We start from the raw sequence: 52,427 nt of genomic DNA on the forward strand, positions 1-52,427 counted from the left end.
AAGATAAAGAACAGATACTTCACACCAAAATCTTCTAGGATTGTTTATTGATTAGATTAATTGATTAGATTAATTATTTTTTTCTTTTTTTCTTCTTCTTTTTACAAAAAGCAGCTGCACTGATAACCTTTCTTGCAATAATAATAATAATAATAATAATAATGTGAAGAGTATTTTTTAAGTGTAAGGGGATGCCAATTTACTGCTGCATAGAAACAACACAAATTAGTGCAGAATGTTTAAATTAAAATAAACAAATACAATTTTTTTTATATTTTTAAATAAATAATTTTAAAAAGTGTGTTGATCATGAGTGTAAGTCAGTAATTTGTAGAGCCATATTCTGCTGTACTTACAGCAGCATATAGAGACTTACATTTCTGCCCATTCTCCTTTGCAAATGGCAGAAGATCGTTCAGATTGGACAGAGAGCGCCTCTGTGTGAGAACATCTTCAACTCACATCATGACTTTGGCCCGGACTTTGACTGGGCCAACGCATAAATGTGCTTTTATGTCTAACCCTCTCCTTTGTGGCTCTGACTGTATGTTCAGGGTTGAACCTCTGCCCCTCTCTCGGTGTCTTCTGGAGCCTCCAACAGGTTTCTCCTTCATTTAGCTTCTTCCATCCTCACATCCACTCTGAGCAGCTTGTCCCTGCTGGAGAAGCATCAACACTGCATGTTACCATGGGAATGGTGTGTTCAAGGTGAATTGCGGTGTTGATTTTCCTCATCTGAGCATATTGCTGTAGCTCTACCTGTCTTGTGGCTACCTGCAAAAAAGACTATATATGGATTCTTCTTGCCCTTCTTCAATAAAAGCCAGATCTCTAAAGTGCACAAGTACATCTTAAGGACATGGGGCCCTCATTTCAAGAATCTGAGTTCAACTCCCAGTTGCATCATGAAGGGCACCCGGTGGAAAAACCGAGCCAAGTCTGTGTGCAAGTTGTGGTGATTAGCTGTGGCGACCTCTGAAAGGACTCACAGAACAGGTGGCCTCAGATTTCATCTTTCTAACACCTACTCTGGAGCCCGGACTCGTATTCCCATGAGGTTTTTCAGCAATTCACACCTTGGGACATGTGACCAAAACAACTTACATGACATGGTCAAGCAACAACTACCCAAACACTGAGCTGAATTGAGGGCAGTGACTGGTGTCCTTATTGCCCCATTACTGATTTCTGTGGACCTATTAGTGTGATTGTTCTGACTACAACCCAAAAGCCCGTTACCCCAACCGTGATCCAAACTGAAGAAGTCTCCTGGATGAGAGGCAAAACATCTTCAACAAATAAGAGAAGTCCAAATGCCTTTACATAAATAGGCCTGTTTCCATTGCATGCGAAAAACCTAGCGTGCATTTTGATGCAAATTTACATGGGGAATTTCTGGTTCCCGGGGCTTAAGTTTCACGGGTAGCAGATGTGAGGGTAGGACTTTTCAACAAGCCTGGGGCTTTGTTTGAAGGGGGGAGCAGGATTGTGTGCAGCAAGGCAAAACAGTTCACCAGCAGGAGGTGTAAGCAGCAATAAGGAGGTGAGTGTGTACAAATGTACCAATTTTAGACCCTAATCTGTCATAAAAAGAAGTGTTGCGCTGATGCCATTTTTTGGCCCCAATACGATACCTGGCTGTGCAGTATTGGCCGATACCGATACCATCTGTTTGAAATTGATGTGTGTATATATGAAGAACTGTAGACTACTTAGAGTAGTAGAACTTTTTATTGCCTACCTGGAATGGGTGACAATAGTTGAATAAACTTTTGGCTCTCAAAGGCCAAAATAGTGCAACATTCGTGAAATTATAACATGTACAATAGTAGTGCAACAGTAAGACCGTAAAATTACATTAATAATTGAATAATCTCTTTTAAACCCTGAGTTTTGGCTCTCAAATGCCAAAATAGTGCAACTTTCATGAACTTATATAACATGTATAATGCTAGTCGGGAGAGAGAAGGCTGCGTTCAAGTGACATACAAACATCAAAATGGTATTAGTGCCTTATTTGTTGGTACTCACCGATACCGATACCACCATTGTAGTGCTGGATCGGCGCCCCGTCCAATACTGGTAGCGGTATTGGTGCAACACTAATAAAAAGTACTTTTAAGATGTTTTTAGGCATAAAATTACAACTCCAGATTTTGAATCTACTTCTGAAGTTGTCGGAGCAGCAGAGCTCCATCGACAGGCTGGTCCCGCCACCAGACTAACCGGTGAGCTGAAGTGAGGAAATCCCGTCACCGCACATTCAGTCGGCCGAACAGTCTGGGATTACTGGCGGCTGAAAGTGAATATAAAGCGTTTAGTAGGTTTGTGGGGAAAAAACGCAAGTACCAGGGTATCACACGTAATACCCTGGTTTTCGCCTGCGATTTTTGGCATTTTAAGTTAGTTAATTATAAACTTTTTTGCCACAGCTCAGTAAGACTGATATTTTAATGGAGTACTAATGATCAAACGGCGCACTTTCATTTTTAAATCTAAGTTGGTGGCCCGTCATGTACCTGTGATTATGTCAATTATTTATTTAATTACATTCTCTACTGTACGCTTGATACCTGAGTTTGCCTAATTATTATAATAATGAAATGTGTTTGGTGCTTTGTATTTTTTATGTATTTATTTTATTACTCTTAAATATTTTTCAACTAGCATTCTCTGTTGCACTCTTGATGTCTGAGTTTGCCTAATTATTTTAACAATAAGTGTTTAATAATAAATGTTTTGTTCAGTGTTCTGTACTTTGTAATAAATCACAGTTGTGCAACAAGTCTAACCAGATTGTTTAAATGTAAAATTACATGTCAAATATTTAGCTAACCTTTTCCTGCTTATGTATCCAGTGCAACTTAAGGAATAGTGGAAGGAACTCACCAACCATAACACTCAGAAGCTGATCACTCCATCCCATTCTCAGCTGAAACATCAAATTATTTATTAGCCAACAGTCCTTATTGGGCACCTAATAAAAGTTACAAGAATGCTGGAAGATGTAGCACTTTTGCACATTTCCCTGTGGTTCTTAAAGCTGCAGGAGGGAGTTTAGAGAAAACATGGACTTAGCCTGAGACTTTGAACAAGTACTCCTTACAGGTTCCTCCCCCTGGTTCTCTGCTGAGCTGCAGCTATCCATCCACAGCTCCTCCTCCACAGCGGAGCATGTCGTGCCGCTCTGATGTTTACCTGTCTTCGTTTTATTAGCAGCTGTCACTCAACAAATTTCCAGTTTTCCGGTAAAGCAGGTTGTTTGCAGCCGCCGCCCCCTGGCAATATTGAACTAAAATGACCGTAGCGCCGGGCGGGGGGAGGGGGTAGGGGAGCGATGCATACATAAGAGTGATTGAAACTGCTAACAACCAATCACAGCAAGACATTTCTCCTGGCTCTGATTGGTTGTTTCTGACTGGGAGCGGTGTATTTCTGCAAATGGCAGTAGGAGCCAGAGGAACGTGTTTTTTTTTTTTTTTTTCCACAGATACCAAGATTAAAGTACACACAGATGGGCTCTACTCACTTATTTGCTGACTTCTGAAGGCAACTGGTTGTACTGGATTTTCTTTAAAAAAGGAGCATCAGGTGAAATTTCATTATTTTAGATAGAACTAAAAATTGTTTTATGAAGGTCTAAAAGGGTATCTTTTTAGATGAAGTATGGTATGACGTCACACACCATCTCTCACCATGTTGTTCTCCAGTCTCTTGTTTACAAGACGGGTTGAGCTTAGCCCCTCCCTGCCCATAAAATGCCACCATCAGAGCGGTGTAGCATAGGAGCAAAATGCCGGAGAGCACTTCCAGCACATCGAAACATTCTCTTGCTAACTCCATTTTAAAGTTAAGGGTCACCTACTTCTCTACTAGACGTGTTCCTCCGATAGGTGATGCTGTTTTGCTGCATCCGGGTTACAGCTGGAATGGAGGTAGAGAGAGGCGTGGCTTGTCACACATCTAGTTTTGGTCTACTGACGGTGCTCAACAGCTCACCTAGTGTTGAAAATTGGCTCATTGCTCCTTTAAGGGCGCTGAATACCAACGCCTAACACACTTTTCAGATTTTACAACAATCCATCGTCTTCCTTTCCCATTTAGGCACTGCTATGTGTTAGTTTCTCACCTAAAATATTGCAACGTGACAAAATGTGGAAAAAGTTGAAGGCGTATGAAACCTTTTGCAAGTAAAAACTGTAAACACAGTATGTAGTTGAACAACAAACCACAGCTTCTGCACATGCTAAGCTTTCTTGACATTATGTGCACAGGGCGATTACCATCAGCAGTGTGTCTGCTGCAAATCCCACAACAGACAGAGCCCTGTGCTAAACGCTGGCCTCTGCTCTCCCCCCTGGAGGCTCCAAAAGCAGACTTAAGTCCAGGTTGACTTCAGAAGACCTTGTTATCTTTATTTGCCAGTATCACATTGCAACTACCAGTCTTGCCTTCCTCCATCCCCACAGGGCCCAGCGAGTGTGGCTACAGTTTGGACACGGGAGGAGGAGATATATGGGCTGCCGCAGCTACTTGGAAAAAGCCCAGAAAGCCTCTCATGTGCTTGTGGGTTTTTTTCTTGCTTATGTAAATAGCTCTGTTGCTTTCAAGAGGTATTTATGTTGGAAAGAATTATTTATCCATCTAAAAGAGAACAAAACATTGGCTTTTTTTTTGTATTTTAAAAAGGTGCTGCCTCATTGCACCGTTTGTCATTCACTCCCGTCTGCTTCTGCAGTCAGCTTCCCCTCGCTCGCTCCTCCTATCCACCTGGCTTCCTCTGCCGTGCATGCCTGTGTTTGTGCGGGCCGGACTGCTGGCGGTGCAGAATTAGTAGTTGAAGCCCAAACTGGATTAAGGAGCTAGAGACCAGGGAGCTCACTAATGGGAGGGCTGACTTGGCTGGTCACAGCTTCTGGCCGTCAGCTGAGGCCAATTATCTGAAGGGGCCACATCTGGCCTGGCCCGGCTCAGCTTGGCCTTGTAAGAAAGCCTGTCTGCTCATTTGGAAAGCCCCCCCCCCCCCCCCCCCCCCCTTTCCCTCTGTTCTCCTCAGAGACTGGAGCGAGAGCCTCGTAGTTCTAGCAAGTCACCGACATGAAATTAACTACTCGTCATGTTTTAGGGGAAAATATAGGAAAACCAACAGTGCACTGGTTCCAGCTTCTCACATAAGAATAGTCTGCAAAAACATGTAGGACCATAAAGCTGTAGTTTATTCTTCTGACAAAAGTTACTTAAGTTGCACGGTAAAAATTTACAGAAAATTTGTAATCAGCGCAATGGTTATGAATTAAAAAAATGTGCATTCTAAAGTGTCTGGATACAGATCCTCCTAATTTTGGAGCAAAAACTAAATCAAGCATTTGAAAATTAAACAGCTTCACTTCCAGAGTAGTTGTCTACAATCTACAAAAAAAAAGTCCAAATATAATTATTTTCAAACTGTGTGAACCACAAAACATTCATTGCGGAAAAATACAGAAGCGTATTGCTGTCACCAGAGAAAATAAAATTTTGAAAACTATGTTAGAACATAATTGTGTTGTTCAAACATGATAAATATATTGTACAAACGTGATAATTTAACAAACGTGCTAACTTTATCCAGATGGTGGTGGTAGTGTGCTTTTAGTCTGTATTGACCACAAGACTCATTTAATAAGAAGAAGTTGGCGTTCCAGGTAAATTTTTGAATCAAGTGGAGGGGATGGCTAGAAAGACGGACAGCCCATTGCTCTGACCAAACGCCTTCAGTTTATCATAGGAGTCAACATGCCACATGAAATTAGGTCCAGGATTAATTTAGGAAGGTCACCACATCTAGAGGTTCTGATTGATTTTTCCTTCTGTATGCTAATAATGATGCCAATAATGATTTCATCCACAGTGAGCAGCAGCATCAGTATCTCTACGTGTCTTATATCGAGCATGAAGTAAAACTTGATCAACTCCTGTAAATTTGCCATTGTACTTCCTGAGAAGTAAAGCATACCGCCACTTTCTGAATAACGGCATCAGGTTTATACAATGTAATTATCACGTTTATACAATATACCATCATGTTTGTACAACATAATTATGTTATAACATAGTTTTCAAAAATTAATTTTTTTCTCATGACAGCAATATGCTTCCATAGAAAAGGTTTTACAACACATTTTGTTAAAAATACTGAAAAACAGAAGAAAAAAAACTGGCTGAAAAAGACACAGAGCAAGAAATGTAACCATTAATCAGTTTCAGATTTCAAAGATGAATTTGAAAAGGTGATTGGAACAATTTTACAATGTATTTGCTTCCTTTCAGTTTTCACAATTTTTGCTTTTATTCAGAACATCAAACAAATTTTAATAATAGATAACGATTACCTGAGAAAATAAGGAATTTGGTTTTTAAATAGATGATACAATTTATTAAAGATAATCAAACCAACCTGATCCTATGTGTACAAAACTAATTCCCTCTCATTAAATTATCAAATAAATGTGATTAACCACATTTTTGTGGGTGGCCGAGTACAGTTTCTTAAACATCACTGATAACCGCTAGACCTGTAAAAAGAACCTGTGTGACAACGAGGTAAATTTAAAAAAAATCTCAAAAGTCACCAGAAGATGCCGCGATCTGAAGGAAATTAAAAAAACAGATGAGAAACAAAAAGTCATTGGCATACATCTGTCTGGTAAGGGTTGCAACAAAGTCGTTTCTAAGGCTTTGGGACTCCTAGTGTGTACGCGGTCGTTGGCTGAATGATGTTGCTTTGGGACAAGTCTGCTTTTTACTATTATTTCTGCTTCAGAGAGAAATATTCAAAGTTATGTCTTTAGAAGACTGGAGAATATCAGAGAAGAGACGTCCCTCCTCTGCCCTTTCATAGCATGCAAGCACACATGGAGGTTGATAAAATTAATTTAAGGGGGACATCAGTTCCTTTTCACATTAAAATAATTCAGTTATATAAAGTGGAACTTAAATGCCTTTGTCTGGATTCCTCGTTCATTTACCCCCGTGTTCACCCCTTTTTGCCTCTGTTCTGTGGCTCATCTGAGAGCAACTCGTTTTGGTGCCGTCTCTTTTAGCATCCTTCAGCTTGGAGTACAACATCGCTCTGAGAAATAAAAATGCCGGATTGGCAAGATGGATAAGCTTTAGCAGTTCTGCAGCAAATACTGTGACATAACTGACTGAATATGACCCAAAAAGAATAGAAAGGTATCTATGCAGATGACAATCAACTTTTCTGCACTCCTAGAGACTCCATGTGCACAAGAAAATGGATTTAAAGCCTAAAAAAATGAATTTTGAATGATATGTTCCCTTTAAGGTTTGCTACACACACACACATCTGTACATAAACAAGAGCAAAGTCACTGTGGGGAAAAATGGTTGTTTATGGTTTTACTTTTTAAAAATGGTTTTATTTTTTAAAAAGTTTTTTGTCACGCACAGAACTAATCTTGCGATATCAGCGAATGCAGAGAGCGGCACAATCAAAAGACCAGGGCTCAAAGGGTTCAGGGTAATACAGTTTAGAGGGAAAAAGGTTAAGGGTATGGATACCTCATCAACATATATATATAAACTATGGTAAAAAAAATGTATTCTTTATTATTACAATATGTTTAATGAACGCAAAATTAATACAAATATACTATATATGTAAGCGAAAGAAGTTGCATGTATCCCATCATGACAGAAGTATGATTTCTTCTTTCCTACCCAGGGTGCTTCATCTTGGAAAGCAGCAATTAGACTGGCAACCGTTGGACATTTTACTCTTCTTTGTGAATGCGGTACAAGGAGAACATGTGTTCACTTGAAACAATACAGATGAAATACATCAGCGGTGTGCAAACAGAGGCAACATGCTTTGTGTAGGAAACCATTAAAAACACCTGAATCCAATGGTATCGTTTCCAGACCTACAGCGAATGGAGGGCCGTCTGCTGGTGGGAAGGACAAAAGCAACATTTGAGAGATTGTCAAAAAAAAAAAAGAATGGAAAAGTTCACAGAAGATCTTTGGTATGCAGTGGGTGTCATGTTTACCAAGTGATGCAACATCGAGGAAAAACGCAGACTTGTGAGTGGATTTGGTAACATCTGGAGCTGCATGAACTGCATGTTTTCCACTTGCTTCCAATATCAGGTTAAATCTAATCTGTCCATCCATGTCTAGTATGAACAAATCAAAGGGGTCTCCATTCTCTTGAGGACCAATCCCTGAATTTATATGAAGATTCAGAACGTATTATATTTAACAAATGTTTAAATGTTTCCTCAACAATACGTGAGAACCATCACACTTTATGGAGAACTTTTAATTAAGCAGGGTAGGAATTTTATAGATTTATTTTTTTAAATATCAGCTGTAACACTGTAAATGCGTAGAAAGTCATTTTCCATCTACACAGACAATGGTCTATGGTGTAATAAAAAGGAAAATGTACTCTAGATATCAAAGGAGATTTCAAAATGTCTTGGGAAGTAGCATCGTGGTTTAGGACTTTCTAAGCAACATAGTTTCATTGGACTAAAATTTAGACCATTGGGAAGCTTGGATGACCCAAATCACTCACTACTACGGATAGATAAGGTTATTTATGTATAAATAAGGCCTTGCTTGAGTTGTTTTTAATTTAATATGTTATCTTAGGAAGCCGTATCAACAAACTGAGAATGTATGGATTCAGCATTTAATGTTTCCCAGGTCTGGAGAAATTTGGATAAACGGAAGCAGAGCATGTTAAAGTATTTATGGCTGCGTAATGCAAACTCTTAATCCAAATTTCTAAAGGATTAAAAGACTAAAGATTTCTCAGCCAACCAGAGTTGCATTTTACACTAATTATCTAAAAAAAAAAAAAAAAAAATAAAAAAAAAAAAGATAGCTGCAATTAGCACCATTTTTGTGGCACTGGTTCTAAAACTAGACCGGTGCTGCCTTTGTGCAAACTTTTTAACCTTTTAACCAGATAAATGGTGACATAATTAAGGAGAAGAAAAAACAAAGAAAAGAAGAAAAAGTTTGCCATATGCAAATCTCCAGAGTTGATTTATCTTTTTTTCCCCCTCCTAGAAGAAAAATAAAAACATACAGCTTAAAAATGAATAAAAAGTCAGACACATGGATATCTTTCCAGGGTTAAACTATGATTTCTAAACCAAATCTTTAAAAGAACAGATGACAATTTTTAAAAAACAAGGCTAAATGCTATCTAGTTTTGTATTTTTCTTTTCACGTCGAGGTTTTGCACCGTGTTCTGAGCAAAGTCACCAAAATGTTTGATCAATATAAAATATCTGCTGCTACTTTCTAGGAAACATTTACATGCAGACGTGAAAGAATCACCAAGAAATCTGGTAACGTTGAGTCTGGAAAAACAAATTTGAGATGAAAACTTAGATTTAAACTCTGTGATTTAAGCACTGAAGGTTTTCTGAAAACAGTCCAACATTCCTCTCCGTGTTGTGCCAGTCTCATCTGCAGTTGTTGCTCCTGAACCAGATTCGCTAGTTCAATTCGAGTTAAAGAGTTTTTTTATGCAGTTATATAAATTTAAACGGCTGACAAATATTGTTTTGTTTTGTCAGTCGAGTCAGATTTGTCCTAAGCAACAAGTAGTAGACTAGAAAAAGAGGTCCAGATGATATTTCAGGCGAAAATACAGATTTAAAGGAAGAAAAGCACACTCAGCTTGCCTCTAGGTAAACCAACAGGAACAGAAATTATGTTTGTGGTATGGATCTGTTCACAAATAAAACAAGAATGATCTCTGCCAATGATTTTAGGTCTGGACTTTGACTAGGCCGTTCTAACACATGAATATGCATCAATCTAAATAAATCCATCGTCGCTGTAGTTGTGTTTAGGGTTGCTGCTCTGCTGGAAGGTGGTTGATGTAAGTCTCCAGTCTTCTGCAGCTTCTAACAGGTTTCCTGCTAGGAATTTAAATTAAGATTCATCTGTCCAACCATCAACCCTGACCAGCTTTTCTGGAATGATGCTGCTTGGGTTATTGTTTCCCAACCTAGCCCAGCTTTAAACTTCCCCAAAACGTCCACCCTGATCCGTCTGCTGCGTTTGTTGGTCTTCATGATGCAGTCGGCTTACTAGAAATATAAATATCCGTTGCTGTCCTGGAACAAAGTCACGAGCAAAACGGAAGCATGCAGATTCACACAAAAGATAAAATGTAACAACTATTAAATATAATATGTGGGGCATATTAGCAACAAAATAATACTGTAGTTATTTAAAAACAACATGCTCAGGTTCTCAGAAAGTTCTCTAAGTGACTTCTGCAGGCAATTGGTTGCACTGGAAATTATTCACTTTTTAGTTTCTATTCTCCCATGTTCTATTTTGTTTCTACATTTTATTCCTACTTGCTTTTACTCTTTTATTTTCCTATATTTTAATCATGTAAAGCACTTTGCATCGTCTCTGTACTGCAATGTGCTGTACAAATAAATTTGCCTTAAGGCATTATGCTGCGTTCAGATCAAACTATTTTTGAGCATAAAGAGCGTCGGCTTTAAATGCAAAGTCTATAGTGGACGCGCCTCAGGGGGCTTCGACAGGTCCTGTGGCGCGTCATACGTTTTTAAGCGTTCGGCACTTTTTTTGCTGCAAATTTGGTTTAAGGTGCGTTAAGCGCCTCTAGAGCGGCCGACGCTAGAGTTGGAAAATCTGAACTTTTGCAGCTGGACGCAGGGCATCAACCAATCAGAGAGACTCCACTATGAGACGTAGAGGTGGACTTTCTGACAGGAAACATAATTCTACTATAAATCACTGATAGATGTTAACATCAAGAAGCCGACTAACAGATAGACAGATGCTCTTCAGCTGAAATGGGGAGCCTGTAGTTGGTGTCCTGGGGGGAGAAGCAGGCATCGATGCCGGTCAGCAGGTTGTCAAACTGGGCTGGGTGAGCATAAATGGCGCTGAAAGCGACTCTCGTCAATGCGCAGCTCCTGCTGTAGGGGGTGAAACTCAAACGCCTCTGAATTATTAGTGAATTCAGACACGTTGCAGATCAGATTATATTATTCAGTAAATAAAGCCACTCTCTCAATTTCATTCTCAATTTCCCAAAGAGTCTGTCAGAGGAAAAGAACAGGGCAGTTCTTCCCAACAGGAGTCACTTTGCCAGACACTCCATCAGAGCATTGAGGCTCTAGACAGCAAGTCGGACTTTTATGTGCCCAAATGTCCAAGTTGAGGCGTCGGACGCCTTTTTGATGCAGAAAAGGTGTTTGGTCTGGACGCAGCATAAGAGGGAAAAAATAGTTACAGATGCAAATGCTGGCCGCACTTTCCAGATTTCTATTTGTACATCATTTATAAAGCTACGCATCATTTTCCTTCAATTTCCCAGTGGTGCACTACTTCATGTCAGGCTCTCACATAAAATCCCAATAAAAGTACTTAAGTTTGTGGTCGCAGAATGAAACAAAAATGTGGAAGAACTTCAAAGGGTCCTTTGTTTTGCTCCAATCGGAGGAGCCAAAAAATAAAAAATTACAGATATGACCCTGGAAGATGACAGAGTCAGGAACAAGTAGTTTCCTGCCACGTCCCACAGAGTACTGAAAAGCACCATCAGCAATGGAAAAATATGTCAAAATCATAAATCGAGTCACATTTTTGAATTAGACAGTGAATTGTGAAGAATATGCCCCATCTTAGTCCTTCTTCACAGATTTTATTGATGGAAAAACAAGAAAGTTGTGGTAATCGTGAATAACTTTAACAGAACTGGGAAAAAAATTAGTTAAATTACACTTCAGGATAAAGTCTGAAAAAATTACATTGAAAGCGCTATTTTGTCGATAAATTTTGCCATTTTGATGTCCCGTTTAGAAAGCCCTCCACAGTCATGTGTGCTCAGTGTAATCTGGACCTGTGGAAACACAAGCAGAAATATTTATCTTTAATACATTTCGCAGTTTTCGGTTCTTTAGAATAAATGTATTCCCGTTTTGCACAAACATAAGACAAAGAAAATGTGTTTATTGTGCTAAAGAACATCTGTCATTTTTATTTAGCAGATAAACAATGTTAATTCATAGAAAATACCTTTTATTAAACTGTCATTTATAGGAAGTAATTTTTAAGTAAACTCTACCAGGAAGTTACCTAATCAGATATTTTCTTCCATTACATGTCATTATTTTTAATAAACTTTAGTAATTAAAATGGAGATGCAACTTTTCGGCAATTCACCCATTCACCGGCCAAAATTGTACACCTCTCTCCTAATAAGCTTGATCTTTGGACTTTGGCTGCTTTATTTGTTTTATCCTTTGGGCCTTATGATTCATTGTTCACAGTTAAGCACCGTTTAAGTCAAACATTAATTTGAAAAGGCTGAGATACCAAATTCTACATTTTCCAATCAACAGATATTAATCAAAGAGGAATCCAACGTAAAATAAATCAATTGTTTAGAAAAAGTATAATTTTATTGCATAGGATTTAATTCAATGTACTTTATATAGCGCATATTCACAACAAATGCCATGTGAAGGCACTTTACAAAAAAAAACCTGTTTATATGCAGAAATATCAATGATATCAATGACAAATTATCATCGGCAGGTTTGGTAGGAGCTCTTGAGTTGTAGATATCAAGGATATAGATATAGTTACAATATCAAGGTGGAAAGACATCAACAATGACCTCATAGATGCAAATGTTGCTACACTTCAATCTGGAAAGGTTTAGAAAGCGATTTCCAAGACATCAGAAGTTCAGATTATTTACAAGAGGAAGGCATTTAGGACTGTGGTCAAACGTCCAGGAGTGAACATCCCAGCTAATCCGCTCCCAACACTAGACCTTTGAAAGTGCTTTGCGCCTTTTGATATAATTTTACCAGAGTAATTTCAGTTTACTGTGTCCACAGTTTCAGACTCAGACTCAGCTATACTTTAATGATCCAGAATACACACATTGTTATATATAAATTTACAACATGGAGTTTCTGGGATAAAAGGTCCTGGTCTGGGAGGAAGACTTTCAGATTACCCCAGGATTGTAGAGGGGCAGGATTATGAGAAACTATGATTAGTGGACAGTTTCTCGCTGTGGTCTGACCTTCGCTCACTCACCAGATATTTAAGAATTAGTTGTTTTCGACTTTATCCAAAATTTGCATCCAGGCGTACTTTTTATATTCGATAATGGACTAAAGGAGGAAGACCATATATGCTTTCTCCATCTGGTTTTACTAGCTTCTCGTTCGGGCTTTGCTTTTTTGCCTTTTAAGTTCTTTTTACCGCCACCTGCTGGACTGGAAGTGTAGTGCAGTTTCTGCTGCATTTCTGAGGCGAAGAAACTAAAAATTACACAAATGACAAAGAATTTTTTTACCCGGGTAATAAAAAAAATATCCTAGGCATTTAATTTCTGAGACTGTCAGTTGAAAATCGGGTAATGTTGTAAAGAAAAGGGGATAAAAATTCCCCTAAAGTGAGAAACTGATCACATCCAACAAAAAAAAAAAAAACACCAGACAAGGGTTCCTGCTGCTAAAAGGTGCACCTCAACTCTGTTTTTGTTTAAAAAAAAAAAAACAAGACCATGTGGAATCTGGTGCGGGATTATGTGCATTCTGTTATAAATTAAATAACCTGTTAATGACCAGATAAATTTAAATCTGTCCTCAAACATAAAAGTTAAAAAAAAGTGCTTTGTGCAAGTTTTAAAGGTAAATATTTATTTTCTTTCATATATATATATATATATGCCATTACAATTGCTCGACGTGTAAAAAGAGTTATCCTCCATTTGCCGTAGTAGGCAGGATTAATCAGTTCATATAAAAGTGATTAGGGCCGAATCCTCTGGGTGTGGATTTGACCAGAAACGTTCACCTAGCTACGTTGTTGAGTCTCCGCTGCAGTCGATGCGTTAGCAACAGAACACGGGCTACCTTCAGTATTTATAACTTTCTTACCTCTAAACAAAAGACCTGTGCCATAGCAGCTGCAAATGCTTTTCTTCTTCTACATTGCGCGTGCACAACACTCGTGTCATTTCAGCTTCTAACCAGAGGGGGCAAACGTCTGCAGAAACTCAGCAACTTGCACAATGCACCTTTAAGGTTTAGAGGATGTACTTTCTTTTATGTAGGGGAATCAATTTTATATGAGTGACAGTAATTCTTAAGATTTGCTTATTCCAAAGCACTCAGTCTACGCGTACTTTCTGAAGCCAATTAATGGTAGTTTTAACATTGATCCATACTTTTACTCCTGACAGATTTGGTGTCTTCCATTAAGAACAGAGTTAAATGCAGCTAATTATTTGGTTAACACAATGTAAGCAGCATGTGTGATGCTCAGAGTTTGAGGAAGCTGGCCACAGAGAACCTCACTTGGCTGTTGATGCAACCTAGACCCCGAAAAAGAGCACAGCTTCTTCGTCCCACAAAAACAAATCATGAAAACTGAGCGGAAGATTATTTATGTTCAAGACTATTAGTGCAAATTCAAAATGGATCAACTATTTTGTTCAGGCTGAACTTAAATAAGTGTGAGGTTTGTCTACACGCGTCTGGTGCAGAGCGTAGTTGTTGCTCTGAGACCTGCAGCCACTTTAATAAAGAGTGGATTAGGAGCAGCATTCCTCTTAAAGAGCCCGGTTCACCACACAGTAATTCAGGGGCTTCAGTCTAATGCTGAGAGATTTTCACGGACTGGCTCGGTCATATCGTGCACTTCTTTACCTCCGAGTGATGAGGGGATGTGTGAGCGCTGCTGTTATGAAAGCAAGGTGGAGATATCTGTAGAGGTTTTCATGAGAAAAACTGAAGGATTACCTCTTGAAACTGTTTGTTTTATTCATATCATTATTTCTGATTGACTTACAGAATATTTTTAGAGGTTTAGGGTGGAGACACATCCTGAACTGGAGTTTGTTGTTTAGCATTAAGACAATTCTGACTTTACCAAGAGTTAAACGATCTCAGGTTATCTGGAATTAGTAGTAAACAAAACATCAAGTTATAAACATGAACGAGAGCCTTCAAAACAGTAACTGATGCTAAATAAAAAGGACCTTTAAGACCCGACAGCAGTTTTACTTGCACTAAGAGAAATTGGTTACCTTATTATAAACATTGAACCACTCTGGGTGATGGTTCATCTTCTCTGCCTGCAGGGCCACTCGTGACATGAAGCCAAACGCCTGGAGGAGAAACAAAAATATTGAATTTAAGAATATGGGGTTATATTTGTCCTACAAACTTCGAATCTATAACAACAAATGTGTATTTTGGAGTTTTATAATTGAAATCATCATAGAAAAGTAATTTACTTGAAAGATTTGTTACCCACAGCTGTATATTTTAGTTTATCTATGTTAATTTTCATGATTACACCTTACAGCTAATAAAAATCCAAAATTCGTCTTCTTATGACATCAGACCATTAAAAATAATTTTCCATAAAGAAATGTTATGACTGTATTATGAACTACACAATCATGGGTGCAACTGTTGTCCACCAGTATCCAAGAACGCCTTGGGATCCCCCAGAATAACCATGACCCAGCGACCTGACCTCAGATAAGCGTTAGACAATTGATCGATGCCAACAAAAATCATAATTGTAAAAGGTGATAAAATATCCCTTTTTTTTGTTTTTTTTAGGAATAAAAATCCTAAAAGTTCTGTCTGCATTTGTACCCTAAATAAAATCCAACAAACTCAATTAATTGCCTTCAAAGTCATATTTGTAGGAAAAAATATAAAAAATCATGAAATTATATAAAATGATTTTTCAGATATTTTTTCAGGTATCGATGCTCCGTGGAGAGTGGCCCTTCTCAAAAACGTGCCGATTTAACTTCAGAGTCGGGTCTGTCGCTGAACAGGTCATGTGACCCATTCTAGGTTACAGTAGTTTAAGTAAATTTTTTTGTTCTCTAAAGTAGGATTTAATCTAGAGGGGTGAACATGGACTTGTCTTTACAAGTAACTCCATGATTTCTCAGTCTGCTGGTCCAAACTGGTCTGCTATCAGACTCCAAAACATGGAGGGAGACTGTTTAATGTTGCGACAGTGCAGTGTTGCTAGTGGCCTGCAGGGGCGCTAAACCTGGAAGTTACAGCTCTAGCGCCCCTAGTGGCTAAAAGTAGCTGCTATAAACATATTATCCCCATCATGAGACATGGTGGTAGCATCATGATGTGGGGAACATTTTCTTCCAGCCACGAGGAAATCTGCTTGATGGAACGTAGATGGAGCCAGATGCAATCCTCGGAAAATCCCGTTGAAGGCCACAAAAGACTTGAGACTGGGCCACACGGTGACCTTCCAGCAGGACAACAACCCCGAACAGACACCGAGAGCCACAGCAAAACGGTTTAGATCAAATCATATTAACGTGTTAGAACGGTCCAGTCAAAGCCCAGACCTAAATCCAACAGACGCTCTCCTTTAAATCTGGCTGAGCTTCAGATTTGCTGCGAAGACGAATGGGTAAAGCTGGTAGAGACATTCCCCAAAAGACTTGCAGTGGGAACTGGAGACAAATCTGGTTTTAAAAATCTTTTGACTCACTGGGGTTTCCACACTTTCTCGGATGCAAACCATGCATCATTTTCCTTGATCTTCTCACAAAAAAGGATAAAAAGCACGACGACGGCTTCTTAAAATATCCACTTTTAAATTTTGATAAACTGAAAATACAAATCTAAAATTTGGAAACTTTAACGTATTTTAGTATAGTTATTCACAACAAATGTCAAGGTAAGACAGTTTAAAAAGGGCAAATGGGTCCAAGTCATATTGAATATTATAATTTTTTTAAATTTAATCAATCTAATTCATGCCTACATAAGTCAGTCATAAATATAAATTGAGATTCAATTATATGCAGTCCAGTATAATTGTAATTTGTAGCTGTAATGCAACTTAGTCAAATTTAACCAATGTTTTTGATCTAAAGAAGCCTGGCTTAGAGTCATTAACTTTGATGCAATCCCTTCATCCTGAGCAAGCACGTGGCGACAGTGGACTTTACGGTGTACGGAAAGAGCCCTTTTCTGAAAAACAACCTAAAATATTTGGCAGCAATATCAAGTATTTAAGCATAAAATACTGTGATTCCCACGACTATGGTAAGGGAAAAAAGTTAAATGCTACCGGGAACCAAAGATTATTAGATGTTAGTCTATATATGTTTGTTTGGTAATACATGCTCTGAATGATAATAAAACAACATTAGCAAGCCTAGAAATGCTGTTTAAAAAAAAAAAATGCACTCCTCCCTTACAAGCGAGCAAAGAAGAAGCTCAGATTTAAAAAAATAAATAGTCTGAGCTTAAATAAAATTGAAGTTAAAGTGAAAGTAAAACAAATGATAAGAATGCTTGAAAAATTAACTGGACTGGTTCCTCAGAGCAACGTTTTTCAACCCAGCTCCTCAAGGCACATCGTCATGCATGTAACTGCAACTGTGACCATAACTGTAATAATTAATGTGCAATAATCAAGGTGCAATAATCTATTTAATACACTGTCCTACAACCCGTGCAATAATCCTGATGTAGTGACTTCTGCTGCTATCAACACCTGAACATAAGTCAGCACACATGTATATATGTAGGCGCATATATATATATATATATATATATATATATATATATATATATACCACTAAGAATGTAAATGAAACATTTACATTCCTATTTCCTTTTTTGTATTTTTTTGGTATTCTTTTTGACCCATTGTATATATGAAGATTCACTGTATATAACTGAATGCACCTTCCCTACTCTGCACCTTCTTGTATGAGCCGATGTGACGAGTGAATTTCTCCATTGTGAGATCAATAAAGACTATCTTATCTTATCTTATGTTTGAGATGTTTCTCTGCTTCAACACGCCTGATTCAGTGGATTGCAGTTCAGCAAAAGCTTCTTAATCAGCCATCAGTCGAAATAAGGTGCGCTGAACCAAGGGGGGGGGGGGGGGCATCTAAACCACACAGGGAACAGAAGAATCCTAAAGCTGAAACACAAAGTTCTGCATGTTTCTGGTAACGTCTTACTGATGAAGGGCCGACCAATTATCTGTTGTGACCCAGCAGCAGACATAAACATCATTTAGAGGATTACTTTAGAGATGCAATAGCAGAAACATATGCAGCTGAACTCATGCTCGGGAGGGGGGGAAAAGAGCAATGCTGCCATCTGAGGCGCGGAGAAGCACAAGAGGAACTCCTCTGCGTGCGTGAAGGGAAGCCCTCCCTGCAGAGACGGAGACATCCAGAGCAGAGGACACGCACGCCGAGGAGCGTCCGCACTCTTCATATTTCAGGGTTTCGGTATGTGCTGCTCTCCAATCACAGGTCATCCAGGGAGTGATTACGGTAATTCTAATTATCTACAAAGAGGAGAGCGAAATCCCTCGTCATGCTCGCTGTGACGAGCGAGGGGGGGGGGAACAACTCAGGTAGACCCCATTTCAGAGCAATTTCCCACTGCAATCTCAATTAAGCCCCTAAATGCTTCCTCTGTGCCTAATTAAATCAACTGAAATGCCATTGTTTACAGGCCGGGGCCGCGGCCCCATCCGCCACCTGACATGACGAAACAGAATTACTTTCACAAAAGGAAATTGGGTTTAGTCGTTTTTTTTTTTGGCGTGCCGGGCCAATTTTTGAGCCGGCCCTGTTTGGTTCCCTTGTGCCGCTATGCGTGTAACACGATCGGCAGCTTGATCAAATTGGTTATCAAGGAAACCGTCTCCCGATCAATTTAAGTAATTGACATATTCCTGCAACTTGACCCCCAGAGGCACCAATTTGGAGAGCGAGGCGGTCTGCTTTTCCTCAGCTTTCATTGGCTCTAATGGAGATGGTTGAGCAGGCTGTCGTGTCAGGTGTTGTCCGAACTCGTCTCCTCTCTCTGGTGCCGGGCTCAGAGCTAAACCGCTGCTGGGGAACACTGAGTGACAGCTAAAAGGATTCAGTGTTAACACTTCAGGGCTCCTGCACATTGTCCAGCTTCAAAACATCATGATTTTTTCCCCCCAGTTTTGGACTTATCCCTTAGTGCTTCAAGACGCTCCTGAGGTGCCAGACTTCTGGGTCTGAATAATCGGCTGATAGCGAATTAAATAAAACATATTATTGCCATTATCACAGATGCTAATCAATTTTGCCCACATACACATAGTAATTTTTAAAGCAAAAACGATAAAACCAGTGGATAAAAGTTGCCGTCAGGACTTGAATGATGGGGAAATAAGACAATCTCCAGGAACTTATTTAAAATTCACAAAGTTTTGGTGGTTTTACCAAAGGTTTGCATTTCTACGGCTGCACTTTGTTTTGAAACTATATCGTCTGTCAATGACCGCGGCTGCGGTGTAGACTTCGCCGTGGATTCTCAATCTTGTCTTGGTTTAAGCAGATGATCTGGTTCTGTTGAGGCCTTAGTCTGGTTCTCAACCAGAAAATGGTGGATGGCTCCCTCCATGTTGGACTCTCAAGCTGCGTCTCGAGGGGGGAAGTTAAAGTATCAAGCCTCTTTCTCAAAAGTGAGGTCTGTCTTTCTACAAATCCAATCTGACTGACCTTTAGCTAGATTGCTAAGAAGAATGGGCAATAATTTCAGTCTCTATAAGGTGTTATGCTGCGACACATTTACCTGAAAAGTCAGAACTGGGAAGTCAGAGATTACTTCATCGCCAGTTTCCAACTTCTCTATTAGTAGGAAAAAAACAGACACTCGCACCAAAGCCATTGTTAAATGTACAAATTAGGGCTTGGAAATAAATAAATTTATTCAATTAAATTCAATTTACAATTTTTAAAGACAACATTTTTGGAAAATCTGGATTATATTTTGCCAATAAACTCATTGGGCTTCCATGAAGAGAACTTGTTATATAAACATTACCATAATATGAGGCATTTTAATTTATTCTTTAACTTTTTTTAAGTTAGTTTGAAGTAACACAAGTCAAGTGAAGCCTGTTCTTAGCTCATTGTGTAAAACCACTAGCAGCAAACGTTTTGTTATATTTTAGTTTACGATGGCAGGGCAGCCATCTTGTTTTACAAGCATGTTTCACAGCTTGGTTTTAGTAGCGCTTTGGATTCAGGTAAACTAACAGAAGAAACTCTTAAAATAAAAGCCATTCTTAAAAACAGTTTCTGTTTGTTAAACAAAAAGGAGGGAAAAAAACTGGATTACTAGGCTTTGGTACAACAAAATCGGGAGATTTTATTTCTAAGCCATATCGCCCAGCTCTAGTACAAATACAGCCAACCTTAGTCTCAGAACAAGTCACATTTTATTGCAAAATCTTTTTTTTAAAACCATGCTATCTATCTATCTATCTATCTATAATTTTGGGCTTATAAAAAGTTCTAAAACATCCTGTCTAATGAACACTGAAAAGTAGCACGTGTACGACAGACTTATTGTTACATAAATAACAGAAACTGTTAAAAACAGTTTAAGTGTGAAGTTTTAGCAATCTTGAATGCGGAAGTCGGGTTTGGTCCCGTTGCTCCAACGTTCCCACTCGTAATTCCGACATCCCGTTCCAGTTGAAATTTCCTACTTGGACGACTTCAGAGTATAAATGGAACGCAGAATTGATTCAAGAGGCTGAAACAATTGCAAATTTGAAAACAACGTATAATTTTAGATACACTTTACAAGTAATCACTTATTTGTGTTGATCTGTCAGATACATAGAAGTTTGTAGATGCAAAATTTCAAAATGTGACAAGGTTCACAGGGTATGAATACATTTCCAAGGCACTGTATACCCATGTAGACCCACTGAGGCACAAACAAACAACAGGGCTGGGACTCGTAGAGGAAGGGAATATGAAACATAAGATGGAGTTTTCTGCACAGCAAAAGAAGTATAAACAGCTGCAATCTTTCACCACACGTAAAAAGATTGAAATCAGTTTTAAAAAGGCTATAAAACTGTGTTTTTCTTAGGTGGTGGTCCCTCGGGGGCAGTAAGCAGAGCAGAGCAGCAGGACACAAAGCGTCCAAAGAGGCATGGCTGCATCTGTCTGTCACCCATGGGTCATCTCAACATCCTCCACTTGGGCCCAAAAGAAAACGAAACCGCCTCTCCACTCCCAGGCAACATGTCAACAGAGGTCAAGGGCTCTCCCTCTCAAAGTGCTTTGTTTAGCCCATCTGTATTGTTTGGGCCACACTTCTGGAAGACGGCGGGTCAGCCAGCGAGGCGGCCGTCCGCACTGGAGTCTCCAACAGCTCCAACAAGCTGTAGCTGTCAGAGTCAGATAATTTGACATGACATTACGCAGGGCCCCCATCCCAAATAATCAGAAACACCCGCCAGCCGAGCCCTCCTACATGCCCCCCCCCACCACCCTGACATATACACATGCTGCCGAGCAGTCATTTTGGAGCTATTACAGCATGATTGTCATACAACACTGGATGAAATAATTTGACGTCGGAGCGAGGGGGTGTTCACGCTCTCGTTGCGGCTGTGGGCTGAAGTGCAGGACTCACTTTCAAACACATGTGTCTGTTATTTGCAGATCGGTTTTCCACCGCCGCGCGGTCCAAGGGGCTTAAAAGAGCGCCTGTTATGCCTCTGCCAGGACTAAGTGCATGCAGATTGCACCTCCTCTAACCAGCCTCTGACAGACACGTTCGCACTCCACATACACGGCGGGGAGAAGCGGCTCTTCAGCATTACGCCAGCCGACGATTACCCCGCAGGCCCCATCATCACCCAGGAAAACCGGCGCTCCTCTGCAGCGAAAGGCGAGAACTCTGTGATTTTGAGCAGCGGCTATATTTGATGATGATGATGACCACACCTCTTATGTTTCATTCCCCCTCTGTCCCAAACAACTTTTCATAGGCGTCCAGCTGGCTTAGCGCAGCTCCTCTGCCAGACTGGGATGTCATTTAAAGCAAACTAAATGACAAACTATGAAGCAAAGCTTCCAAAGTTCAAAGCGTAAAACTTAAATATAAATCCAAGTAACACATAGGGCAAAAAAAAAAAAAAAAAAAAAAAAAAAAAAAATCCCTTTGAGACATTGACACTCGTTTTAGGGCCTTGTACGTCTAACGACCGAGTTACAGCAAGCTTGAGCAAACAGTTCACTAAAGGCAGAATCACAATCAAAAGTAATTTCTCTGGATATATATATATATATATATATATATATATATATATATATATATATATATATATATATATATATATATTGTAATTATAGACTGAGATGAACACAGAGAGCTTCTAGTGTCCAAGAGAACAATTAGAAACGGATTACTGACGCTAAGAATGTAATGTGGTCAGGACACCTGACGGACACAGGTAGGGACGCAGAGCGGCATAAAGGGGAATAAAGTTTAGTTTTTAAAATGTCTCTCGATAATTCTGAAGAGTTCAGACAATGTACTGCTTAATTCCAAATATAAGAATTCTTATTTTCTTTTTTTATATATATATATATATATATATATATATATATATATATATATATATATATATATATATAAATAACTTTTGTGTTTATAGCTTTTAATGTTTGTCATATTTTAGTTTGTTTCTTTTTTATATTACATTTACCTTTTTTTTGACAGTGTATTTATAAAGGTAAGTTTATATATTTTATAATAATTTGTAGCATTTTACATTTAATTTTGTTCTTATACACAATTTATTTTTATAATTGTTTCTCTAGTGTATTTTCTCTTAATTTAATGGCGTTATATTGATATTGCAATTTATTTAGATTTATTCGCTCGTTCAGGACTGGTTAAAATCATTGTAAAAAAATCTGGGGAAAAAAAACTATAAGACCCCTAGTTTATATTACATAGTAAATTAGGAAACATGCAAAAGTTAAATTACATAGTGGCTAAATAAAATGATTGAGTTAAGTTTTATTTTAAATATGTAGAAGGATTAAACGTCTCGTCAACTGGCAGCTGATGCAAAGAATGATGAAAAACAAGCTGAGCCATTTTGAAATTTAACTGTGCTGGATTATATTTAAACAGACTGCGATCATAATTACCTTTGCTTTAACTTGTCTAATTTTGCAGAAATGATCTAACCTGACTTGTATGCAGCCTGGGGCTTCATCAACAATCTGGATTTTGATTTATAGGGCAGGCGGCTCAACAGGAACATCGCCAATAAAGTGGTCATTGTCAGCAAAATAAGTCCTCAGCCTAACATGAGGATTCATACCATCCGTGTGTGTTTAAAGTGGGAGGGTTGGCCGGCTATGAGAGCTCGGTTTACCCAGAGGCTCAGTTTTTGTTGTAGGACAACTTATTCAACACAAGCAGACCGAGGTTCTTAACGAGAGGCAGAGGCTTGAAGGAGATTTGAAGGCAGAGGATGAAGAGGAGGAGGGATCTCCTGACAGAATATAAAAAGGGGGACAACGAGTGGGGGGGTCCGTTGTTTGGGCTGCTTTTAATGCAGTGGTGAACCGAAGTGTTAACATGTCGTATCACTGTTTGACTTTTTAGACGAACGCGACATAAACGATAGCTAAACTGAGTTTATTTTCACTTTCTGAAAAACCGCTAACAAGGATCTTGAAGTAACACCGAATAATAACAAAAAGAAAAATGCTTTAGGTACTTTGGTTCTGATTTACATCAAGAGTATAGAACATTTATGAGCAAATTCTGATGTTAGGAATGGTGCTATTTTTATATTTGAAAAATCTAGACTACGACCGACATAGAAACAATTATTCAATTTGGGCGGATTTCTAGGCTTTGCAGTGTCTATACTCTGAATGTTGAGAAAACAACTTTTAGTAACAAAACAGATGCTGAAGCTCCAGCTAAATATAAAATCTTCACTGCTAGAACACAAAATGGTAGTTTGGTCATGGACCACGAGTTAAACAGTAATTTGGAAATTGACGAAATACAATGAAGCAAATGTCCAATACTAGGTTTATTTTCTCTTATTTATTACAAACAAAAATAACGCTCTTAAAAGTAGAATTAGGCAAAATCTTCATGCTATGAGGAGATTCTTGCGGACTTGAAGGTATAACAGGGTAGAATTTCTTAAAATGAGATTTGTATACAAATTAAATAATGCCCCCTATAGTCCAAATGTCAAACAAAAGGTTTAATAAACCTACAGGTATCTCAATGTTATGTAAAATAAAATAAAAGGCAATTAAAATGTTTTTGGCCAAAACTTTATGCCAATTTTAAAGGAACTATAAGTAATACTGACACCTTGTGGCTCAAATCAGTACAACATCTTGCCAATCACAACAATCTAATATGCCGTTTTTAAACGGTGTGTTGCTGTTGTGAATTTTTACTAACACAGTATAGGTATATATTGTTGTATTCTGTTATATTTCTGGTCCGCTTCTCTTACTGGCTTCCATGTCTGCAGGCTGCTGCTCTTTTTTCAAGATAAAATACCAAATGCTTCGCTCTGTGTTGGGAACCCTGGGAACTCTCATATGATTGGCTCAGGAACCAGGAAGTAAATATGGGCTACACTCTGGACCGAAGTAGTTCTGGACCGTTCCTCTAGGTTTGACAGGAGAAAAACGTGACTAAGACATTGTTGATGGAGAGGATCGATTGTTTATAGGGAATGTTACTTCCATCCCAGGTGGATATAGCTCCTTTAACAGTATAGCATCTCTTTAATGATCTACTATTATAGAGGTCACCAAGATTGATGCCAATGATTTTACTTCATTCTTCAACAAAGCCCTGCAAACAGTTCCTATTCCTGACTGTAAGTGACACGTGCAAAAAGATAAAACAGAAGGTAAGAAAAGACTCAATAAAACACTTTCATAAAAACAAGACTGACTAATTTTTGAAAAAATTAAAAATGCAAAATTGTGTATAAGCCGGTGTGGTTTCTTAAGCCAGTAACTTGACTAGGGGGCAAAAGCTCAATTTACCATAAACAAGTACTCCCAGGTATTCACATTGTTTGGTTTTTTATCACCATCGCAGTTATCAAGGTGAAGCTTCTACTAAAGTCAACACATTTCTTCCATCTTACTCACATTTATATCTAAAAAGTAAGATTTGCTCTGTTGGGGGTCAAGCCATGAGAGCAAGGACTGCCTGCAACTGACAGAAAAGACTCCAAATCCCAGAATCCACAGTATTAGTCCTTTTTAAAAAGGTCATTAACTACCAGGCTTGTGCCGTGTTTTCACTGATTAAAAGCGACAATTACAGAATCGTCTGCAAACTTGATACCATGGTGCCGTGTGTAATGACCCTGGCAGTCATTTGTGTATAATACGAATAAAAAGGGGGAAGAGGACACAACCCTGAGGAGACCCAGTCGATCAAGGGAGGTGCTCAGATAAAACACCTTTTACCCGTTGTGTCCTCACTGTTAATTAAAAACAATCCATCAGCCAGGAAATAAAAGCAGTGTGAATATTGTAAAAGCTCTTTAACCCGTGTGCTAAAACATGAGGTTGGATCCAATTAAAAGCAGAAGAAAAAAAAAGAAAAAAAAAAATCAATAAAAGGTAATCTGCCCAGGGCCTTGGCACCCTCCAGATGTTTAAAAAACAACATTAAAAGCCTCTCTTTGACCTATAAGCAAGCTGGAGAAGGGTCAAGCTTGTCCTGTACCATGTCCAACAGCACCTCCTTTATTAATTTCCCGAATATCTTCATGACTAAAGATGTCAAAGCCACTAGTCTAGAATCATAGCTTTGGTATTTTGGATGGGTACGATTATTTACGAAATTTAAGGAAATGCAGAGACCTTTGGAAAATAAAACTGCATATATCTGCAAGCTGTGAGGCACGGTTTTTCAACAGACACCGTGTGCGGCCCAGGGCTTTTCCTTTTTTCCTCGACTCTACGAAAGCATCATGCCTAGAGGCTTCCTTTGTTTAGCAGGGCGAGGGAAGCTTGTCGAAGACGATGGGAAGATGGATGGAGCTAAATACATGGTAATCCTGGAAGAAAACCTGTTCGAAGGCAGCAAAACACTTGAAACCAGGGGGGAAAAGTTCCCCTTCCGGCAGAACAAAGACCTAAAACACACAGCCTGAGGGACAGCACACTGGTTTAGATTAAAGTATGTCGATGTGCTAGAATGGCCTAGTCAAATTCCAGACCTAAACTCAATGGAGAAGCCGTATCAAGAATTTAAAGTTGACATTCAAAGGCACTCTACATCCAGTCTGACTGAGCTTGGACTATTTTGTAACGAAGAATTGAGCCACAATTTTCAGTATTAAATACAAATTTGCACCATATTTTTTTCCATTTTTATTTATTTGTTTATTGTAAAATTTTGGTAACCATGTTTAATTCTTCTATTCCAGTACTATAAGCTGGAGAAAAAAAAACATCCAGGTTTCACAGAGGGGGATTGTGTGTTTTACCTGACATGTGGAAGCAAAGCAAATCCAGATTTAAAAAAAATAATTATAAAATACTTTTTATGGATCTAATGCAATAAAATCCTAATTTCTGTGAATTTAAACTCTGCTCTTTATGCACAGATTTCTGTAAAAGAGTTCAACACAAAATATAAATCGGCAGTTAATTTATGAATCAAATATGTTTTTGTTTAAGAAAAATGACCAAAAAAAAAAAAAACATTCACAGCATAGAAAACTAGTTGAACTTTTGTCTTTGAAACCTTTGCCTCTTTTAAATTGTGTCCATATCCAAACCATTTGATTTACCGGTGTATAAAATGTGCTTTACAAATAAAAACATTGTGTAACTCGACTTGCGATACAAAAATGAGTCCAGTTTGTCAGTGGTGTGGATTTTTACATCCCACAGCTGCCTGCCCGGTTGACAAAGGACTTGTTGACTTTGCAGGTTAGACTCGAAATAACAACCGTCCTGTTTTCAGATCCGAAAACGCAGCTTTTGAATGATTTTTTTTTTTCTCTCCCTCTCCCATCGCTGCATGAGAAAAGAAGGAATGCCATTGTTGTCAACCTCAGCTAACATAACACAACAGTTGAGCATGCACAGCTCACCTCCTCCTTTTAAAAAAAAAAAAAAAAAAAAACGCCTTTTATATCTAACCGTTTCACATGACTGTTTCTACTTTCTTCACAGAAACGCGTAGCAGATGGCCGATCTTTAAAACGCATAAAGCACAAACCTCTGTGCGTAAACAACATCAGCGACGGCAACTTAAAAAACATGCTCAGTTCTGACCAGGATCTGCAGGGTTAAAAGCCAGGACAGGAGCACATGCAGATGTTTCCACATGTGGTTGCAGGGATTCTTCTCAGTAATCAAAATGACTCTGGGAAACAGGAATTCAGCTCTCAAACCTGATTCAACACTATGACTTTGATATAGAAATAAAAGAAAAAAAAAAAAAGAAAAATCACTTGCCACCAACAAGCCCCAGGTAAATTACCGAGCTGGTTGCAACAACATTATGACACTTTCCACTTACCATAATCCAAGTAATTTAAGCCTAAAAAAAAAAAAAGCAAGCACAGCTGTCAATTTGTTTTTATCTGCACTGTAGCTCTGCTGCCCCCTAACGGCCACACGAGGAAGCGCTTGCACACAGAAAAAGAGTTTGTTATTTCCATTATGAGCTCTTGGGGGGGGATCTGATTTCTTCAACTCCATCTTTTTAAGATAAGTGGCAAATGGAAATCAGCCAGAATGCAGCTCCTCATCACTGCTCGTCGTTTTAAAAGCCTTTTAAGTGCAACCATGAGAGAGAAAACACACCAGAGGACCAAAAAGGCTAAAGTAAAAAAAAAAAAAAAAAAAAAAAAAAAAAAAAAAAAAAAAAAAAAAAAAAAAAAAAAGAGTTGGCAGCAAGCAAAATTGGAACAACATGAGCTCATCTTCCAATAACACGGGGAGCAGAACGGGAACAAGAGACACAGACTAAAAAAAAAAAAAAAGGCAGAGATAGGGACTAAGGAAGGCAAAAAAAAAAAAAGGAGAAAGAAAGGGGCATCTACTAGGGGAAAGATGGGGTTGTTAGTGGTTGGCAAACCAGATGAGACATTTTAACCAATTTGATTGTTTGTGAAAGAAATGATTCTGATCAAAACCCCAACTGGCAGCCTGGCGTGTCTCTGCCTAATGCGGCCTGACGTGTCGAGGTAAGAGGAGAGGCTGCGGGAGAGGGGAGCCGCAGATGGAGGGGGGAGGACGTCAGCGCTCGCCCTCTGACTTCAAACACGGGGAAGTGTAAAAACAGGCCGTTTTAGTGGCTAGAACTACTAAAGGCGGGATTAGAGGAAGTCCACTAAGTGGCCTTCAGATGACGCAGTTTACTTTGCCCCAAACTGGTTTAAAATAGGAAGCTGATTATAATGGAGAAAAAGGATGTCATCAAAAAAAAAAAAAAAATGGAACCGTTCATGTTAAAGTTTCTGTGTTTATTCTACCCCAGGAGACACGGGGCGGACCTCCTAGCATGGAGATCTGGATTTTCTTCCTTCATTTTGACCTGAACAGGTCCTTTGGTATTCAGTTTTGACATTCACACAGCCTCATAAGTACACAACAGATTATATATATACACCGCCAAAACCTCTGAAAAATGTAATTTGTTGTCATGGCCCCTTTAAGACCATTCTTTGCTGATACTAGGCCCCAGTCCAATAGCTCATTGTAACCTAAATAGCTCTAACAGAGTATTTGCTCCCTTACAGATTTCTTCTGTTTTTGCTTTTCTGTCCACAAAAGCAATTTAATGCCAGGAGGATAACCTGAATAAATGCAAAAAGCAGTTTTCCCCGGATCACTTTGTTTATTAAGGGAAAAGAGGCCAAACCAACCTGGTCCTTTGTGATAAAGTAATTGTGCCCTTAAACTACCAACTGGTTGTGCAACCCATGGCGGCATCCGCTGCCTTCAAGTGTTTGCGACAGCTGGTGTAGCGACTTTGATCGTCAAATAAAAGCCGCTTTCAGGGCCGAGTTGGCTTTATTCCTTGAAGGAGCAATGTCGAGTCCAACTCGCATTTTGCGTATTTACTTTAAAAGCAATGAGCTTTTGCCATCCGTCAAAACAAACGGTGCGTGTATCAACTTGCATCGCCTGTGATTAGGACGGAAAAAAGTGACGTTCCACAGAAAAGTTTGCAATAGTCTGGTAAGTAAGGTGTGAGGTGCAGGACGAATCTGAACACCTGTGCCACCATCACCACTGAACAACACAAACTTTCCCCACGGCTCTTACAACTTTTAGCAAGTCTGTGGGGGGCATGTTGCTCCACTCTTCTTTGCAGGATTTTAATTCAGCCATGTTGGAGGATTTACCACTGCAAAAACAGAACTAAAACGAGTCAAAATCTTCTTGAAATTAGTGTATTTGTCCTTTATTTGAGCAGGTAAATAAGATAATCTGCCAATGGAATAAGATTTTTGCACTTAAAATAGGAAAAACTGGTCTCCATCAACTTATTTCAAGTGCATTATATCTAATTATCTTATTTTAGGGGTAAAATTACTCTTTCAATTGGCAGATAATCGTATTTACCTGCTCAAATCAAGGACAAATACAGTAATTTCAAGAAAATTTTACTTATTTTTAGTTCTGTTTTTGCAGTGCAGTACCTTCGTTTCAGGTAATTCAGAGACATGCTTGCTGGTGTGCAAAGGATCATTGTTCTGCTGCATAACCAAACTGCACCTGAGCTTCAGACAACAAACTGATAACCAGAAGCACTCCGTCGTCAATGTCCAGAAGAAAGCCCAAAAAAGGTTCTGATGCCACAAATAACCTTCAAAAGTCTCGTATTGTGTGAAATGAAGTTCACCTGTGTGCAATCTAAGTGTCACATGATCTGTCGACATAAACACACCTTTTCTGAAAGGCTTCAGCACCATGAAGACAGAGGAGCTCTCCGAACAAGTCAGGGACAAAGTTGTTAAGAAGTACAAGTCAGGGTGGCGTTATAGAAAAAATATATTAAAAAAATATATCTTTGATGCTTTCCTGGAGCTCCATCATCTTCTAATAGAAAGCATGTGGAGCCACAAAACACCTGCCAAGGAGGGGACCCGCCATCAGAACCCACAGACCGGGCCAGATGAACATTAATCAGAGAAGCAGCACAGAGATCAAAGGTAACTCTGAAGCTTCATGTGGCCAGAAAAGAGCCATTACATAGTGTTAGAAAGAAGAAGGAAGGGTTCAGTTTGCCAAAAGGCAAATAAATGTATGGAGGAAGGAGTTCTGGTCAGATGAGACTTTTTGGCCACCAAGGAAAACTTTGTTTGGTGTAAACCCAACACGTCCCTTCGCCCCAAGAACATCATGCTGTGGGGATGTTTTTCAGCAGCAGGGACTAGGAAAGATGGATGGTGCTAAATAAAAAGGATATTCTGGAGCAGAACTTGTCAGTCTGCCAGTGATTTGAGACTGGCACAGAAGTTCACCTTCCAGCAGGACAATGACCCAAAACACAGCTAAAGCAACACTCGAGTGGTTTAAGGGGAAACATTTAAGCGTGTTGGAATGGCCTAGTCAAAGTCCAAGGTGCATTAACAATTACGCATGCTATCCTACTTGTTTACCTCAAAGTATACTTTCTCAAAGTTGTAGGCATGTTTTGTGAATGAAAAGGTGCAAACTCTAAAACAATGCATTTTAATTCCAGGTTGGGAAGAAACAAAACAGGAAAAATGCCAGAGTGTGAACAAATTTGCAAGGCACCGTAATCATCTGACACGTGTAGAAGTCTGTAGAAAATCCGGCTTCCTTTCTAAATGCTTCACATACCCTTTTTAAACTGATCCCTCACAGTGACAATATTTAACGTTGAGTCTTCTTTACATAGCAAGTGTTGCTTTTAGTGCATGCTGGTACCACTTTGGTATGGTGCATTAACTGATGGAGGAAAAGGTCAGATTTTTGGAGTTTGCGGTGAGGGCTGGTCTACCCTAAAATCTGCTGATCCAGGACACCAGACAATGTCTCTGTGCATCTCTAATCCATTATGTCAAAGGAGAGCTTCACCAGACAACACTAGAATAATATTGCCAATGATTCATAACTTATGCCTCAGAGGTGTGGAACTGGCTGTAAGCACAGCAGAAGTATGAAGACAAAAACAGACCTGATTAAAAGTTTTAAAGTGCAGCTCCTTGAAGATGGCATCACGATCCTCCACCTCCATCCAGCCCGTCGCCCTGAGCTCCATCACCAGCTGATCCCGGTCTGCGGGGCTGAGCCAATGGGAATCTGACGACTGGACACACGTGACTCCCAGTTAACTTACGGCAGCAAATCAGAGTAACACTGATCATTTTGGGATGTCCTTGTAAAGTTTACTGTTACTTCTAAGGCTGTGCATGAAAATCGATACAAAGATTAATACCGATGTTTTATATAAACAATTTAATATCGATATTCTGGCTTTCAATATCGATATACCTCCCAACCCCTAGGGGGCGTTATTATCCACAGGATTTTAGAAGCACCTTCGTCCCTAAAATCAGACGTTTGGGCACATTTTTAGTTTCTGTGATACGTTAAATACATTGAACCAAATGAACTTTATTTTGCAGTGTTCACTAAATTGAACATAAATATAATATTTGGCTGGTTTTGTTGATTGAATGACTTTGAGCATTAATTTGAAAGTAATAAATATCGATATTGGAGTCAAATGAAATCAAGCTGAGCTATGTATCGAGAATCGTATCGCATCGGCTCATCCTATATGATACCCAGTCCTTGTTTTTTCCATGCCAAAAATTTACATTTTTACATTATATCTCAATGCTGGTTTGAATGCTAAAATATACTTTTGGATGAGCACATTTTTACAGATTAAAGCAGCTGACTAAGCAACCTACAGCTCAAATAATGTCAGTAAGGAGACCATAAGTAATCTCACTGCCATCAAATTATTCTGTATTAAATGGACAAAAACTGACTAACAGCCCAGCATGGAAAGAAGTTTATTGGGAGGTAATTGTTAGGCATTTCAGAACTCTGTGTATCATTTCAAGATTTGATAAGGCTAAAACAAATCTGTGCTGGAGACAATGTGGATTAATTAAAGATCACGCTCGTGTCTTTTGGGATTGCCCAAAGGTTAAAACATTCTGGGAATGAATCAGAGAGGAAATTTCAAATATTACATACATTTATATTGAATTGAACCCCCTTGTCTTTGTTCTGGGAGTGCTCCCGGGTGATTTGTGAAATAAAGAAAAACGTTACACATGTGGTGCCTTCAATCCTGATCAAAAAAGTAGCACACTCTTACAGTGAGCTGCATCTAAAGTGTTATTTTATTTAGTTGCTCTTCCTTTTCCATCATACTTGTTTTTACATAGATTTCAAATGATAAATACATTAAAAACATTTTATATTACATAAAGTTAAGGTGAGCCCTGACTCTTCCAGTTCAACGGTCAGTACAGGTAGCCCTTCGTACGACACAGTAACAATGAAGTAGCTCTCAACTTCTAAAAGGTTGGTGATCCCTGGTTTATACTATGGAGAAAATAACGGCACAGATAAACCCATTCATCGAGTTACTTAAGAAAAGGTGGTACCCATTATGGCGTAAAAATGTAAGTTATTTAGGTGTGCATGAACAGTAGAGAAAAAATTTTATTAAGATTTCAGCTCGCCGAGATGTTCAGATATTCTTATTCAACTGTTCTGTTTGGTTGTACTGGAACTTTATGTTTGTGATTCATTGTGCTAAATATTAAGTTTGAATTAAGAATAGAACATATTTATAAATAATAAAATTAGGGCTGGGCAAGTTAACGCGTTAATTTCGCGTTAACTCATTAGACTATTAACGGCGATATTTACTTTAACGCTCATTAACGCATGTTGCTCACATGCTTTTATTTTGTGAAGGTCTGTTGCTGCGGTATAGGGGTTTGAATCAGAACAGTAGGTGGCGATAATGCACCAATAACCTCGCTGTCAGCCAAACCTCGGATTCAGAGTAAGAAAGGTGCTGGCCGGAAAAAAACAAAGCCGACATGCGGAAGGCGGTGTTTCCCGCAGGAATTTGCTTAGGCGAGGCGGTGAGTTGGCGGCCGGAACAAGTTTTGTGCGGAGCGGAGCGGGGGGGTCTGCATCGACGCCGTTGGTGAAGTCGCTTCTCGCTTCAAAGTATCCATGTATTTTTGCCTGTTTTTCCCTGACATTCACTATATGCACGCGAGAAAGCAACAACAAAAAACCGCGTGTTAACGTCAAATAAACGCAAGCAACGCAAGCATATCGAGTTAGCAAGCATTTCAGTTTAAAGTTCTTCCAGCAACAAATATGACAGAAACAAGTTAGTTGTAACCACTGCCAAGTTAAACTTTGGTATTGAACATAAAATGGTAATGCTGCTCCCTGCTGTTACCTCAGAAATTGCCTGTTTTTGGTAGATTTTTTCCCCATAAAGAGAATTCCCTGTCAGTGGCAATAAGCTTTAATTTATTATTATTGCTATTTTTTGTTTTACATGTTTAAGTTGAGCTTTACACTAAATATGTGTTACTGATAAGTGCTACAAATGTTACAACACTTTTGTTCATATGGCAGCAGAACATTAAAATAAAAGTGCTCGTTACACTACTTTTGAATTCATTCTTGGAGTTTGTAAATACAATGCGATTAATCGCGATTAATCAGGGCGATTAATCGCGATTAAATATTTTAAACGTTGCCCAGCCCTAAATAAAATACAGTCTTGTTCAAAAAAATTATTTTGCATAAAACATTACACGCTTGATTTGGATAAAATTCCTGTTTTAATCTACAATTCACCATAAGAAACGATAAGACCTGGCAGATGAATTGGTGCATGTCAAATATTTAACAAAATCCATTTGATCAACCCATCTGAAAAAAAATTAATTGTGAAAAGTTGGAATCAACCCCAAAATGAGATATTAGATTGCAAAATTGGTTTGCTTCAACATTACAGAAACCTATATAATTATATTAACTGTGCAAATTCTCAGTTATCTGGGTCATCCCAACGACAAACAGACTTAAATCGGAGGCACCTGGACTTTTGCTCAGTTTCTCTGAAAACGTTTCAACTCTTATCCAGGAGTCTTTGTCAATTCTGGTGAATCACACTTGAGCTAAAAGAGTTATATTCTAATCAACCAAAATTGATAAACAAAATAGAAACGAAATGCCGCGGAGCTGTGGAACTGGCACTAAACACAGCAGAAGAACCAAAATTATATAATTATAATTCAAACGTACTAAAAACAATATGTGTGTCTAGAACCATGGAGTGGTGTCCAAACTTTTTGGCTAATTGGCTGAAAAGCACTTGAGGGCCAAAAAAATTAATTTATTAAATGAATTCCAATCAGATATTAATGCACCAGAATCTGCATCTGAGTAAAAGTCACCCTATTTACTATGAAATTAAAGTGAATGTAAAAAGTGAGCTTATTAAAAGACAAACGTTTTACGTTGTACTGTAACATTCAATTGTAAGATTTTAACTTGTCTATAATAAATTCACCCTAATTAGAAATAAGAAGTTATAAGAAGGGCCGCACAAAATCAGCACAGGGGCCACAAATGGCCCCCGGACCACACTTTAGGCACACTTGCCCTAAAGCTTGTTAACAATAGATAAATGTAATTATTTACACTAACTGAGGCGAGTGTGCAAATACATTGTCAACAGAAAGTTTCTCCTGTGTTAAATTGGAAACTGCTGCCAGTGCAACATGTAATCAGCCCTGTTATACTTTATACTGTTATATCTGCTCTTTGGCACAAATTTTCTGTTGCTTTTAAAGTGTATACTATTTATTCAAATGCATCACAATATAGCTCTCCTGCTAACGTCAAATAAAAATGTTAAAAAAAATATTTTGAGTGCAATTTCAATCAATCAGAATTTTACTTCTAAGCACCTCACAACAACAGATTGATCAAAGTGCTGAGCAGAATTAAAAACACTAATAAAAATAGTAATAACAATAAATAAGTCTGCCCTAGATATAACTGTAAAAGGGTTAATAAAATCTATGTATCAAAGGCTAAACTGAACGAGCTTGGCCTTGAACAGGTGCAGGGTTGCCCTGTGTCCAGCAGGTGGCAGTGTTGCAGTACAAATATGCACCTGTCAATGCGTTTCTTGGTTAAACTTAAGCCAACCTTTCAGTTACTGTATAACTATTATGTCGTTCATGTCTGTGTCTTTTAATGGGATGGATTCCTAATAATGTGATTTTAAAAAAAAGGTCTTGATCACCTGGCTCTGAGCTTCTTGAATGTTGTTCAGTTCCTTATTTCTAAACCAATGCGTGGCATTATAACACTTAGCAGGAGACAGGCGATTAAAAAAAAGCAAACTATGTCAAAAATGTTAACTAACGTGACCATTTTTGCCAATGCAAATTTTTTATTTTAAAGTAACTTCAGTAGTTACGTGGGTTTCCTCATATGACACAAACATGCACCGCCGCTGACTCTTTCACAAACTTTCCCCACGAAGAAACACCGTCGTGCGGGGATCACAACTCCAGTGTGCCGCTTTTAAACAGACGCTGATGCTAATGCTAATGCTAGCACTGCAGGGAACGTTTAACGGCAGTTCTCTCACCATTTTAGAGCAGAGGTGTCTGTGGGGCGGAGGTTTCCTCAGGCTGCTCAGCCGGCTGCAGGTCACAGGTTTGCTCGTCCGCAGGATGAACCCAAACATGTCTGTTAACGGAGCTTACTCCTCACCACCTGTTCTGCGCAGGCGCGGCAGACCTGGTCCACGTACGACTTAGCTGTTTACCTCACTGCCTGATTAAAATAACCTGAAATGAGTCAGCCTACGCATAGACATACACAGACATATATTATGTCTATGGACATTTTATGTATATTATGTCTATGAGCCTACGCGCTATAAATACATTAAAAAAGGTATTCACTCATCTGCCTTGACTAGCATGTGAATTTAGGTGACATTCCACAATCAGTGGAGTTCAATATAACGTTGGTCCATCATTTGCAACTAGAACAGCTTCTTCAACTCTTCTGGTTTTAGTGTCTATCCATCCATCATCTACACCCCCTTATCCGTGCAGGGTCGCGGGGGTGGCTGGTGACAACAATATTGGAGCGTTTATGGTAGGATTACATTTGAAAAAATAAAATCAGATTTTTAATAAAATCTGAGAAAACACCAAAGTTACTCTCAAAACCTTTTTTTATTTATGAAGTTTTTTAAATTTCTGAATTGCATTTCTTTTTCCACATTTCGATTTTTTAAAAACGTGTCCTTTGCTTGCAACAGTAATGAAACTAAATTCTTTCCATACGATTAAGGAAATCAAATGTTGAGGACATTTCAATATGAGCCAATGTAAAACAAAATTTTTTAGGAAATTGTTTTTCCTTGCACATGGTAGGCTAAGGAATAAAGTCTGAAAACTCGAACTTATTTTTTCCTGATGATTTATCCAGATCAGAAAACAATAAAAGCAACTTTTATACTTTTCCAGAGTGGATATGAACCCCGACTTATTATAGTTATTCTTATAGAGAATAAAATCAAATTCTCTTTAATACAGAAATATGCAATATTGTAAAAAATATATTTACTCTTAAGAATGTATTTTTTAAGAAATTGAGGTGTGACTCACTATACCTCCAACATTTGCTTTTTGTAATTCTCTGTTTTGAACTTTTAACTCTCAAGAATTTTACCCTCCACTGAGAGCATCCAAACAGAAGCAAGCTCACGGTTCTGACTTCACCTCCTCGATCAAAAGCCGTAAAATATTCCCTTTCTAAAAAAAAAATATATGTATATATAAATCATAACATTTCACATATTTTATTTCATTCAAAAACATGACACACAAATTAATTAGAATGTGCAGCCAAAACATAAAAAGGTTCAGAGCGTTCAGTGTATTCAGTCCTGATGTTCGTGCTCCTGTCCGGGTATCAGCCAGCGGAGGCTGTCTGCCCGCAGGATGGCGTAGACGGTAAAGCCCGTGATGAAGAGGATGGAGAAGACCAGCAGCCAATCGATGCCTCTCACAGGGACGCTGGAGAGGGGCCCCAGGCGGTCCGTCTCCGTCACATTTCTGTCGGGGCCCCCTTCAAACCCTGAAACAGGCAGATCTCCTTAGGAAAACATCTACTCTCAAATTAAACATTCTACTTTAACCATCTGGTTTAGTTGAATGGTTCGTGTTTATAGCAACTGATAAAAACTTAGAACCATTTAACTGCTTTTCATGTCTTAAAACTCTTTAGAAAAAAAACAGCCAACTCTTTCACACCCTCCTCTGGGAGCTAACCGATTACTTTGGACTATAATCAATGATTATAGTCAGAAAATTTTATTCTTATAATAGCTTCAGTCATTAATAATAAATGTAGAAACAATCTAAAATAAATCCACAGTTTAAAATTGGAGATGCTCCGACCGGGCGTTTGCCGGACGGTACAGACTTTTAGGTCTGCGGTACTGATATATTGACTGATTCTACGAAAACGCATAAAAGAGGAAAGAAAAGTGCTGCTGGTTCTTTTAAATACCAAGCAGGTTTCAATACAACAGAAAAATAAGGAATTACAACATAATCCTTATGCATGTATCAAAACATAGTCCCTAAGGTTTATCGTATTTGCGCGAAACTCAAAAAAAAAAGTGCATCAAAGCACACGCTGCTGCTTTATGGCCCAAACGTTATGGGTGTTTTCAGGTTGTTTTTGTTACAGATTTCATTACCAGGGCTTGGGGGAGATTTATTTTGTGCTGAAAAGAACCAATGAAGAGAAAAGGGGCCAATTCATTATAGTTGGTTCATCGCTCTTTTGAAAATAATCAACAAAACTTTATTTTCCAGCCCGAGTCGATGTTATTTTCGTCAACAGCAGAAATGCAGCAAGTGACCAATACAATAAGAGGTCTGGACATTTATATCCAGATTCGGCTGGCAGAACAATTTATACTTCAGTAAAAATGTGTAACGTTGTAGGACAAGGCTCCTTACCCGTCTGGTTAGTGATGAAGGAGGTGAGCACCTCCAGCGTCCTGTCAGTGTGGTTGAAGCGAGCCATGGGTTTGACACCCTGAAACAGCAGGATGTTGGGAACTGCCACCGTCCCAAACCTCGTAGAGAGACTTTTAGTGGAAAAACACAACCAGGACAAATGTTAAAGTGATGGATATTTACACAAGTTTCTGACTGCTTGTTGAACTATTGCTAATACATCAGTTTCAGCGAGGTATTAACACTTAAGGAAAGAATTATCTGAGCAGAACCATGAAATGTGTGTGGCAAAGATTTATTTAAGTTGCCCTTTGAAAGATATTGTCTGTATCTGAATAAAAAAAAAAAGCAATTAAAAAGAATTAAGGTGAACTCTGTGATGGTGATACTGGCCTACAAACCTTTATGGACCATCCATCCATACAGTTTTTTTTTTAAACTTCCTTCCAAATTTATACAGTATCTCACAAAGGCCGGTACATGGCTCACATTTTATAAACATTTTAATGTATTTTTAATGGGACAACCCTGAAGAATTCACACTTTGGGTATAACCTAAAGTAGTCAGTGTACTGCTTGTACAACAGCGTAAATTTGTTGTCCCCTAAGAATAACTCAACACACAGACATTAATGTCTAAACCACTGGCAACTAGATTAAGCACACCTCTAAATTAGGATGTTAGTGCTACAAGGTCTCGAGTGCAAATGGGGAACTGGCGCGTTAGGGCTAAAAACAATAATATAGAGACCACTAAATTAAGATCTAAAAGTAAGCACAGGGGTTAGCTGATAAATAAAGTTTGTACCTTGGCTCAAATGTGTGCCAACTATATTATTTCAAAATGATCCATAGGAGCTAAGGAACTTCTGGCTGATGAAACTGTGTATACTCAACACTAAGCTAAAGTACACTGGCAGATACAACAAAAATGAAACATTCGTTTGTGTTTTTTTTAAGGCGACACGGTGAGTCACATGACTTAAAGAGGTTAGCATTCACCTGCTGTGCTGAGAGGCGTCCAGTGCCAGGAAATGAATGCTGGGAAAAACACGAGGCAGGGCGTTGAAGTGAGGTGCCAGGCTGGCGGAGAACTGACACCAGGCTGTGAAGAACAACACCACTGAGCATTCTGTGCCGTTGGCATTGAGAAAATCCATCAAGTCCTGAAAGAAGACAAAAATGTGAACTTACTTTTCTATTGAAGGTAAACTGCAGTACAGCAATACATATATATATATATATATATATATATATATAGATATATATATATATATATATATATATATATATATATATATATATATATATATATATATATATATATATATATATATATATATATATATATATATACATATATATATATATATATATATATATATATATAGAAAAAACACTGAGGTATTTGCTCATCACCACAGAGACCCTCTGGATTCCTTCTACATTTACCTTTTTATTGTAATTCCTTAGAGGACGAGTTCTCCAAAGAAACTGAAATTTGGCAATACTGATATCTTTTCTAAACCAAAGATGCAACGTGCTTTAAAGAATTAAAAGCCGAAAAATGACACAAAGTAAAATACAACAATTAATCTTAAAAAGCAAAAGACTGTTAATTCAGAGTTTTCTTTTAATAAAATGAGATAAACATTTGAAAAAATACCTTTTGAATACACTCAGGTAATCTTTATTTGATGTCAAAATGGGTTCCATTATTTAAAATATTTAAGCAAATACTTTTTCACAGCAGGGTATCTATAAAAAGTCCTATATTTCAATAGATTTAGACGTTCAGGAAACAAACCTGTGAGGAGTTGAGGACCTGCACGGTAAAGTTCTCCAGTCCTGTGATGTTCCTCTTGTCACAGTTTACTTTGTATGTCTTGGTCGTCTCGGTGGAGTTGGACTCCTCAGCCAGGGGGTGTGCGGGGACCATCTCAAGCATGACCTGAGGATGAAAAATATAAATAAAATTAGACCTCAGTCTGTCTGTTTCAAACCTAACCTTTTTAATCTTTTTGCAAAAGCTTGCATTTATTATTTCTGAGCTGCTGTTGTTTAACCTGCTGCCCTGATTCTGAGTCCTGCTCCTCCAGCAGCGCTGGGTCTTCAGCCTGAGCAGGCGAGACACACTGATCGCTGTTCTCATCGCAGGGGGGGGAGAAGCCGGACTGGAAGTCCTTCACGTTCTTGGGAAACAGCGATTCGATGTCAGACGGATCTATCGGGGTTTCAGTCCCCATCACCGCGTCTGCGATTTCAGCCGTCTTGAACTGCCTTTTGGGCAGAGAGTCCAGCTCCTCTGACTCAACAAACTTGGGCTTGTTCTCCAGGTCAGACACGGCCTCCTCTGACACCGCCGTCTGCAGTGACTCATGATTTTCTGAGGGAAAAAAGAAAAACAGATGATAATACACTTACTGTCATCATGTCTAATTTACCGTATTTTTCAGACCATAAGGAGCACCGGATTATAAGGCGCATTCGGTATTCTTCCCAACTGTGTGATATCACTCCCCCTCCGCGCTCTCCTGGAATGGAGAACTGTCCGTCTCTGTCTGGAGGACAGAGTAGTTGGACGACACTGCCCTGTTTCTAACATAAGGCCAAAATAAACTTACCTTTTATATTGAATTAATTTACTTGGTTTATTGTTGCTAGCGGGTACTCTGGGTGCGGTGTGCCTTACATGAATGCACTTCTAGTTTAGACATTACAGTCGGGCAGTCTTGTAGACAACTCAGGGGTCCGATCAGGTAGTGACACAGTGTACCGTAATGCTCTGAATACCCATTGAGCGGAGCGGCTTCGTTGCTAACCAAAGTCTTACTTACACATTTTAACAGATTTTTAAATTAAATCAGTCAGTAAACACAACGCTAATCATATATAAAGACGCACCATCAATTTTTGAGAAGATTTAAGGATTTTAAGTGAGCCTTATAGTCGGAAAAATACAGTGGTCCAATCAGGTAGGTTTAAGCAGAAACACAAATCACACAAAAAGAAGGGCTTGCATAAACCTGTCAGAGCCTCAAGGAAAAAATTAGTCTGTAAATCAGTAAATCTGAGTAATACTATGCAAAATGCATAGCATCATTTAGCATTCTGTGTATTTATATAAATCAGAGATCAACTAATATAAAATGCAGATTTAAGAAAAAAAAAAATCAGGATGGCTGATATTCTAAGCAGACTACTTTTTTTATTTGCTTAAAATGTTTTTGTTCTCGTAAATTTTTAGACCTGTGATCAAAATTTGGCCGGTTTTCTTCGGCAGCAAAACACCAGGGAAACATGCAATATGCAATTTGTTTGCTGAATCCAGTCATGACTTGCAATAAATAAATAAATAGTTTGGTGTTAATGTGTTCATCTTTGGGTTCATTTCAAACCCACATCCCAGAAAGTGAGCACACTCGACCACAAAAAAACAAACATATTTAGACATTGAAAACAAAATTACTGCCTTTCCAATGACATGATTTAATTTTTTGTTTTTGCCACATTTTGCTTCAGATCAAAATTTCTATATAAAATCCAGCTAACCTGAAATTCAAAAAGCCATTTTTGGATTTTGATTTCATTTAAGTGAAAAAAAAAAGCTATCCAAACCAATTTTGGACTATTACAAAACATAAGTGTGCACACCCTTAAGATAATACGTTGTTTTTTTGGCATCAATTAGAGTAAATATGACTGAGCTGAAATGTCCTTCAATCCTTGTAGGGTTTTCCTTACATTTCTGTGCTTTAGACAAAGCAATAGTTTGCAGTTTGGTTGCAAAAGATCAGAATTAGTCTTTAGAAGGGTGCATAAAAATTTCACAGAATCATAAATACTCCATGACACAGTCAATATGGCTATGATAATTGGATAACATGTGGGACAATTGTGACATTATAAAAAAAAAAAATACTTTATTTCACTTTTTCACTTTGATTGTTTCACTTAAAAAAAAAAAACATTGTGAAACAATCAGAACGTGGGTTACTTTGTCAACAAAAGAACGACCTGAGCAGAAGAAAGTTACAAAACAAAATATGGATTTAATGTATTAGCTTAAAGGTGAGCACAGTTATGCAAGCGAGTTACAGTCCCCATTTTATTTTCTATTGCACAGATTATTTTTTTTTTGCTCCTTTACTGTGACAGTAAAGGTGGTGAGTTTTTATATTATACATATTTTATCTAGTATTAAACAAGGGAGGATTTTTTTAATGTGCATTTATTTTCAAATGTTATCCAACTTTATTCTTGGAAAACCCTTTGTTTATTGAAGAGAACAAGATAAAACCCACCTCGTTTTAATCGTGTCAAATAATTAACAGTTTCGATTATTGAAAAACGTGAACATTAATATTTGTATGATTCTCACACTGGCGTAGTTTAACGTGTACGGTTATTTAAATTAGCTAGCTTGCAGTTGCAGCTAATTAGGATTAAACACGAAGGCACTTTACGGGACGACAGGTTGACTCAAACAGAAATATAAGCAAATTAAACCCTTTAATTCTAGCATGAACATAAGATCTCAACAGAAGCGTGACATTTATTAGCATCTAGTCGGTTCTTGTTTTCTTTCCTTCTTTGACAGTTGGTGTCCTACCTTCAGCAGCAACAGCCGAGAGTCTCAACAAGACGGAACAATTGATCATGAATAACAAAACAAACGTTATAAAAGGTCTGCGTAACCTCCGCGTCATATTTTACTTTTTAAAACAACCAGGAAGATTGAAAGCGGGGTCAGGACATGATGATGTCGGGGAGTAGTGTCTTCGGATCCTAGGAACTAATTCTCCAAACCGCGGGGGAAATATTTAAGTGTGACACTGGCTGAAATTGACTTCCGGTTTGCGAGAGTAACCGTGAATGACGTTGTCTGTGATGTAATGAACAAAAAATAAATATTGAACACATTGATAACCGCTTCTATATTACTTTTTGGGGTTTCTCATCACTTCCAAAATACTCGCTGATTTATTTTTATTTTTTTTACATTGTCCTTGAAAAATAATATTGATAATTTTTTCATTCATTCATTTAATCTCTCTGACTTCATTGCACGATTATAAAAGTAAAATTTTTAAAAAAATAAAATAAAAAATCAAGTCAATTCAATTCTCTACTAACCCAATAGCTTCTAAAATATTTTAATATTTAAATAAATTACTTTTATCCAAAAAATGCTTATATACCCCAGTGTGTAATTGTTTGGTGTTTTTTTGGCTAATTTTGTTAAGATACTGTACATATGAGGTTTTTACTGTGTGGTTGAACAGTTGTATTCTGGGGCAACTCTCTCTCTCTCTCTCTAATCCTAACCAGTACTCACTCACTCACTCACTCACTCACTCAATCAATCAATCAATCTTTATTGTCAGCTACAATTTGCATTGTAATTCAAATTACAGTTTTAGTACGACCGTACACATACATCACATACATTTGGGGGGGAACGGTTGACTGAGGCCTTGCGTTGCCAAAAAACGCAGCCGTTAGGTGCATTCTTTCAACTGCCAAGGACCCCGGCGTGACGCGGCTTCCTTAGGGCACTGCCTTTAACTCTGTGGAAAGATAGGAGCCACATTTGGGGAGGTAGAGGGAAAAAAGGCATATTTCACACTTTATCCTTCACAGGGCACAGTTTGAGATGTGTAAAAAAAAATCTCAGCACATGTGAGTGTGTACAATTTGTCCATGAACGCTGTCCAGAGGCCAGGAAGGCCAGGGATTTCTTCTATTCTCCAAATAGAAGAAATCTGAGTATCATGAATCCAAGCATGTATACATCTTCAAAGTCCTCGACTGACAAAATAAAAAAACACAGCATTTCCCACCTGTTCCAGAAATCTAGGGTGTATTCCAGGAAGTGTGTCCAGTCAGGACAGGACGGGTCCCCTTTACCCTGCCTTTCCATCAAATTTTTTTTTATCAATTGCATTAAGAGACCAGCAGACCAGATCCATAATTTTCAGAATTCGGGTGACACTAGAAGTACACTTTATAATATTCCACATATTGACTAAAAACAGAACAAATCAACAGTGAGAAGGTTAGATGTGAATAAATACATTTAAATTCAGAGACTGGCACCACATAATTTTAACTGTTAAATTAGGGATAAAAACATACTTCACAAAGCCAACTATTTATGTTCTGAAACAGAATTAGTAACAAAATGTGTTATAGTTTTGATTTGTGTTATGGATATCCAATAAGAATTTGTGATAAAATAGTTTTCTCTGTTTGTACTACTATGTTTTAAATAGTTATTATACAATACTGTAAAAAAAAAACATTTGCGTGTTTAGATTTATTTTTTGGCTTTTTGTGTCACACTTTGTCACAGTAGCCCCAGATCTATTGCCACCATCTGTTCCTCCAGGTCTGATTTTTGTTCTCTGAAATCTTTAGTTTTACACCAGATCTAACAGGAAGCACATCTTCCAGAATATTCCTCCTTTGTCTCAACAGTCCACAGAACATTTTCCAAAAATCCTTGAAGATCATCCAGATGTCTCTTTGTGAAACAGACCTTTATGTTCCTTTTGCTGAGCAGTGGTTCTGGCTTCAAGAACTCTTGGATGAATTTGCTTTCTGCCCAGTCTATTTCCTGTTGTTGAAATGATTGCTGCTCTCAGCTGAGGCCGCGGAGGTCTGCAGTGCTCTGGGTCCTTTTGTGGTGTCCCGAACGTCATAAATCTCCGCTTGGAGTAAATTTGGGAGGCCAGTCTAACCTGGAAAGGATCAATGATGTTCCATTTATGTTTAATGGCTTTCTCTCTGGCTTGTTGGGACTCCCAATTCCATAGAAATATAAATGTAGCCCCCTCTGGACTGAAAGACTCAAATGACTTCTGATTGATTCACAATTTCTTCTGATGTGTTGTATTTTAAAGATCTTTTAACCTTCTTCATATTGTCAGAATGGTTCTATTTATATGTATTTCTTGATTAAGCAAGTCCGGCAGTAATCAGGCATGGGTATAGGTAGTAAAGTGGAAATCAATGACTTGCCACACTACAATGTGTCTGCGAAGATAATTTAATGACATAATCCAAACACTTATACTAGAATAACCTTTTTTTTTTTTTTAGCTCTGCAACAAACCTGCTTTATAACCTGCTGCTTTAAGTTAGAAGACCCTGAAATTTGCTCTGGCTACACGATTACTGCTTATGTTTTAATCCTATAAGTTTCGCGTTTCACGAGAAATCATATCACCTTATTCCACAATTTTAATTATTTCAGTTTAAGTTTTAACCTTTGACCTCAGTTATTGCTGGAAATTAAAATTGTTTTCCCCTTTTTTGTTCAAATAGTGCTAAGTTGATCAGAAGAAAAGGGAGTTTTTTTTGTGCAGCAGATACGTAACCAATTGTCCTCCTAGAATAAAGTATTACTTTGTAACTTCTCTGTGTTCAAAGTCCACTGAGGACAACTATTCTCTCCCCAGAGAATTTACAAGAAGGAAACGGGAGGGTTTAACTACACTAAAAATTAACTCAAACTCAGGTAAATGTTTGGCAAATTTGTCCAACAAATACAACAGTTTCAGATATTTAGTTCTTTATCTTAATAGCTGATGAAGGTACATCAGCATCCATCCATCGCAGGGCATTACATCTGCAATTCACTTTAAATTAATATTACTATGTGAGGTAAGAACCATAAATGTCCATATATTAGCACACATTGTTGCAAGAAAAATCTAAAGCACACCATCGCACTACATATTAAATAATTTTCAGTGACTTAAACATTTTAATTTCTTTCTTTCTTTGTCTGTGACAGATTAGATTGGAGATAATACCAGCACAGCTCAACGATGAACGCAACACACTCCGAGCATAAACTCATTCAGTATGTGACAAAGTGGCTTTTCTTATTCATTTATTACACAACTTTTGAACATTTCACAACAATCATGCAGGGATACCATGGAAATTTGCACAAAGCTTCACAAGCTTTGCCAATCACACAGAAATAACTGGGCTTCACGTCTTCTCAAAAACACAAATGTGAGATAAAGCTGCAGGTGGTGAGACACAAAACGGTAACAGAGATGAAAGGTTAAACTATTAATCACGGGGCCCCTTGGTTTGCAATGCCTTGCTTAAAATAACAATAATCAAGAATTTCTTGGGTATTCTTCCTCCATTTTACTCCTTAGAAATAAACTCATCTTAAATAGTGGGATCTTGTGCCCATTATCATCTGGTGAGATTAAGTCCTTTCTAAATTCCTACCAGCATTCATCTTCTTAGTGTAGAATATTAGCTTTAATTTAATATCTACATTCAACCATCCCACGATAATCAAGATAATGCATCAAACTTTCATGCTAGTCTCATTTCCTTTAACAGTTGTATTAGTCTTTATAGGAGACCTGGAACCAGGTGTTGGGGCTATTTATTCCATAGTTTTAAGCTAAATTAAATTAGCTTTTATCAATGTTTCACAATAACAGGCTAAATGTCAGAGCATCAGAAAAACGAAAAGAACATTTAAAAAGCAGCGATTTTTGGGCAAAATCTATTTTGTCTACCAACAGAACATTGTAACTTTAAATAGTTATAGAACGTGGAGACAAACGTGTATAAGTTTCACCGTGTGGAAGGAGTTTTAAGACCTTATCCAAACCACATCTTTACCTTCATGCTAGCTTGAAGGTAAAAATGCAATACAATACAAAACGTGGTTGTAAAAACTGCCATGTGTATGTACGCCAAAGGAAAAGACTAAAAATCTGTTCCCCTTTAACCATTCAGTTAAAAATTATATTAAGAAATTGGATTTTTTTTTAATCTGATGCAAAAAGTTGAAGCGTCACAAAGACAACACAAATCTGTGTTCAGTCTCTACAAACAAAATCTTCAGATCAATGAAATTGTGATAATATAGATACAAATACATAGTACATAGTGTAGATAAATGTTTAGTGTTTTAATTATTAAAAACAGAAATTCTTTTTAGTTTTATTACCGTTAGCCAAAACAAGTCCATGTTAGATCCTTTCTCAAACTAGCATCCTGTGATACTATAAAAAAATAAAAATAAAATAATAATAATAATAATTTAAAAAATCCTTTGTTTGGGAAAAAGAAATGCACTTTTCAGTATAACATTACATTTCTAAATATTTTGAGAAAATTGGACAGATGTAAATGTACATTTCACATTTCCACAGGACTTCACGACCCTATGCTATCCCAACAGAAGCTAGCTTAAAGGTAAAAATGTAAAAATAAAGTGAACAGTAAAGATAGGAAATATGCTTAACAGTAAATAAAACAATTGGCAATCCTATAGATATGCTGACACAGTTTGGGAAAAAAAAAATCTGATTTAAAACAATCCAATGTTTTCCTTTTAGTATCAGACCATCAAAGAAACATGTTTTTATGCATGGATGATGAACATATCACTCATGTATAAAAACCTTTAGAAATTTATAATCCCTACAATTTAGATTGAAAGTGTACATAAGCTTTTTGTGCATCATTTAACCATAGATCTTTTTTTGTTACTTTTAATAATCCTAATCACACCAAGCTCATGCTAGCTTCTTTCGCCAACTAGCAGGCTGCGATAGTGTAAAGAATCTAGCAAATGAACCTCCTCATATTTTGAAACCTTTCCAGAAAAAACAAGATAAATGTTTTAAGTTTCACAGGACTTAAAGGATCCCAGGGATACAAAACTTCTGAATATAGCCAGAGGGTTAAGATGTAAGGATAAAGTGTAAATGTAAAGACAGCCAATATGTTTAACAAAAGTCTAAAATTAACACCCCTACAGCCTGTCGGACACACTTTGAGTAAAATATTCTAAAGCAAAACGTATCTGTTAAACATATTTTATACAGAGGACATTTCTTTTAAAGCATAACAGAGTAATCTAAAAATCAGACATAAAGAAGTTTACATTAGCATATAGAAATTCTAAAATGCATTCAAGGAATGACGCTTTTAGCTTTTAGTATCTAATGCAACAAAAATGTTTTACTTCTGTAATATTATTGTGTATGATGGACTGTTTGATTTACATTTTACAGTACAAGTTTAATGCTGAATTTAGTCTTTCGAGATGTTGCATTCTTTGGTAAAGAAGGGTAAAAACGTGATATCGAGCTGACTTTTTCACTCCATTTGTTCACACTGCACAGATAATCCTAACCTTTGATAAAATGCCTTGCGCACAAATTTAAAAAAATACAAAAAGAAAAATGATACTTAAGTTTCCACCGAAACCTACAAGACATTTAATAAATTATTGCACCAAATTTACCAATTTTTAATGGTTCTCAAAAGGGGCAACTTAACAAAGTTATATCAAACTCACAGTTGCTCGTACCTAGTCTTGGACTATACCATGCGTGTGCATTATATGAATAATTAAAAAGAAAAATACAAAAACTAGGCTTGACATATGACTATTTCAGAAAGCCTTTTAAAGAATGCATTCTGTGTAAATTGACGTAGCTTTAATCTGCTTACAAAGTGTTGTACACATTGTAAAGTGCCAATGTCCGCTTCCTTTTACAGTACCTGGCTGTAACACTTCATAAAAACATTAGCTTTCCAAACAGTGGGATCTCAAGAGCTTAAAGGCTTATGATGAACCTAAGAACACACTAAAATAAATAGCAAGACAAATACTCATACAAGACTGGGGCTTATTTTCCTCAGAAAAAAAATAAAATAAAGACAAAAGTTTATCGGCTGTAAATAATTGTTCAGTTCCCAGAAAGAAAGCTGTAAACACAGGAGCGTAACATTTTCATATATGTCAAGGTAATCCAGTCTTTGCTTGTTTAGGATTAATGTGACAGTAACAAGCTTTTTGTAAGAGTTCTCTCTAATATACTGTAATGGATCTGATGGTGTAAATAGGGAAACCGAAAGACATACTATGAGTATACACCGACACATGATCAGAAACAGTAACAACGTGCTTTAGGCTTCTAGTTTTGAAAAATGTCTGTACACAATTTTTACCAACTCAAAAGTTTGGAAAAAATACATATTACTGCAATAATTACAGTGCAAATTATGAAACCGTCTGTTCTAAAACATGTTTGTTAAAATTTGAAGACGCGGTCCAAGGACCGGTCTACTCGTTTGCTTGGTTCAAATGCAACATGAAATTAAAAGTACAGATTGGGGACCAACCAAACTGCCTCTGCCACAAGTGAACATTAGACCGCAACTCATTTTAAGTAAACCTTAAAAAAGGAAAAGAAAATGTGATGTGGTAACGAGGATGAAACGTGGATTCCTAGTTATTCCTCAGATATTTTCTGATTTAAAAAAAAAAAAAAGAAAAAAAGCATTTTGTTTATCTACAGTTTTTTCGTATTGAGGTAACGTTTATCATATGTTGCTTTCGGGTGAGAGATAATACAAGTGGACGCTGTGTAGAAAAGCGTTGCCTTATAAAATGTACTAAACGTATGTGTAGATCAGCATTGCACCACCCAAGACAAGAGGACAGAATCAGCGTGGGGAAGCCGTCTCTGCAAAGACAGCAAGAAGATTCACTTTCCACTACGAAAACAGGAACGCACATCTGAAATTTCAAGGTATAAACGGGCAGCAAAAAAAAACAAAAAAAAAACACAGGAAGTGATTCAATATGAAGGAGAACCTGCAGGGATGAACATTTTTTCCAAATGTTTTCAACTTTCCTCTAACATTGAGAGAGAAAAAGCCCCCCCCCCTTTTTTTAAATTCTGTATCTATAACTAAAACAAATACTACAAAGACAAATAACAGTCTTGTTTCTCACAATCTCTAGGCTGAGTGAGCTGTTTCAGACAATAGCATGCAAATAATAGCACATGGACACTTTGGAAGCAACGTTTTCAGTTATGGTTACAAGTTTTTCTGTGAGCTGTGGGGCTGGTTAAAAATGTTTTGGTTCTCTGAAGCTGACCTCCTCATGGCATTTCTTACATCGCTCTAAAAACAAGCCCAAATGGTTCGCAACTAACTTATCTAGTTGCAAAAACAAAGCTACTCTTCCTTTTCACCTGCGTATGCTTGGCATTTCACGTTAGCTTAAAGGGCAAACATCATCTTTTAGAAACGTAACACCTAGAGGTACTGAATATATGAATATACCTAAATTAATCCTAATGGGTTTTTCATACATAGTTATAAATTCACTTCTTTGACAATAAATCATTTTTTTTCTAGCCACAGGAAGCTGTTACCAGTTATAGAGGTTTATATGTCATCTGGATCTGCAGCGTAATTGTGTATAGATGACAATAGGACCGGGATTTTAATGGGAACAGTCAGAATGTGTGTATGGCCACTTTTTAGCAACATAGGAAAAAAAGATTAAGTGAACACTTGTGCAACAAAGATCATCGAGTTTGATTGCGCAGGGTAAAAGGAGCGAGGCCACGGGGGTGCCCCCAGCTGTTGTTTGTGAGCATAAAGTTTATCAAGTGGAATTTCTTTTTTAAAAGCAGTTTTTACTTTTTATGTGAACTGTAAGTACAAAAAGTCTGATTATGTTCACAGATCACATGAAGTCAATAGCTGCTCTTGCTCAGCTTGACCTCTTATTCCTTTTCTGTGTCTGAGCCAAAATGAAATAGAGAATTTAATTGCAGCTACATCTGATTATACAGTCATGTTCAATAAATTAGAATATTACTGAAAAGTTAACTGACTTAAGTTAAGTTACTCAAGTCACTAAGGGAAACACGTTATACGGATTAACAGGCTGATGTCTTAAAGGGACAGTGTGTAACTGATTTGGCTTTTAATTAGCAAAAATCAAGTATTGCTTTTATAAATACATATTCTGGCAAAGTCTAATAACAAATTTTAAAAAATGAAAGCGTTCTCATTACTTACGATTAGTAGGTTTTAAATATGTAGGTGCACCCAGTGGGAGGCGCCATGTTGCGTCGCTATTTCTGATTTCAGCAGCCAAAAGGAGGCAAACGTACGCGTTTTCCCTATTTGTCTCCTAAATGAAGACCCGCTGTTGGTGGAGGAGGAGTAGAAAACAAGCAAAGACGACCATAGATCATTCTATTTGCCGTTTTCTGTTGAAATCGAGGACCACCCATGCTCTTTGCCCAGTGAGAGGGAAGAGAAAGTGACCAAGAAAAGAAAAAGAAGTAATAACCAGAAAAAAAAAAAAACAGAGTCTATATTGGCTGAGCTATTATTACCAGGTGGAGTGGAGATAATTCGGATGGCGCGCGGACTCAGAACGGATACGGAGGTAGCAGGCTTTCTGCTGGACAGCAGGTTAAGTTAATTTAACATAACAGTAAAGTTTATTTTTGCTACTATGTTAGAATCAGGGCAGTGTGGCCCAGCACTCTGTCCTCCCGGCAGAAACATGAGCGAGAGGCGAAGGCGATGTATGTACAGTACGCGGAGGGATATCGGCCTGTCTGTATTACAGCCGCAAAACCGTTCGGGTCTCTTATTTTAGACACCAAATAAGCGACTGCACGTTCAGAAACGAGCCCAAAAACCGCGACTCACAAAATTTATAAGCGACTTTAGAAATAACAAAAATAAGCGGACTTGGCAACAGTGCCAAAAACCATTTCCCACGTTGACCGTGGCTATTAGCAGTAGCTAACACATGGAGGACATGTTGACATTGTCACACTTATTATACTCCGAGGCTTCCATAGTAGCTATTATGGTGAAGTTGTTTGTAATTCATTGATCGCACCACTAGATGGCGAACTTTAAAGTTTTGTTTTCTGATGTGATTTTTTTTTCCTCCCACCTCCAGCTAATAAAAAACACTTTAAGATTAGAATACTGGATCAGGCCAATAAAAAAAAAAAAACATTTTTCCAGCAGAAATATTTAATACTGGCTTAAAGGTTGTTTTTAATCTGCCAAACAAGCCTCTTAGAAGTGCATTTTCTAATTTATTGAATATGACTTATTAAACACTGCGCCCATCCACCACACGTAAATCAGAACCCTAAAATGTATTTTAGGGCCGGATATTATGTTGTTGTGGAATAGACAAGCTGCTGATGGACTGATAAAGCTCGAATAACGTGATAGATGGCATTTTCTGATAAAACATTTAAACTGTTACATTACTGTAGCGCAGTCCGACATTCATGGATAAAACTCGCAGTGATTATGTTGTGATGAGACATAGCATGACCACTGCAGGTATCACAAACATAAAGTTTATATTCTAGAGACACACGGACGCATGCCTGTGTCAGAACTGGAGCAGAAATTTCACCTCTTTGAACGCTGCCAGAGATTTAACATTTTGAATCATAAGCAGCCACTGTGGTAAATTACTAGACTGCTTTTGAATTCCTCTGTATGGTGCCGGTTTGATAGGTCTCCAAATCACTACACAGACAATGGTTCCCTTGACTTCATCATTTGAGTTATTTGCCACATTCGTTTTACCTTTATGAACTCCGGTCCTA

The 52,427-nt window shown here is 37.9% G+C and overlaps 2 protein-coding genes across 3 annotated transcripts; both read right to left on the minus strand.

Moving 5' to 3' along the window:
- Window positions 1-11,652: 11,652 nt before the first annotated feature.
- On the minus strand, window positions 11,653-35,747 carry LOC105939364 (pterin-4-alpha-carbinolamine dehydratase 2). Of its 2 annotated transcripts, XM_036142846.1 has the most exons (4): window positions 35,577-35,741; window positions 31,092-31,223; window positions 15,122-15,202; window positions 11,673-11,911 (listed from the first exon to the last, which is right to left on the minus strand). In XM_036142846.1, exons 1-4 carry the CDS (start codon window positions 35,673-35,675, stop codon window positions 11,816-11,818), a joined length of 408 nt encoding a protein of 135 aa, XP_035998739.1. In that variant the 5' UTR covers window positions 35,676-35,741; the 3' UTR covers window positions 11,673-11,815. The 2 variants fall into 2 exon arrangements, with proteins under 2 accessions (XP_035998741.1, XP_035998739.1); XM_036142848.1 differs by lacking the exon at window positions 31,092-31,223 and having other exon boundaries at window positions 11,653-11,911; window positions 35,577-35,747.
- A 1,031-nt stretch (window positions 35,748-36,778) lies between these two features.
- Window positions 36,779-42,792, minus strand: txndc15 (thioredoxin domain containing 15). The gene is made up of 6 exons (XM_012881510.3): window positions 42,587-42,792; window positions 40,041-40,360; window positions 39,782-39,925; window positions 38,977-39,140; window positions 37,975-38,105; window positions 36,779-37,081 (listed from the first exon to the last, which is right to left on the minus strand). The coding sequence occupies exons 1-6, from the start codon at window positions 42,681-42,683 to the stop codon at window positions 36,885-36,887; spliced, it is 1,053 nt and encodes a 350-aa protein (XP_012736964.2). The 5' UTR covers window positions 42,684-42,792; the 3' UTR covers window positions 36,779-36,884.
- Between the last annotated feature and the right edge of the window lie 9,635 nt (window positions 42,793-52,427).

This window comes from Fundulus heteroclitus, chromosome 11 (assembly GCF_011125445.2).
Source record: "Fundulus heteroclitus isolate FHET01 chromosome 11, MU-UCD_Fhet_4.1, whole genome shotgun sequence".
NCBI lineage: Eukaryota > Metazoa > Chordata > Actinopteri > Cyprinodontiformes > Fundulidae > Fundulus > Fundulus heteroclitus.

Bases quoted from the DNA above. Each gene is read 5' to 3' on its own strand.
- LOC105939364 (XM_036142846.1), bottom strand. From the start codon at position 35,675: ATGTTTGGGTTCATCCTGCGGACGAGCAAACCTGTGACCTGCAGCCGG. The intron at 31,224-35,576 runs GTGAGAGAACTG...ACGTGTGTCCAG, and splicing joins GACACCTCTGCTCTAAAATG to TCGTCAGATTCCCATTGGCT. The intron at 15,203-31,091 runs GTCTGTTTTTGT...TTTCTCCTCCAG, and splicing joins ACTTTAAAACTTTTAATCAG to GCGTTTGGCTTCATGTCACG.
- txndc15 (XM_012881510.3), bottom strand. From the start codon at position 42,683: ATGACGCGGAGGTTACGCAGACCTTTTATAACGTTTGTTTTGTTATTC. The intron at 39,926-40,040 runs GTTAAACAACAG...TTTCATCCTCAG, and splicing joins ACTCAGAATCAGGGCAGCAG to GTCATGCTTGAGATGGTCCC. The intron at 38,106-38,976 runs GTGAATGCTAAC...TTCCACTAAAAG, and splicing joins GACGCCTCTCAGCACAGCAG to TCTCTCTACGAGGTTTGGGA.